General features: G+C 38.5%; 4 protein-coding genes and 1 pseudogene across 7 annotated transcripts; all 5 read right to left on the bottom strand.

Moving 5' to 3' along the window:
• Positions 1–22,373: 22,373 nt before the first annotated feature.
• Positions 22,374–23,406, bottom strand: LOC116265947 (probable acetyltransferase NATA1-like). The gene has a single exon (XM_031646958.2). It carries the CDS (start codon positions 23,293–23,295, stop codon positions 22,618–22,620), a length of 678 nt encoding a protein of 225 aa, XP_031502818.1. The 5' UTR covers positions 23,296–23,406; the 3' UTR covers positions 22,374–22,617.
• Positions 23,407–33,374: 9,968 nt separating this feature from the next.
• Positions 33,375–35,074, bottom strand: LOC116265251 (kiwellin-like; annotated as a pseudogene).
• A 5,922-nt stretch (positions 35,075–40,996) lies between these two features.
• On the bottom strand, positions 40,997–41,807 carry LOC116266189 (kiwellin-like). The gene has a single exon (XM_031647303.2). The coding sequence runs from the start codon at positions 41,777–41,779 to the stop codon at positions 41,132–41,134; it is 648 nt and encodes a 215-aa protein (XP_031503163.1). The 5' UTR covers positions 41,780–41,807; the 3' UTR covers positions 40,997–41,131.
• A 7,165-nt stretch (positions 41,808–48,972) lies between these two features.
• Positions 48,973–50,432, bottom strand: LOC116266063 (uncharacterized). Of its 4 annotated transcripts, none has more exons than XR_004175244.2 (4): positions 50,232–50,432; positions 49,806–50,069; positions 49,223–49,282; positions 48,973–49,144 (listed from the first exon to the last, which is right to left on the bottom strand). XR_004175244.2 is itself a non-coding variant. In XM_031647140.2 (4 exons), the coding sequence occupies exons 1-4, from the start codon at positions 50,366–50,368 to the stop codon at positions 49,024–49,026; spliced, it is 378 nt and encodes a 125-aa protein (XP_031503000.1). In that variant the 5' UTR covers positions 50,369–50,432; the 3' UTR covers positions 48,973–49,023. The 4 variants fall into 4 exon arrangements, 3 of the variants coding, with proteins under 3 accessions (XP_031503000.1, XP_031503001.1, XP_031503002.1); XM_031647140.2 differs by having other exon boundaries at positions 49,806–49,865; XM_031647141.2 differs by having other exon boundaries at positions 49,806–49,859.
• An 11,251-nt stretch (positions 50,433–61,683) lies between these two features.
• LOC116266237 (kiwellin-like) lies at positions 61,684–68,394 on the bottom strand. Its single transcript, XM_031647370.2, has 2 exons — positions 68,367–68,394; positions 61,684–62,427 (listed from the first exon to the last, which is right to left on the bottom strand). The coding sequence occupies exons 1-2, from the start codon at positions 68,392–68,394 to the stop codon at positions 61,922–61,924; spliced, it is 534 nt and encodes a 177-aa protein (XP_031503230.1). The 3' UTR covers positions 61,684–61,921.
• Between the last annotated feature and the right edge of the window lie 1,670 nt (positions 68,395–70,064).

Raw genomic sequence — 70,064 nt, 5'->3', positions numbered from 1 at the left:
TTGTTTATTTCCTTTATTTTGTTTGCTTTCTAGTTTTGTTAGTTCGCACTTTTGACTTTTGCGGATGATTAGAGTGACGATTGATTTTCCTCTCACAATTCCCTAATTCCTTTCTTTCTTTCTTTCGTTCGTTTCAGGTTAATTAATTGATCGTACGTTTGCATGGGAGGTTGAAGGCAAACCCCTAGGTCTCTACTTCAGACATTCAAAAAAATTATTTATAAAAATAAATGCGAAAGAATGTAAAAATTTATCTAAAAATGTGATAACAATATTCAAAAATTAAGTAGTTCAAAGTCGACATTTCGCGCTATTGAACTGTCCGTGTCAGATTGTTTTGCCATCAATTCGATTCAAATTTGGCCAAGGCCAAGCCAACTAGTTGAGGAAGAGGCATCTGGCCTTTTACTTATAATAAAAAAATATGTACGAATAGCAAAAGATGAGGCATGGGTTGGTACAACGGAAGAGGCAGGGGAAGCATGGGATGGATTTTTCTGTTAAAAAACTTCAAGACTTCAACTTTCTCAAGCTGTGAAAAAGGGGTTACTGATGCTCAAATTGACATACCCGAAGCACCAAAAGCAACCTATGTACTAATAAAGCTGAAGGTTCGAGTAGAAACTTCAACTTTTTTTTTTTTTATGGTAGGATGAAAAACTCATTTACACACTCCAAAAAAAAGACTGGACCTCACAAAACATTAAAATGAAAGGCTTTACAATCCATAAAATTACTTTATATATCCGCGTAGTAGATTGAGGATGTCAGCTGTTGGATTACTTGGCAGGGATTTAGTGCAGCCCAAAAACTCAAAGACGCCTGTAACGCAAGGAGTTGATCTACCATCCATAACATATTTGATAAGATCTACAGTCAGTCCCAGGATGCTTAATATTCTTTGGGGGACGCCTGTGATCTGAAATAACTTTGTCGTGTCCTCCAAACGAAAGGCCAGAAACCACAATGGTAGCATCCTTGACACACTCGGAAAGGATTTGAATGCGTGTTTCATTCTCTCTGCAGGTTGGCCAGGGATCGGGAACAAGACCTTCCTTGACCCAGCAGGCGAACTCCTGACTGTAAATCATTCCAGACAAACTCCTTGATAGTAACTTTTCACGAATGACATGACAATCTAATTCAATGTGTTATGTAAGTTCATTGGAAACTAGATTTGCCGTAACATGGAATGCAGCTTGCTTGTCACAAAACTGTGTGCGGGTGAGATAGTCTTACTTCTAAGTCATGCAATAGGTTTCTCAACCAAGTGATCTCACACACTACGTTCGCCATTAATCGGTATTCAACTTCGGTAGACGAATGAGAAACTGTTTGCTGCTTCTTCGTCTTCCAGGAGATAGGAACTGGTCCAAGAAGCACACAATATCTTATGATCGAACTTCGAGTCTTTGGACATGTTGCCCAATCTGAGTCACAGAATTCACTTAAATGCATATTACTTTCTTTGCTCATCATAATTCCCTGACCTGGATTTGACTTGAGATAGCGAATAACACAAACTGCTGCTTGTAGATGAGGCATCTGAGGTTGTTGCATGAATCGATTTAGTACATGTACCACAAATTGTATGTCTAGGCACATAATGCTGAGATAAATCAATCTTCTAACAAGATGACGATATTGAGTAGGATCTTTGATGAGCTCTCCGTGATCGACATCCAATCCATGTCTTTGTTCCATTGGAAGTGCAATTAGTTTGGCTCCCAAGAGACCAGTTCCATAAATAATATCCAACACATATTTTTGTTGTGACAACTATATACCTTTTGACGAGCGAAGAATTTCAATTCTCAAAAAGAACTGTTAGCCTAGATCCTTCATGTGAAATTTTTTGGCAAAGGAAGGACTCAAACTTTGTGAGAGTGTCATCTGCATTCTGCAATTATCAAGTCATCAAAGTATACTTAGACAACAAGGAATATATTTCCACGCTTAATGTGAATAAAGAATGGTCCACCTTGGATTGGGAAATCCAAATTCTTCAAGAGCCATTGAAAGTTTGTGAAACCAATTTCTTGCATATTGTTTCAGATCATGAAGTGATTTGAGAAGCTTACATACTTGTTTTTCCCCTTGTTTGGTAATATCCCATAAGTACCTATATATACACTTCTTATAGGTAATCGTGCAAGAAAATATTATTTACATCCACTTGACACAAAATCCAGTCATTGTTAGTTGCAGTTGCAAAGAGGGCTCCAACTGTTACCATTTTCATGACTAGCATCCCATTATAATCGAGACCCTCCCGTTGAGAATAATCCTTGGCCACTAATATGGCCTTGTATAGTTCTATGGATCCATCTGATCCATACTTCATTTTTTATACCCATTTACATCCGATAAGCTTCATCATCCCTTTTGAAAGAGTAGTTGCTGTCCAAGTCTAATTTTCTTGTAGAGCACCTATTTCTGCATCCATGGCATCTCACTATTCCTTGTGTTTGAGTGATTTGTCAAAATTTTCTGGTTCATTCTTAGCAACTAAAGAAGTGAGAAATGCCTTATGATCATTAGGAAAATGTTAGAAGATATAAACTTTGAAAGTGAATATTGTGTGCCCTTTTTGTGTCTGGGTGAGGAGACATGTCTGGGTGAGGAGACATTGTTGGAAGAGAACCAAGTTGTGGGTTTCCTAATCTGTGTAGATTTTCTAATGACTTCAGCTATCGTTGGATTAGGTCCTTGTTGCTCATCCAAATTGATGTGTTCTAGATCTGTTTGACATGGATCCAACGGAGAGTTTGGTTCAGAACTTGAGTCATCCAAATTGATGTGTTCTATATCTGTTTGACATGGATACAATGGAGAGTTTGGATCAGACCCTAGTCCATTCAAATTGATGTGTTCTAGATCTGTTTGTCATGGATCCAGCTGAGAGTTTGGATCAGACCTTGGGCTCATTTTTTGATTTGGACTATAGCCTTCTTCCTCTTGATTATATGGCATAGGTAAAACAATCTTTGTATCATCTTCCATTTTTTCGTTTTGAAAAGGAAAAATTTCTTCATAGAAGATGACGTCACTAGTAGAAAAAATTCTTTTGGTTTCCAAATCGTAAACCTTGTAAGCTTTTTTGCCCAATCGGATGTTCAGTAAAAATGCACTTGCGAGCTCTAGATTGAAATTTAACTTTATTTTGGTTTCTATCGTGGTATGACACAAAGAGCCAAAAACTCAGAGATGCTTGATAGACGGTTTTTTCTCTAAAGAGTCTTTCAAAAGGAGTTTCTCCATTAATATTTGGTGATGGAATATGATTAACTAAATAAGTTGCAGTAAATTAGACTCAAAAACGGAGAGTTCTAGCTATTTCAAGTAATTGTCTATGTTTGCGCTCCAGTACACCATTTTGTTGTGGTGTTGCTATACAACTATGTTGGTAGGTGGTGCCTTGTTCATGTAGACAGTTTTTCATTTCTTGAAAAAAAAAATCAGATCCATTGTTAGATCGCAAGACTTTGATCCCCCAACCAAATTGATTTTTAATTAAGGGAATTTTTTTTTAATAAGATGCAATGTTTCAAATTGATGTTTCAAAAGCAATATCTAAGTTGCACGACAAAAATCATCTACAGTGCTTAAGAAATAATATGAACCAGAAAAAGTAGTTTGGGCGTACGGCCCTCATATATGATAGTGTATTAAATCAAAAGATCGTAAGTGTAGAGAGTTCACTTAAATCAAATTTTAAATGGGTTTGCTTAGCATGATGATAAGAGTCACATAGATAATCTTTATTCAACTCAAACTCTAATTTAAAATCATCATTAACTAATTTCAAATGAGAAGATGAAAGATGTCCAAGGTGCCTATGCGAAAGTTCATGAGGGGAGACGAGAAGACAGGTTGGCTCACATGTGCATGGTGCTTGTCGAAGTACATAAGGTCCACCTCTTACATCACCCTGTCCAATTATTGTCCTCGCACGACACAATGGTTAGAAAAGAAAGTAATTGAGCAGTTCATGGACTTAGTGAGCTCACTAACGGAAAGTAGATTCACTTTGGATGAAGAAATACTCAATATATAATCAACTTGAAATGAAGGTAGAGCAACTTTTCCAACATTAGTAACTAAAATATTTTGACCATTTGGAAACGTGACTGGCATATTACAAGTTTTCACATCTTGAACAATAGATGAACATCATGGCTTTACCTCATGCACCATAATTTTCTTCATGAAACCATAATTTTCTTCACGAAACCATAATTTTCTTCATGAAGAGGTTGAAACACAAGCACATTCCCAAGATTATCAGAATGGTGAATGTAGAAGGGATTTGGCATCACTTGAGAAATATCAGATCCAACTGAATCGCCTTGAATGTGAACACCTTCCATCCTTGCTTCCCGATCAGCCATTGCATTAGTGCTTAGTGCTCTGGTACCATGTTACTAATTGAGCAAAGAGGAAACAAAGTGGTGAGAGAAACCAAGTGTGAGATAAAAATTCCCTTCTATTCAAAAGTAAATTATACAAGGAAAATATATACGCTACATAATTACAACGACTACTTACAACGTTTACATGTGTTACAATGGTAAGTCATATCTCTTTCCTGTGTTATGCCAGGTTGCTGCACCTACTTTACAACGTTTACATGTGTTACAATGCTAAGTCATGTCTCTTTCCTACTAACGCCAGGTTGCCTCACATAGAGAATACATCCTTTAACCGACAATAAAGTAAGTAAATAAGGAAAACAGCTACATCGCCTAAGGCTAAAAGCATTCAATGCAAGATCTCCCTCCAACGGTAAACATTCAACAATAAATTTCAATAATTCTTTAACACCCTTTGCCTACCTCTGTTGAAACTGCTACTAAACTAGAAGTTGACTCTGAACTTTGTTGCTGAGTCAGAAAAATTTGTTGCTGAGTCAAAAAAATTTGCTGGAGGGGCACTCATTCACATATTTTCATATCCAAAGAGGTAGTCATATATATAGCAAACATATTTTCATATCCAAAGGGGCACTTATATATATATATATATATATATATATATATATATAACAAAGCAAATATTTGAAAATGTCAATGTGAAAATAAAGAAACAAAGAAACATTGAGAAGCAACTGCCTACACCAACCCATATATAGCTGCTCCACTAGAAGAATATGTGTTCAGGAAATTCTTCATGCTTCATGCAGATGAAACATCTACTGGCCAAGTGCATCCCTCTTCTTTGGATGCGGTCGAAAGTGATCAGGATTCTACCCTCGCAGGCGAGGTAGGTGAACCAGTTAGCTCTAAGGTGGGTGGGTAGATGTGAGAATCAGTTATGCCAAGGCTCTTCTATACCTCGCCGCCTGACTCGTTCCCAAATGTAGCCCCTTTTGGGGAGCTTAATGGGTGGCTCTTGAAATAAGGGAGAATCAATCTGATCAGAGAGTAAAGGAATGTCCAATTGAAGCGAGAAACAAAAGCCTTGAACTAGGAAGGAGAGTAATGTCAAAGTTAAGGAGACCTGCAATGCTTATGTTAAGACAGGACAGGAAGTCACCTAACTCTTCATGAGAAAAGAGAGAGATTAAGGGAGGACCGCGCGATACACCAACAATCTTTCCAAAACCGAAGATTGCTTGTACCCACATTCCATCGAAACCCCATTTTAATTTGTTCCAACCCCACAGAAGGCCTTTCCAAATCCAAAAACATGATGCCTTCTTGCGGTGGATGCTCCAATATTCGATTAATATTTACAAAAAAAAAATTGAATTATTCATATTTCAATACTTTAAAAATAAAGATATGGTTCTGATAGATTATTCAAAAATTCTGTTCTTGTCAATGGTCAAAGTCCTACAAAATAACTAAAAGACATATGCTAAAAAATTGGTTGCATATCATAGACCACCAACACAAATATCTGAAACGCAAATGTAGCACACCCATGCCTTAATGCAAGTTGATGTTGTTTGGTTTATGTTCATTGACTGTGGGGGATGCAAACACGTAGCTCTTTTGTTTAGACATGCTTCCAATGAAATATTGCTAGGAGTTAGGCTCCCAACCTTTGCAGATAAAATGAGTATTTATAGAAAAAAAATCATCAAAGAATGAAAAAATAAAAAAAACACAAGACAAAGGAAATACATCCCATCCAGCTACTAGAAACCCAAGCAGCCCTGCACATAGCCTTCTCAAAGACAAGCGCCGCCGCTCACCACCACTTCAATTGCAGATAAAATGAGTATTTATAGGAAAAAAAATCATCAAAGAATGAAAAAATAAAAAAACACAAGACAAAGGAAATACATCCCATCCAGCTACTAGAAACCCAAGCAGCCCCGCACATAGCCTTCTCAAAGACAAGCGCCGCCGCTCACCACCACTTCAAGGACATACAAACCCAACTCTTAACCTACCTGATATATGTTGTTACTCTCCAAATTAGCATCTCTTCACCAGTCTCCTTGCTTCCACTGGGACGTCTGCATACACGACAGTCGGTTAAGTGTCCCATCTCTCCAAATGATTCCATCTCCCTGGCCATCGACTAACACTCCTAATGCACTTATTTAATCTGAAACCCACCCTTTATTCTTTGAATGGATCAACAATGAATTTGTATCGCTATCATTTTTCTGCAAACTCCACTGCAACATATAGAAGTCTACTTCATGCTGTCCCATATGCACTTTCACAATGATTAGTCTCCACAATGATTAGTCTTTGCACCCTCTGACGATGACAAGGTTGGTAGGTCATTACATATTTCTTCCTGAATTTTTGACAAGGATGTTACTGTAAACGACTTGCTTTGGGTATCCTTCACTAAACCCATTGAAACAAAGCATGTTATATCTCAACTACAAGTTGATAAATTCACTTTTCCCTTCTTTCCACTTCATATCTCTGCAAGAGAATTGACACATATTCCCACACATTAAATGAAAGCCTGCCCTTACCCTTACCATGCAACAATTTGTTCCTACACCACCAAACTTGCCAATAAGCTATGTGGAATGCTGCTTCCCAACAGTTTGCCATCCAACCATACTTGAACCTTTAACTTTCTCTAGAAACAGAATTTCTGCCGCACCAGAACTACATAATTCTCCTCTTCCCGAAATTTCTCATCACCATACTCCAAACTTTTTTGACTGCTTCACAATGCAAAAAAGATGCTTATTTGACTCTTTTACAAATTACGCTTTGACTGGCCAGGTGAACCAAATTGATAGTCGGGAGCTTGTTTTTGCAAGCTAACAACACAAACCAACATGCACTAGAAGGGAAAAAAATTCTCCACAAATCCTGCCACCATGATTTTTTAATTCATTTCAATCTGATGTTCTCATAAATGTTTCTAGCTAATGCATTTCTTATAGCTATTCTGCCAAACTATGTAGCCTGATTTTGTAGAGTTGCATATTCTCTACAAGGTTACCATACACAACTCTCTCAGACCTCACTAGTGTTTAATCTTAGCTTCAACAATAGTAAGACTTAAATTGGATATTATTTTGCCATACTTCTCCTCATTAATGCCACACCACTACTTCTGCTTTCCATTTTTGTAATCAAACAAACTTTACATCTGTCTCCAAACTTTCCACTACACCATATTCTCAATTAAACATTAACTCCATCCCAAGCTCCTCCAAGTTGTTTATTCTTTCCAAGACTTCTTGACCATCCATACACTCCGATCTACACAATGACTGCATTGAGTAGCTACACTACAAAAAATGTACGATTAACTGACAGTAGAGAAACGTCAGTAAAAATAGTGAAACCATCAGCCATGGTATTTTTCTGATGAGTTACCTTTTTGTCTAAAAACATGATTTACTGACACTGCTTGTAGGTCGTCGATAAAATCACTTTATCACTGAGGTTTTTTTGTTTGGACCATTTGTAATAAGTCTTTTTTTTTTTGTAATGCTTGCGTGGAACCATTTTCAAATCGTAAGATTATTATTGATAATGCGTACAACCAGCTGCCTAGAGAAGCATGATTCATTTCCTCGAGTCTCTTCAATCCGACACCCACTAGGGGCATGCCTAGACACTTGCCTATAATCTCCTCTCGGCCCAACCTATAATACTTGCTAGCTAGGTCCTTTTCGCCTTTACCACAATGAGAAAAATAACTTTGGATTTTGTGTTGTTTGCCTTACTAAAGATTATGATCTAAAGGTCATGACATCATCAATGAACATAATGGAGGATATGGTCTCCATATTACACGACATTCTCGGCACCCACAATTTCTTCATAGAAATCTTAGCTTTGAGTCCTCTACTAACCTCCATTACCACAATAAAGAGATAGGGAAAAGAAAGTCTCCCAACCTCAAGCCTCTCTTCACATTGAATCTCTTACCTTCAACTCCATTAATAAGTAACTTGTATGAGACCGTGCTCACACACACCAAAATCCTTCTCAGCCATTCCTGAATAAAGCCAAGAACTAGCATGCTTCTTTCCAAGTAACCCAATAAGACTCAGTCATATGCTTTCAATAGGTACAACTTAAGGCAAACTACTTCTTGCTTCCTTTTACTAAGTCAATCAATCATTTTCTTGAGCAAGGACAAACCAATTGTGAACAACCCTATTTTTTGTGGAAGACTTCATGGTTACCATCAACAATTCTTGTCAAGACATTCTGCATTTTAAAAACCTTAGAGATAACCTTGTCCATGTTATTTCAAAGAGAGATGGGATGGAAGTCCTCAATTCTCCCTATGCCCCTGTACTTCGGTAAAAGTACTATATTGGTTGCATTAATACTTTTAGCAATGAGATATGTCCTGATAAAATATAATACGATCATACTAAATTCCTCACTAATTGCCTACCAACAGCTTTGCAATAAATAGTTGGATAGCCATTAGCCCCTTCCGCACTATCATAATCAAGACTAAAACGAGCCATCTTTACTTCATTAGAAACTGCTTGTAGGCTCAAATTTTCTTTAGTTGAGACACCTCTCTTATTAAAAAGTCACAAAAAAGTCTCCTATTGCCGAATCCAAGTTCACAAAATTTCCAAAATAAGTTGTGACATCTTCTAACCTTCTATTTTCTTCTTTCTATTTGACATACCTTCCACTTCCGCTATATCAATTTTCTTATTCTTTCTCTTTATTTTGGGCAATAGATTAAAAAAAGTATGGGAGTTACAATAACCTTTATCAAACTAACTAACATTAAATTTATTTCTCCAAAAGACTTCCTTCTATGACAAAGCTATCTTCCACTCAGACATAACTGCCTCATCCCCTACCCATGTAGAATCTACACCCTCTGTAAAACTTCTTTTGCATAATCTCTGGTGTAGAGTAGAGCTGCTCAATTCTATCCTTCATATTTCTAGATGTCCCTCTATAATTGTCAAACTCTCTTCTTCTGAACCTCTAATTTTTGATAAACAAAGAGCATTGGGTTGCTTATTTTACCTAGCTCCACTCCTTGGAAGTCATAATTTCCGCATGCTAAACAATAAGCCAAGGTCAACAAAAGAAGAATCTTCTCTAACAACTAGCTTGAGACCCTGTGGTAGTCACATAAATAACCAAAGTATTACATTATGAGTAAGCCTGGGCAACGAGCCGGGCCGCCGCCGGGCCGGCCCGGTCGGACCGGGGTCCGGGCCAGGAAAAATCTTGCCCGGGCCGGATAGGCCGGCCCAGTGGCGGCCCGACCCGGCCCGACTCCCCGCCCTCGGGCCTCCGTCCTCCGCTCCCCTCCCTCTCTGCAGTCCACCCCCGCTCTCCCTCTCCCTCTCTGCTCCCTCTCCCTTCTCGTTTCCCTCTCCGCTCCCCCTCTCCCTCTCCCTCTCTGCTCCCGCTCCCCCTCTGCTTCCCTCTCCGCTCCCTCTCCCTCTCTGCTCCCCCTCTCCCTCTCCCTCTCCTCTATGCTCCCTCTCCCTCTCTGCTCCCGCTCCCTCTCCCCCTCTCCCTCCTCCTCCATCTCCCTTGCCGCTCCCCCTCCTCCTCCATCTCCCTCCCCCTCCCTCCTCCGTCTCCATCCCCCTCCTCCACCTCCTCCGTCTCCCTCCCCCTCCTCCTCCATCGGAGGGCGGGGGAAAAGGGGGTTGGGAAAGGGGGTCGGGAGGGCCGGGGAAAGGGAGAGGGGAGGGCGGGCCAGCCCGGCCCCACCCGATGCCCAGGCCTAATTATGAGGCCATACTGACTTTAACTTTCAAAATTACACCCATACTCCAACATGCACACCACACTATAAAAACACAAATCCAGCTTAGATAGGAGCAATCTGTTACCCTCTTTTTTATTTAACCATGTGAATGTGAAAAGAGGATAATCCATCTTCATTAAATTGCAACCTAAAATGAATTTATCCAAAGCTCTACATGAGCTCTTGTTTGATGGTAGACCAATCTATGACTTTTGATTGCGTTGAAATCACGAATACAAACTACATGCAACATAAAGGGAGATAGGGAGTATCTAACTCCAGAAAAAAACCACCACTTTGACGTAAGTTATTGGGCATGTACATGCGCACTGCAATAAAGTGAATCTTTGGATACTTGGTGAAAAATTGCCCGGTCATTATATTGCTCATCATCTTCTATCCTACATAGACTGAAGTGTCTTAGTCCCAAAGACACACAACAACAATCCATGCATTCCACTCAAAGTTGGACATGCAATAAAACCTACCTTCTTTCTTCACAACCTCAAGCAATTTATCAACCACCATTGAATCATAAACAAAAACAATATTCAGCCTTTTTGCTAGAAGCAATGCAAATAGGTCCAAGTGAGTCATAGCATTAGCTGCTCCTTGCAAATTATAGTTAACAGGATTAATTAACACAGTATTTTCTAGGCCTTCTCCTAGGATTGATTATTCTCCTTCTCTATACTCTCATTCCTTTCTAGAGCCTATCCCCCACCATCTCTCCCTCTCATCTCTCCCTCTCTAACCATCCTCCTTGCTGAAAATTTCCTTCTCTTCCAGCCATCACTCACCACCATTATCTTAACCCCGCTCGTTAATCTCCACGAGAGGAATCCAACAAGAAGCTTTTCTATAAGAAAATATTTTAAACAAATTTGAACATGTTAATATGTTTATGAACACTAATTTAATAATTCATGCTTTAATTGAAGTTATTTTTGTAAAGAATTTGATTTGTCTACTACTAAAATTTTGATCTAATAAGAGCCATTCATTTTTTGTTTTTAAAAAAGCATAATTACATTAATAAAATGACTAATTTAAAACATGTTTCTCATCAAATTTAATTTCCATTTTATCAATCTCACAAACAAAAAAATGTTAAGCAAGCTTTCTCTGACCTACAATGTTGTGTAGCCATTCAAGAAGAAATTGATGCACTACACATCACCCACACATGAGAGTTCAGTCATCCTACTCCATTACTATTTTAAACCACAAGTGGATATTTAAAACCAAAATGAATGCAGATGGTATATTAACATACTTGCCTTATTTTAGCAGGCTTGACTCAGGTTTTTGGACTTCATTTGGTTGAAATTTTCCACCGTCATCAAGCACACTATTGCTTGTGTTTCTTGTTCATTACCCTTTTCCATGGTCTGACAACTAGATAGTTGAATATCAATTTCCACCCATGGCTGCTTTACATTGCCACTTTTTTAACGAATATTAGTATCATATACCACTCATTTAGAGCGCTAAAAGGAACTAACTTCATTTTAACTCAAGAAGGGGATCAAGCAATTGAAACTGCCAAAGTGAAAATGACCAAAAACCCTATCCTAGAGCTCCTTGATGTTTAATTTTCAAGTTATTGAAGTAGAACGTGATGCCTCAAACATAGAATAGTAAGAGTTTTGAGCCAAAACCTTGGCCTATCACTTTCTTTAGCAAGAAATCGACGTGTGCAAAACATAAGTATACTTGACTTATGACCTCAATTTTTGTGTGATAGTTCAAGCCTTTCATTGCTAGAAAAGCTGCTTGATATACAAAGATTGAATTTGCCTTATACAAATCACGAAACATTGCAGTTTTCAAATAGTAAAAAAGAAAGTGAGTGTCTAGCTAAATGGATAGTATTTTTAGAAGAATATACTTTTTCTATCAAGGACTAGGTATGAGCTTCGAATAAGGTGGTCGATGTCCTTAGTTGTAAGACTATTGTTCTCAACGGCATATCCACTCGAGTGGTGGGACTTGAGGTTTGCTATGATTTGTCTTGATTATAAAATCATATGAGAGACTTGTATTTCCAAACCATCTTGAAGTGGGCTTTGATTCCCTATTCTTGATCGTTTCTTTTTTGTAAGAATAAGTTGTGTATGTCCAATTCATCACTATGGTTTTCCTTATATCAAAGTTACATTGCAATGGTTTGTTGAGTCATTTTGGTCGAGACAAAATGTCTGTCTTGTTACTAGAATGATATTTTCGGCCAAAATTGCATTTATGATGTATCTTATTTAAAAGTTGTTGAGTGTGCCAGAGAAAGCTAGGTCCTAGAGGTAAGTGTTAGAATATATTGTAATGGGGAACCGGGTCCATATCTGGACCCGCTCCTATGGGGCACGAATACCGAGGTAGGCTCGGTATCCTAGGCTGCACTCTTTCTCTCCCTCCTATATATTCTTCACTTACATGTAATTGTTGAGTTAAGTGAAAGTTATATTCTCTCTCCTAGGGTTGCGGTTTGCCCCTAGGTCAGAGCTTCCCCGTGGTTTTTCACCTCTTTCTGAGGTTTTCCACGTATACTGTGTGTGTTTTATTTACTCTCTCCTTGTGGTTCGTGTTTCTACATGGTATCAGAGCCACCGTGTGTGAGATCGTTGGTGTGCAAGTAGTGTTTTTCCGCCGTTCACGTGCCACCCCCGTTGCCGTTTCCAGCATCGCCGCTGACACTGTTCCCAGCGCCGCTGCCGTCGTTGTTTCTACTACTGTCGCTGACCAGGAACGCCGTCCAGGGACACCGCCACCGTCCGGCACCACCGTCGCCGTCCGGCACCACCGTCGTCATCTTTCCCAGCGTCGTCGCCGGTGTGGATCTCTTCTTTGCTGCCGCCGTTCCCAGCGTCGTCCTGCCCTGCCCTGCTGCCGTCGCCGCTCCCAGCGCCGCCGTAGTTATCAGCGCCGCCCTGCCCTGCTGCCGTCACAGGTCCCAGCGCCGCCGTCGACTGGGTTTTCTCCGCTGCCCCCTTCTTTCGCGTCGCTGCCGGCTGTCTTGTTTTCGCCGCCGGCCAGTTGTGACCTTCTTTGGGGATTGCCATGGCTGACGCAGTGATTTCCAAGCTTGATGATGCCCTGGACACGGGCAGCAATACCAAGGGTGAGAACTTGCCTGTTCATGTCACCTCCATTCGGCTGAACAAGGATAACTATCTCTCGTGGTCTGCTGCCCTAAAAATCGGCATTACTAGTCGTGGTCGCCTGCACTATATCACTGGCGAGAAGCCTCCACCTTCTAAAACTGATTCGCAATGGCCGACCTGGGCTTTGGAAGATAGTCAGGTTAAAGTATGGATTATTAGTTCCGTTTCTGCAGATATTCAGCCTTTGATCTTGCGTAAATCGACTGCTTATGATATGTGGACTGTTCTTGCACGTATGTATGGTCGTAAAAAGCGTGTTTTACGTGCATATCAAATCAAATGTAGCATATATGCTCTTAAACAGGGTGATTTATCTGTTGCCTCCTTCTATGCCGCCCTGAAGACCAAATGGGAAGAACTTGACTATCATGTGAATGATGACTGGAAATGTGGTGTAGATCATGCCCTGTATTGGGAAAAGGAATGGATGGACCGCACCTTTATCTTCCTTGGAGGCCTGCGTGATGAGTTTGAAACCATTCGGAGCCAGATTCTTAACTGTGATGAGATTCCTGGAATCGAAGAGGTGTATGCTCGTATTGAGTCTGAGGAGCAACGGCGCCAGATTATGCATATTGACTCCCATCAGGGGAGCTCTCCAGCAGCCTTTGTGAGCCATACTTCAGGGACGGAGCAGCGTCCTACTCGACGATGCAGCCATTGCAACAAAGTGGGTCATTCTGTTGATTTTTGTTGGGATCTTCATCCTGAGAAGCGTCTCGTCCGAGGTCGTCCTCCTCCTCATCGCCGTGCTCCTTCTGTGCCCGAGCCTTGTCCAGGGTCGACCAATGTTGCAAAATCCAAGCTCTCCTCAGATCAACTTAGAGAGTTGCAAGCATACATTAGTCGTTTGTCTACCCAGGATGATGCTTCTACTTCTGAGGGGGCTAAGTTAGCCCAGGCCCTAGTTGCTACTAGTGATCAAGGTAATTCCTCCCTCGGTGATTGGATTGTTAACAGTGGGGCCACTCATCATATGACAGGGGACCCTACGATGTTTCAAGAGTACAGGTTGACCTCTGGGCAGCAGTGTGTGGCTATGGCTGATGGTTCCTCTATCTCTGTGGCTGGAAAAGGGAGTTTATCATTACTGAACAAATATTGTCTTCATAATGCCCTACATGTTCCCAACATTCCTGTCAATTTGTTATCTGTCAGCAGTATTACCAAAGAGTTAAACTGTAATCTAATTTTCTCTGCTGATCGTTGTTTACTGCAGGACTTGGGGACGGGGCAGGGATTGGTTTGGTTATTGATGACCTCTACAAACTGCCCGTACAAGTTGCTTCTGCTTTGATTTCAGCCACCAGTGGACAGTTGCCTGGCATGGAGGACAGATCCATCATTATGCGTTGGCACGAGAGACTTGGTCATCTTCCATTCCCGTTGCTTAAAAAGTTGTTTCCTAGGATGTTTCATTCTGTTTCTTTGGACACCTTCGTCTGTGAAGTGTGTCAGTTGTCTAAACATGTTAGGGCCTCGTACCCTATTTCATTCAATAAAGCCAACCGTCCTTTTGCTTTGGTTCATTCTGATGTTTGGGGTCCTTCGGGAGTACCCACTTGTCGTGGCTTTCACTATTTCATGACTCTTATTGATGACTACTCCCAGTGTACGTTCGTGTATCTGTTGAAAGAACGTAGTGAAGTTCCCGACATTGTCAAAAACTTTGTGGCATTTGTTGAAACTCAATTCCAGACCCCTATTCAGACTCTTCGTACTGACAATGCTCGAGAGTATGTCTCCCAATCCCTTGATGACTTCCTGCGAAGCAAGGGTATTATACATGAAACATCCTGTAGCTACACACCTCCTCAAAATGGTGTGGCTGAAAGGAAGAACCGTCATTTGTTAAATGTCACCCGGGCCATTATGTTTCAACGTCATGTCCCTAAGCGGTACTGGGGTGATGCACTTCTCACTAGTGCTCATCTCATTAACCGTATGCCTACTCGTGTGTTGAATTGTCATTCCCCTTATTCTATTTTGTGACCTACTCAGAATCCCTGGCCTTTGACCCCTCGAGTGTTTGGGTGCGTTTGCTTTGTCCATGATCATAGTCCCACTCTCAAGAAACTTGATCCTCGGTCCATCAAAGCGGTCTTTTTGGGGTATTCCTCCACTCAGAAGGGATACAAGTGTGTTGACCCTAGCACTTCCAGAGTATATGTCTCCAGGGATGTTACCTTTCATGAACATGTGGCATACTTTCCTGCGACTCCTCTTCAGGGGGAGTGTCTAGGTGACAGAAGGGAAGAGTATTCTTCGCATCAGTTGATTCAGTTCATGGATTTCTTGGATTATACAGTTAGTTCTCCAAGTATGGAAGACGTTGTCAGGAAGGACAGAGACAGTCAGATGGAGGGGGGCCCTGTGAAAGAACAGCAGTCTCGAGGTCACTTATTTGGTCAGGTTTACAGCAGGAAGAAGAAGGATGTGATGGAAGATGTCGATGTTGATGTTGCCAATCCCAATCTTCCCAATCTTGTGACCTCCCCGAATGATCCAAGTCCAATGAATGAAGAACTTCCCATAGCCCTGCGCAAGGGCACCAGGTCATGTACTTCTCATCCTATCCAGAGATTTGTTTCATATGCTAAACTCAGTAAAGACTACAAGTGCTTTGTTACCTCTTTATCTATGGCTGTTATTCCCAGGTCAGTGGAAGATGCCAGGAAGGATCCTAAATGGCTACAGGCCAGGAGAGAGGAGATGGACGCCCTGGAAAAGAACAGTACGTGGGAGGTTGTTGACATCCCCAAGGGAACTCACTTAGTTGGTTCCAAGTGGGTGTTTAATGTGAAGTACAAACCTGATGGCACTGTAGACCGCTATAAAGCCCGCCTTGTTGCTAAAGGGTTTAGCCAGAAATATGAGATTGACTATCTTGAGACGTTTGCTCCCGTGGCGAAATTGAAGACCGTAAGGGTCATCCTAGCTCTTGCAGTGCAGAAGAAGTGGAGCATGGACCAACTTGATGTCAAGAACGCCTTCTTGAATGGTCACCTTGAGGAAGAAGTCTATATGAGCATGCCGCCTGGATATGCTCGGAACGGGAAGTGTTGCTATCTCAAGAAAGCTTTGTATGGTCTCAAGCAGTCCCCTAGAGCGTGGTTTGAAAGACTAAGGGTTGTAATGAAGACTAATGGGTATAAACAGGGAAATGGTGATCACACCCTCTTCATCAAGCAGAGAAATGGTCTGGTGAGCCTTCTACTTGTATATGTTGATGATATGATTGTCACGTGTGACGACGAAAGGAAAAAAAGGAAGATGAAGGAAACGTTAGCTGCAGAATTCGATCTCAAAGATCTGGGCAAACTAAGGTATTTCTTGGGAATTGAGATCGCGCGGTCTGAGACTGGGCTTGTTATGAGCCAAAGAAAATACACTTTGGATCTTCTAAAAGAGACATGTAAACTGGGATGCAGGCCCTTTCTTACCCCAATGGAGTCTGGCACAAGAATAAGTATCAAATCTGGGACTATCTTGGATGAGGAAGGAAAAGGGAGGTATCAGCGGCTGGTTGGTAAACTTATTTATCTCACTCTTACTCGCCCAGATATTACGTATGCTGTGGGTGTGTTAAGTCAGTTTATGCATGCTCCTACTGATTGTCATTGGAAAAGTGCTGAAAGAGTATTGGGATACTTAAAGAATGACCCAGGGAAAGGATTGCTCTACACTCGACAAGATCGACTAAGTATTGAAGGATACTTTGATGTCGACTGGGCAGGATGCACAAATACTAGGAGGTCTACCACAGGATACTGCATCTTTCTTGGAGGTAACCTTGTGGTCTGGAGAAGTAAGCGACAAGAAGTTTGTTCCAGGTCCAGTGCTGAGGCTGAATACAGGGCGGTTGCTATGGGGGTTACAGAGATGCTATGGCTCAAAATTCTTTTGGCAGATATTGGGGTTAAAATGGAAGAGAAGATGAGGATGTATTGTGACAACAAGTCTGCTATTAACCTGGCAAATAATCCGGTCATGCACGACAGGACTAAACATGTGGAGATCGATCGTCACTTCATACGGGAACGCATAGATTCAAAGGAGTTGATTCTGCCCTATATGAAGTCTGAAGATCAAGTTGCAGATGTCTTAACTAAGTCTTTATGTACATCTCAATTTAAGAAAAATGTTAGCAAGCTTGGCATGTTTGACATGTATGCCAAGCTTGAGGGGGAGTGTTAGAATATATTGTAATGGGGAACCGGGTCCATATTTGGACCCGGTCCTATGGGGCACGGATACCGAGGTAGGCTCGGTATCCTAGGCTGCACTCTTTCTCTCCCTCCTATATATTCTTCACTTACATGTAATTGTTGAGTTAAGTGAAAGTTATATTCTCTCTCCTAGGGTTGCGGTTTGCCCCTAGGTCAGAGCTTCCCCGTGGTCTTTCACCTTTTTCTGAGGTTTTCCACGTATACTGTGTGTGTTTTATCTACTCTCTCCTTGTGGTTCGTGTTTCTACAGTAAGCAATCACTCTCATTCGTTTTTGGAACGAAAGCAGGTATCCATGCTCTTTGTGATAAGCTCACCTGAGGCAGTTAGGGGGTTTGACTCTAATGTATTGATTTTCAAAAATGGTATTTTTCACTCCCTATAAATGCACCACTTATGCCTCCTTAGTTGTGTTATACTATTTTAGGTGAGTAGTCTTTTTCCACAATCTTTAGGGAGTAAGTTTCCACATTCTTCCATTGTCTATTACATTGGATAGAGATATGTGCTTTATGGATACTTTTTATGGGTTTTATTCAAAACAAAATTACAATTTAGTAGTTTTTATCATCTTCAGATGCATAGGTAAATTAAGGTGTTCAACTATAGTTTGGATAATTTTTCATATTGTAAGACCATGCCAATCTTGAGACCTTATGTTGCATCAAGCTGAGTTTACATACCATAATTCTGTCAGTAGGTCCATAGGTATGGGGTTTTTTTTTTTTTTTCAGATTGTTTATGATAGATCACTTGTGCAAGTCATTGATTTTGCCTGCACCCATAGGTCAGTGATTCTCTCCCTACTCTAAGTTCCATTGTTAAGTACATGCAAGAAATTCATGTTCAGATGAAACAAAAGTTAAAAGAGAGTTACAACACCTACAAGTCTAAGGTGGATCAATTTGTTATTTCACAAGTTTTGAGGTTAGGGATCTAGTCATCATCATCCAAAGCAATTTGTTAGTGTATATATACAATAAGTTGAGTTCATGTGAGCATGGTCCATTTAAGATCATCTAAAAGTTTAATGCCAATTCATACTTGATTGATTTGCTAAGTGATTCAAATGCATCACCATCTTCAGTATTTCTGATCTATTGGTGTATTATGATGCATCAAATTCATAGGAACCGAATTCTTTCCAATCATGGGAGAATGACAAAGTAGATCTAATAATAACACAACTTTAGATTTTACATCAAGGACCTGCCCCCAAAGGAAATGCGGGCTGATGATGCCAACACAGATCCCTATGTGATTTGAGACTCAGGACAGGTTAATGTGCATATAAGAGGGGGCACTCACATGACTAAAGGGCAAGGTGGTTTGGGTTCAATCCTTCATATGCATAAGCGTGCTAGTTTGATTTTTTTTATTATTGTTTGGATAGTCTTATGATTTGGTTCCATTCACTTATTATTGGTTTAAGGGGCTAACATATAAAGGCCACACACCTGCTTTTTTGGTTGATAATTGAGAGATAGAGATGTCCCTTATGGGATCATTTGGCAGCAAAGACACTTTGTAATTGTCCCATGAATCTACCCTGAAGTTTGGGGTAGGTTCATTGTAGTTGTGGTGTTTCATGAACCTATCCTAATCCCTGGGTAGATTCATGGGACACTTAGAAGGTATCCCTGCTGCCAAACGATCCTTATGTTTTCTTCTTCATTAATTCAATTGCCTCTTCATCAGTTCAATGCTTCAATAGGTGATCCTCTTCATTAGTCTAATTCTTTACTAGCCCATCATGAGCTAAAGGAGAAGACCTCTTCCTCTCATCATCAATTTCAAATAGCTAAAAATAAATATGAATTTTTTGTATTAATATAATCAAGTTTTCTTGTGTTATTTCTTACTTTTTCTTCAAAAACAATTTTGGTAGCATTTGCTTCAGATTCTATCCACAAAAGCATTTGCCAACAAGCAAGGAGTAAGAACTTGCTTGTTAAGTACCATGGCACCCTTTAAATGAACGAAATGGATGGAAACCTCCTCTTGGGGTTGAAGGTAAACAACATCTTTAATTGTGTGCCACTTCATATAACCGTAATCATGATAAACTTCATTATCTCCTTCTTACCATATATCAGTTACTTATTAGTGTTGTTCTGTATACACCTTTTGCTATGGTGCTTGCTAACCTCTATGAATTTGAGGTGTATATGTTTCCAATTGAATTTGAGGTGTTGCAAATGTTTTTACATGTCATCTAATTGATGTTTTGCAATCTAAATTTATTTTCATCTGATTTGATGGTAGATGTGTTTAACATGAAATCATCCTTTTCCTCTAATATTGACAAACAAAAAAATCATGCCTATGTAATCCTACAAATTTGATACATTTTTGGCTTTTGATTTTAGCTTACCAGAAGGGAACCTTGATACTTGTCAGATTTTGCAAACTCGTGGGAATTAATTTGCCATCTACGCTAATAAAACTGGCCACAATTTGTGGGGCAAAACATTTGGCAATTGTTTATTTCTCTGCTTCTTCTTCTGTAAAATTTATCTACTTCCGACCTATCCAGAAGAAAGTAGAATGTCACTCACCAGTCATACTAACTGTAGTTGAGAAACTAATTGTCAAATGTCCTTCACAAGAAAGCCAAAACAAAGCACAAACTTTCTTGATGTGCAAGTGAACTCCGAAACCCATCTTCTAAAGCGTGCCATTTTCATATTGTCATGCTTTCAATCATATCGACATTACAATGTTAGGGCTTCACAGTCTCAAATAATCTGTAGGTCAGCTCCTATCCTAGCCATTCAAAAACGTTGCAGTGTGAAATACTATCAATCAGAATTCAAATTCAGTTGTTGAACTATCCTGTTAGCCCATAACTTAGAACCACCGGTTCATTACTTTCAATGATAATTAAACATTTATTTTGGGTGGACAAGAGGATTAATCGCACTGTGGAGCAAAAGCCGAAGCCTCCTCGCCCGACCCTTCCTATTGCCCCGAGAGTCTAGAACTAAGTCGGTACCATGTGGTGAGATCTCTACGTGCTTGAACTTGCACATAGGGACCCGTAAATCCCTTTTTTACGGTACATGAGCATAGCTCCATGCGGGTTGAACTCAAGACATGCCCAAAAATGTGTTGTTTTTGTTAGGATTCCAATAATTTGCAAGACTACCATTGTCCTGAATATCCCAACTCAATCTCCGCAGGTTCACTTCTCAATATGATGCTTTTCACTGGCCACTGTTCAAAAACCCCATGCAGCTATCCGTCATCTACCAACCAAGAAAGTCCACCATTCTGCACGTTTTTGCCCTTTAACTGCCATATGCTTCATCATACCCCATTGTTTGCACAATCCTTCCAACATCAATGACATATATTGCCGCACTTAACTCAAAGGTACAAATTTCTAGATTTCTTTTTCATTAGCATTGAATTTTCTTTGTTTGACCTCAGATTGATGTTTGGCAGTGGAACTACACACTAATAGTCAAATTGTTATGGTGCTGATTAACCGCTAACGGTTCAAGTGATCATGCATTCCCCAGTAAGCATTCCCATGCAACTTTAAAGGGTTACTCCAAGATGCTCTACTTGGACGTTCACCAGCTGCCGCTGCTGGATGAGTTGAGCCATTCTAAACTTGTTTAAACTTTATTGGCAGGTCCTGGAAGGTTTTGAAAATTGAGATATTTAAGAACAAGATACAAAAGGAGCAGTGCCAGGATACCTTGATTATACAGGGAATTCCAATATTTCAAGACAATAACATGATAAGAATGCTTTGCGATCTTACCATAAAAATTTAATTTAAACAATGTTCAAAGATTTTGAGAGATTGACTATTTTTTTTTCTTTAACAATGACAGGTGAGCAAAAATTATCATACTGCTCAACAAGACTACTAAAGCTCCCACCCTTCCCTCCATCCCCATAATACTAGATTTGCTTTTGCTGTTTTGTGATGTCAGCCCACTATGCTTCAATTTGCATTTTAGTGGGCTCTTTTACAGCACAATAAATTGATACCCTAGAATTCAAAAAATACTACCTATCTACCAGCCACTATCATTTCCGTTGCACCAACACCTGCATTGAAACCCCAACCATATTAGACCTTAGCAGGAGGACACCGTGGTAAAACATGGCAGGGCTGAGACTTATTGCAGGGTTTCTAATTTAACGCCCTTTACCATTTGCTCACAGAGATCCATAAAAAACCCGTCATTCTCCCCAGCTTCCGTCTTCCCGAGACACAGCTGAGGTTGACGTTTGTGGCCGTCTGAATGATAGGTATTGCGACCGTGAATAAGCTCGTGCTTGTGACATTTTCACAAACACATGTTTTTTACAAATCTCAGCTAGAACAGAGATCCAAGAAAAATGGATGGATTGTCATAAAACGGATGTAGATGTCAACACACAGCTGATTTCACGAGCACTGAATCTTAATCGGTGCTTTTAAAATGTAAAAATATGCTTCAGCTCGAAGTCAAAAAGTACTGACATAACCATGCATATATTACTGACCGAACAGACAAAAAAAATTGTGATTAGAGAACATAAAACTGGAGAAAAAGTAAAAGAAGCGATCTATAGAAATTTATCAAAGAGGCAAACGGATCGACGTTTATAAGAACAACGGGAAATGGCAATCAGGCTGATATGACATAAAATTTATTGCCATTGTGTTCTGACCCGTAGCACTCAAGAGTCAACAGCTCCAAATGGTTCATCTCATTCATTCATTGTTTCTTTCCCTTTCATTGAGTTTTACCGAAGGAGAAGGGAATTTAAGCAGAATATTTGCTAAACAAGGGGAAGACCAATAAAAAAGTTGAAGCTTTCCAACATCACTTTTTATTCATCGAAGCCTCCCCCAAAATCAACTGGCAAAGATCGTCCACTTGAAAAGCAAATGACAATAGAAACAATGTTCTTCATCTTCCGCTACAAATGGCCGAACGCATTACCCAGAAAAACCCAACAAAATCCACAAGAGGAAAGGAGAACCGACCAAGAACCCCAAAACGGCAGAAACAAGAGAATGACCACAAGAACCTGGTGGATCTCTCAATCTGCATTGCGCCCGTAAGCCTCCAAGGCGTCGCCGGTAAGCCTGCAGATCCGCCATTCCTGCAGGACCTCCGCGCCCATTTCCTCGTAGAACTTGATGGCGTTGACGTTCCAATCCAGCACGCACCACTCCACCCTCCCCATCCCTGTTTTTGCCGCTTGCTCTGCCACCGCCGTCAGCAGGATCCTTCCCAGCCCCCTTCTCCGGTAAGGCTCCCTCACGAACAGATCCTCTATGTACAACCCCGGCTTTGCCATGAAGGTCGAGTAGTTCCGGAAGAAGAGAACGAACCCGGCGACCACAGTCCCCGGAGACGAGATGAAGGACTCCGACTCAGGGTCGTCGACGGTGGTTGTGAACTCAACCCGCCGGACCAACGGATGGAGACAGTCAGATGGGTGTTGGGGCAGTGGTGGAGTACCGTCATCAGAGAGCTCCAGGATGAAGACAGTGGGGGGCGATTGGGAGGGATCGTCTGGGAAGAGGGTGGAGGAGAGGGACTCTTCGGTGGCAGAGAAGAGGTGGGTGAGGCGCTCGAAGACGGCCATCTGATAGATCATTCGGTGGATGTGGGGGACGTCATCCTTGACGGCAAGGCGGACGATAGCTTGCTTGGCGGTTGGTCTGGCAGGTTGGTTGCCGCCGGTGGCGGAGGTGGAAGAGGCGGAGGACATGGCTTTTCTGCTTCAGAGTCTTTGTTGGGCGTGCGCCGGGCTTCCTTCTCCGTCTTCCAGTCTCTCTCTCTCTCTCGGTTTTACCACTTGGGCGCCGTAAAAGTGCCAAGTTGGAGAGAGTGTTCTGTACGACTGAATCTGGGGTTCTTCAACTTCTAAAATAAACTTAAAATTTAAAAGATAATAAATATTACACTGAACTTTTTTACATTATACTAACGTTTCCTGCTGCTAACTAACAAAAACATATTAAGGAGGAAAACGTTACAAACATTTTTATCATTTAACATTGGATCACACTTTTTTTTTCCAACTATTTATTTGGTGCCCTCAACGGCTGGCTAAAGTCATCATTTCCTCACTTCTAAGTTATGAAAAAGATGTTTGACAATTAAAGAACATTATAGGTTAAACAGCTTTGTTACCATGCGTTGTGTGCTGAAAATGACCCGTAAGCTAAATGGAAGAGGTAAATTTTTTTCTATCTAAAATTACCAAAATGCCCTCTGTTTAAAAGTGGCGACATCCCTTCCCGTGTCTGCCTAACATGGAAAGAGCTCTCTCATTCACAACATATAAAATACGGGTAATTTTCTTATAGTTAAAAAGTATTCACCTCACTAATTTAGATGTTAATAACACAATGAAACTAATTTGGATATAGGGAAACATATTTATTAAAATATTAAACATAGTTAAAGAGGCTAAAACAATCTAATAAACAAGAAAATACACTATATGCAGGTACTTTGGATATTTTGGGATCAGTAACACCAGTTGTTGAAAAAAAGTTTATCAAGTTTGTCTATTTGGTAGATTACTGTACCCAATCAAAACGGATATGCATTCGATAAAGTAAAAAAGAAATTTACTAATTGCTCCAAAAAATGGAGATTTTTTTGCACTACCCACTACTTGGGTAGTAAATTTCCAGAATCGTTCTTTTCTTTTCAGGTTCTCCAAATTGTTTTTTCCTTAACATATGATTCAAGCTCTGCACCAATATTCCTCAAGCAACTTCCAAGTGAGTAGGAAAAATATTTCATACGATTGTCCGGATCATTGAACTGCTCCCCCTTCCACTCACATCTTCCTAGGGTGCCAAGTCTGCTTTCGGTGCCTTGGGATGACACCCTCCTTATACTTCAACTTGCATATTAATGCTCGGCCTCTTTTTACAACACATGGAGTTGACGCAATGAGAGATCGAATCAGAGATTGACTGCATACCAACTCCTCCACCATCCATTACACCAACCCTCTTAGGGATACTTGAGAAGCAACTTTCAGTACATTAGATATGTAGGCTATAAATTCTTTAACCATTTTTAGCAATTGAATTCCCTCCAACAATAGAATTACTGTCAATGCTTGCATGCAGTTGTTTAGACATTGACATTGCTGAAGGTACAAATCAGGATCCTCCCATGATGAGGTAGGATGAAGGTTTGCTTGCATAAATTATTCCCATCGTAATAATGAGGAGAGCCATAAATTTTTGGTCAAGGGGTACTCATTAAAAAAAAAAAATCATAGATATGATAAAATTATTAAGAGGCACTATTTGAATAATCAAAGGGCACACAATATATGAATGAACGAACTCATGTTGAGAACCACTAATTTGAAGCTAAAAAAAAAATTGTGGAACTGTACATGTGGCTCTACCCATGATCCTAAGCATCTTGCTCTTGTGTAAATTTGGAAGTTCCATTGCTCATATACAATAATGATGGAGATTCAAATGAGAGTAAGTATGAAAGAGGACCTCTTGGGATTTTGTGCATCGGTGTTGCTGACTCTATGATGAAGTTTATGGAACTATGTAAGTTCTCAGTCTATCAAAACTCATCCTCATCGAACTATCATAGGGTCGTCTCTTCTTTTGATGCAACTTTAAGGTAACTGAGCATAAAACTTTTTGGAATAGGTTTTGGTTTGCTATGATACTCAACAGAAGTATCAGAGCGCTATTTTTTCTTCGTCTCATGTGAGCTAAGGAGGCAAGCCAAACCACGTTATCCCTTGTTCTCCCTCTCTTTTCTCTTAACTCTGACTGTGTATGCTCGCTAAGAAAAGTTGCAAAAGGGCTTGCCTTACCAACATGCAGAATCACTAGTAAGACTAGAAACACTTAAACTGTAGATGCATCTTCAAGAAGAACAACACAAAAGCAACATTTCTATGACTACGGAAATATGAGACGTACTCTGGCCATTGTCGTTGTTCCTTTTGCCAGTTGTCCTGGACACCTAATTCTAATGTCCCATGAATATGCTCCAATATTTGGGTATATTCATGGGACATACACTGAATGTTTTAACTGGCAAAGAGAACAATGATAATGGCTAGAGTCGATCTCATATTTCCGTAGTCATAGAAATGTGGCTTTTGTGTTCTTTTTCTTGAAGGCGCATCCATAATTCAAGTGTTTCTAGTCTTACTAGTGATTCTGCATGTTGGTAAGGCAAACCCTCCTAGAACTTTTGTTAAGGAGCATACACAGTCAGGGTCAAGAGAAAAGAGAGGGAGAACAAGGGATAACGTGGTTTGGCATGTGCCTAGCTATATCCAAGGAGCACCAATCTCTCTCTCTCTCTCGTTGTCATTCATTAGTTGCAATAATATAACATGGAATATATATTGGGTACATTAGGATAGATGACGATAACCTTGGACACAAGATAATCTGTGGTAAGGAAAAAAGAAAAAATCTGATCCAATCCTATCCAGGTAACCAACACCAGGATGACCATAATCACAAAAGATAATAACACTCCATAAAAAACACATGGTACTCCAACAATTCTCCCTCTCAAGTTGGTGCGCAGATGTCAATCTGCCCCAACTTGTCTATGAATTTCTGGTGGTGCTCGACGCTTAATGACTTGGTGAAGATATCAGCAAGCTATTCTTCACTTCTAATATGAGGAGTTTTAATGATCCATGTCTGGATTTTTTCACGAATAAAGTGGTAGTCAACTTCGATATGCTTGGTCTTCGTGTGATATGCAAGGTTGGCTTCAATGTAGATGGCTGCCATATTATTACACTTTAATTCAACCAGATAGGAAGTACTTCCATGTCTTTCAACAAGGTTTTTAGCCAAATAATTTCGCTAGTACAAGTTGCCATAGCCCTATACTTGACTTCTGCACTGGATCGAGCCACAACTTTTAGTTTTTTGCTTCCTAAGTAACCTGATTTCTGTCTACAAAGATGGAATAGCTAGTTGTAGATTTCCATTGATTTGGGTCTCCAGCCTAATCTGCATTGGCATATCCTGCAAGTGTGAGAGATTTGTTTCTTTTCAATAAAATCCCTCTTCCAAGACTCCCTTTCAAATATCTTAATATTCTGTGTACTGCCTCTAATGTCTCTCTCTAGGTTTATACATGAATTGACTGAGGAGACTCACAACATGAGTAATATCAGATCGTGTTATCATAAGATAAATTAATTTACCTACCAGTCTCTGATTAATTCCTTCCTCAACTTCATCACTTTCATCTTGTGGGAGCTTACAATTCAAATTGAGAGGACTTTCTACTGCTCTAGTGCCAAGCATTCCTGTTTGTTGCACAAGAACAAGTGCATACTTTCGTTGACTTAAAAAAAATCAATTATCAGAATGTGCCACTTTAATGCCCAAAAAATATATGAGTTGTCCAAAGTACTTAATTTTGAAGTATTTATGCAAATACAATTTTACCTTTTTCATGAAGTCTATGTCGTTGCCTACCATTATTATGTCATCAACATACATGAGAAGAACAATGTCCCTTGATCTCTTAGCAGTAAACGTGGTATAGTCTGCCACAATTCTTTTAAACCCTTTCTCAACAAGCGCATCACTTAGCTTGGTGAACCAAGCACAAGGTGATTGCTTCAGTCCAGACAAGGACTTTTTTAGCTTGCATACATGCCCTTGTTCATTCTTGGTGCCCTGCAGTGCTTTCATGTAGTTTTCTTCTTGCAGTTCCCTATACAAGTAGACATTTTTAATATCTAACTACATAAGATTCCAATTTTTTGTTAGCTGCAACTGAAAGGAAAGTTCAAACCATATTCATTTTGCTTACTAGGGAAAATGTCTCATTATGATATATTCATTCTTTCTTAATGTATCGTTTTCGACGAGGCGAGCCTTTATGTCTTTCTATACTGCCATCACTTGTGTTTTTTAATCATGTAAACCCATCGACAACTGATCACTTTTTTTTTTCTTTGGGTAAGGGAACCACTTCCCATTTTTCGTTTTTTAGAAGGGCTGTAATCTCTTCAGTCATGGCCTTTCTCCACCTAGGGTCTAGGTTGGGTTCTTCAAACTTAGTGGGTTCTTGGTGCTTATAGGTGTTCGTAACATAATTTTGATACGGTTTTGACAAGTTTGATGAGGTAAAATATTTTCAATAGGATGAGTTATTTGGGAGGCACTAAAAGTTTAGTAATCATTTAAATATGGTGGAACTCCAAGTGGATCGGGTGGATCTTCTTAACTGTGGTACTGTTATGGGTTGGTCTATTTGTGGCAAAGAAGGATTGATAGGATGTTCAGTACAAGACAAACTTCTTGTTTTAGTGTCGGCTTGGTAACTTTCTCAACCAGGTTGTCCTTCATGGTCACTTTGGCAGGCGTCATAGGTCTTGTATTGTTAGAAGATGGCATGACAAGCTCCTTTTGGCTGAGCTCCCCCTCAATTTTGGGAAGTATGACTCTTCCTAAAAAAATCTCACGTCACATGAGAAGATAAATTTTTTGCTGATAGGCTTAGAGCATTTATTACCCTTCTTAATATTTGAGTACCCCAGAAAAATGCACTTAACAGCTCTGGCTTCAAGTTTGTTTCTAAAAAGAGCCTGAACATGCACAAAGCATTTACAACCAAACACCTTAAGATGCTAAATGGAAACCGGTTTTGTTATACACGAGTTGAAGATGTACCTGGTCTCCATTACGTTCAATTCCTCTACCAATCTCCTTCTTTGTTCCCCCTTCCTCAAATATCACATTCTTTTTGGAGAAATTAGCAAGACAGTTATAGCAATTTGTAAGCTTACTAACATATATCAAATTGGAGGTAAGACTAGAAATATACAGAACTTCACCTCGTTACTAATAGGAGATCCATTAGCTGTATAGACCTTTTTTCATCAACTTGACAAAGTCTTTTCAAGTGATTAGGGGTACTGGTCATGTGATCTGTTGCCCTTGAATCCAGACCCTACAAAAATCAACACTACTGTAAGTAAACCGTGATTTGTACCTCCTAACTTGCTCATCAGATTTTATTTAGAAAATTTCTAGAAAGAACTCTGAAGCTCCTCCTTAGTGACGTATTTGACTTTCTCATTACTCTTGGAAGGCAGCATGTCATGGTTGGGGTGTTCGATTATGTCTCAGCACTTGTCACGCACATGCCCCAACTTCTTACAATGACTACACCTTGGGTGGATTTGGTTTGTTTCTTCTCCTTCGTACCTTTTTGGTGTGTATTGGGTTTGAAGCACAACCTTTTCCTCTGGTTCGTCTTTTACCTCTCATTTCTTGCCAAATTTCATAATTTGTATTCTTACAACTTCCTGCTAAATGGAATGACACACCTCATTATAAGAAGGTAGAGGTTTAGACATCAAGATTTGGCCTCTCAAAATTTCATAATCATCACCTAGACCTGCAAGCACCTTAATGATTTTATCTTCTTCAAGGCCTTTTTGTCTGTGTTAGAGGTGGCTGGCCTGTATTCCACAAATTCATCCCATTGACCTTTTATTGTACTTAAGTAGACATGAATAGGCTTATCTACTTTTTCATATTTATATATTTCCTACTGCAGTTCAAAGACGCAGGCTATGACATTCTTCTCTCCGTAAATCTCTTTCAAGGAGACCCAAATTTCCTTGGTTGTTTCTTGGTAAAGGTATGAATCGGAAATTTCTGGCTCCATAGAGTTTGTGGGCCATACCATAACCTGATCATTGCAAGAAACCCACTCATTATACTCTGGGTCATTGAGGACATGTTGTTTGATGGTTCCATGAACGGACCCAAATTGGATTTGCCACTGAGGAAGAGACGAGCTGCTCTTGCCCAACTTAGATAGTTGCATCTGTTCAACAACTGAGTTGTCATCATCAAGATGTTCAAGTTTCTCTCACGTTGGTTGTAGGTTCCAGTTTTCCTGCTGGTGTTGGTATGAACTTCATGGAGCTGATCTGAATCAATACTATTGTTGCTGGCCGTGGTGACACAAAAAGGAACAATAAGAATCACAAGAACCAGAAGGGCTCTAATACCATGTTAATGAGCATACACACATCAGAGTTAAGAGAAAAGAGAGGGACAACAAGGGATAATGTGGTTCCACTTGTGCGTACATCCACGATGGTAAGAAGCACCAGGCTCTTTCTCTCATTGTTATTCATCACTTGCAATAATACAATAGGAATATATGTTGGGTACATTAACATAGGTAATAATAACATTGGACACAAGATAGACTATGGTAACCAAAAAAGGAAAAAATCATATCCGATCCTATCCATGTAACCAACGCCAGCATGACCATTATTACAAAAGCTAATGACACTCCATAAGAAACACACGGTGCTATGACAACTTTACCACTACTGGAGAATGGGCTGTTGGTAATGATTTTTTGAACGTCAACTACATCAAGGGGAGCAATTGTCTAGAACTATACAACTTGTGATGTTGTTGGTCCATCAAAGTCAAATCTTTCAATGGAAAGTAACAAGACCGGTGCTGTTACCCATGTGGATGAAAGAATGAAAAGGTTGGATGCACACATGTGGGAATGGATGTTGAGACTTGCTATAAGGTTTTCATGTATAATTAATGCCTGGGATCCATGACACAAATTGGAGAAGATACAAAAATATGAGATTGACATTGTAATTGAAACATGCATTTTTTGAAAGCAAGTGCATTCGTGAATTTTACCATATTTTGTTTCCCAGAACAAGGGAGATATGAAGCCATTCCATTCTCCAGTGGAGCAGGCTATTCCTTTCAACAGTGAGTAGTAGGCTGCCACCAGGGTTGAGTTGTTTCTTGTCCAGTGCTAGTCGGACAGAGGCCATGGCCATCATTGTCATCGCTCCATATATATCATGTTCATCAAGGAATGAGAGGGAAGATCAGGGTTTCATCGGTTAACTTGCAGGACTGATGCTGAGCAGGACCTACTGCATACTAGACACCTCTTATTGTATGTGGACTAGGCATACAGTGCATTCAACTGAGGATGCAGGCAGTAGTTGTTTACCTCTTCTATCAACAATAGAGGTTGCCAAAGAAGAAACGTACACCACTGAGGAGGAGTTCACTTGTTGCAGAAAACAAGAAGAGCTGGATGTTTCCTTCCTCCCTAGGCAATGTGCATGTTGGATGGTAGGGTGGGCATGGCATTGCATGCACAGGCATTGAAGGATGAGGACATACTCCTTGGTGGTGAGAAACATAGGCACCTTCGAATTCTCATGTGTTGCATATCCAAATATCTTTCTTTTACTCCTAGCTTGCACAACCTAAGTGACCATTTGGATGACACCCTCATCTAACAAAGTTTTGTAAAAACTTGGTTTTATGAAAGCCACAATCTATAGTGAGTTTTAAAATTCTTAATTTTTTTTTGTTTGGATGATGCATCAAAAACCTGATTCTTGAATAACCTAAATGGGAGCAGATTTTCCGCTCCATTTTATAAAACCAACTTTGATCAAAACTGAAATTTTCTCAAACTCAATTTTGAGCACTTAAACACTCCAAAGACATGGTTTTGGAGCAAAACCTGGTTTCGCCTTCAAAACCAGGTTCTTGGGTGTCATCCAAATGTACGTAAGTCATTTTCCACCACAAGGACTTAACAACCTTTTTCTCACACACAAAATCACAAGGGAACCAAAGACCCTTGAATATCAAACGAACAAGTCATGGGCCCTATGAGTGGCACCATCTACCCATGATATGATAAAGGTAGGTGCTCCCAAGTTGTGCTGCTTTAGTATATGTGCCTTGAACTGTTCCAGTCTTTACCTCCTTTGAAAGTCGTGATCAATGTGTACTTCAATCCCTATTGCCTTATACCTAGGAAAATCTCACAATGGCAGCACGTTCTGGGTATTTGCCTCGGGTGACATCCATCAAGGTCTCCTTTGTAAGAGTCATATGTATCATCCCCACTGCAAGCAAGAGATGTACCATTTGGTCTAGCATAAGTTCTCACCATGTATCCTAGCTACATTCACACGTAGTTTTTGCATCACCAAACCATCTTTGGCTTTTGTCTTCCCTTCATTTTATGTCCATACTGCTTGGTAATGCCTAGTCCACCAGGCCATGGCCTTGGCTGCATGACCATGACTAATGATGCTCTTCAACACATACCTAAATTTGGGCCTAATGATGTTGTGTTGCCCTCAGTTGCCTCACTCAATGCAAGGCTTGATTTGAAAACCATGTAAAATAAAACTGCAATATGCCAAGTTTCCTTGAAATAGGTTTGTAGCATAACTAGCTTTTGTGAAGAACACCATCATTGATAAACACCAAAATGCTTGACACTTGGGTTCCATCTTGCTTTTCCTGTATGGAACAAATGAAAGGATAGCCTGTATGCCTACACACACGAAGATTGTCATATGACAGAGAATGGCCGAGTAACATTTCATATCAAGATTTTTCATTAAATCTTTTAGATGGTATGTGAATAATAAGATGAACTCAAGTTCATAAAGCATCATGTCATAAACTCATGGAATGACCAACATACATAATATTTGTCATTCTCATTTCAACAATATGCCAGTGTTCATTTTTTACAATTCCATTTTATTTAAGAGTTTGGGGAGAAGATAACTGTCATTTATCCCAAATTCACTTAAAAATTAATTGAAAAGGCGATTGGCTAATTCTCCTCTAGAATCACTTTGAAAATTTCTTATTTGATAGCATTTTTTTCCCACATACTTTTGAAGTTTGGACAAAATATAAAAGTATTTGACTTAACCTGAAAAGGAAATATTCTTGTGTGTTGAGAAAAATTGTCAGCAACCGGTAAAGAATAACGATGGGCTTATCAAATCAAACAAGTCAAGACTCCAAAGGTTGACATAAATAATCTCAAGAGTCAAAGAAAGAGTTAACATGAATCTAAACAATAGTAAATGGTAACTTGTCCACCTTGATAACATGAGAAGAAGAACAAAACTGATGACGCAATGTGGATCTAAAGAAGAACAAAACTGATGACGCAATGTGGATCTATATGCAACTAAAACATGCTTATTCTTAAACAAAGTGGCTAAGACATGCCCTCCTGGATAGTTGAGGCAACAATGCCACAATGCTGGCTCTTGAATGACTCCAACAACCTGAGCAGCAACCTGTACCTTATTCATAATTCAAGTAACAGAGTCCTCCAAGATGATGTCTCTAGTGTAGAATTGTCTCTATGTTTCACCAAAAATTCAAGTAGGCAAAATTCAAAAAAAAAAAATTGTTGTTGATGGTAAAATTTGTAATGAGGAGCAAATTTTACGAATATGATAAAAAAATTTTTGAGAGCAAAGTTCTACAATTCAAAATATTACCAGTTCCATTGATGGATAGAGAGGTGTCATTGCCAACATCTGTGCTTACAAAGCTGATACATACCAATTTTTTTTTTAGATTTTTGAACATTGAATTTATTAGAATTGAAATTATTTGAAGAGCAAGAGTTGTTAGAGTTTGAGTCTTTTACCTTGTATCTTAAAAGTGTTCCAGCAATGTCAACTGAACAAAACTACGAAAGGTATAAAAGATGATTCAATTGCCTTGAGTTACAAGCATGACATTCTAGTTGAAAGATGTACTAAGTCCGTAAACTCAAACTGAGCAAATCATAACCTTCAAGCATAAAGATATGACATTGGGGCTTTTAATATAAAACAAAAAAATTATTATAATTAAGTTTCATAATATTTCATGCTTTTCTCCAAGAGCCCTGCAGCAAGTGGGTGTGCGACAAGAAAGGGGCTCCCAGCACATTCGGGGGACGAACTTAGATGACAGATCATGTTACAGACTCATTTCCGGGCTTAGAGTCGAACTCAAGTGCTTGCCACACGGCTCTGGAGCCACCAACGACGTTGTTATCGCAGGTTTCTTCCTAGTGTGCTCGGCATCGCACCCCTTCGTTGTGTCGCTCTCGTCCACCACTCTCGCCATTGTGCTCCTGCCGTTGCTCGCAATGATGCGAATCACTTTCCCGAAATGGTCGCCGCCGGTGTAACAGCCGGGGAAAGGGCCACTACACGCTCCATGTTTTGGTGGTAGCAGTTGTCGCACTCGGAGGGCGCATCTCCGTCTCCGCCCTCGCTGGAGTCGTTGAGTGTGAGAACTGAATTGGTGGAGGAAGAAACAGAGGGGAGCAAGTATAAGTGGGGTAGCTCTTCGACCTGCATGCCAGCAAGCCGGAGGGACGGCAGCCGCCGGTCGGACTCGTCGTGCTGCAGATGTGTGTGCCGACGTCTGGATCGTCGGTGCATTGTCCGTTGATGCAAATGAGCCGACCCTTGCAGTCATTGTAGTCGCTGTAAGGGCCATTGCAGGAGGAAAGAGCAAGGGTTGAGGGTGAAAGGGAGAGTGATACGTGCCAACCTTGGACTCCGCCGATGAATGACAAAGGCGCTGGCGATGGTGGTCAAAACCTAAGTGAGGCTAACGGGTAGTGAAGCATAGCGGCTACGATATGCATTGAAATTCTTAGGGAGGTTAAGGCGGAGGTGTGTCTTGTGTGTGCCAAGAGCCAACACCGAAGTGAGGCTAACTTCGGGGAGGCATTCACGGGCGATAGCGTGAGAAATCTTAGTGAGGCTAAGTTTTTGGATATGAGGACAGCCACGGGAGATGTCGAATTTCTAGTGAGGCTATTTATCCAAGTGAAGACCATGTGACGGGCGTTGCAATTCATTGTGAGATTATCTTCACGACTGGAGATTCTAAGGTGCGCAAGGGCAGGCTAGTTAGCGGAGATGTGTTTAAGCTAAGGGAAGCTAAAACCGACCCTAGCAGCTTGATTGGGGGCGACCCTAATGCCCAAAGCAAACGAGTCAGCCAAGGTGAGTCTAGTACGACCATGGACCAGCATGAGGAGACAAGTGAATCCGGACTTAGCAAGAGGATGAGCAAGCAAGAAGATCCGATGAGCAAAACCAAGTGGGTCCGAGATCAAAGAAGGGTCCACGTGCAAGAGATTGAAGACTTCATATGGGACCCAGGAGGACTGCACCTAGTCGGCCTTCTACAACAGCCTAGGGTCAACCTAGGCGAGGTGGGTGCAAACCCAATCACATATCAACACTTCGCAAGCGGATTTGGATCACAGGCCAAACGCCCAAATCATTTCTTATTTTTGTTTGGGTCATTGACACGTTTTTACTTATGTACCACTTCTCTTTTGTGTGAGTCGGTTTGTGTAAGTCTCATATCGAGACAAGTTAGGAACCGGTTCGGCTTATGTCTATAAAGGCACGAAACCGAGAAATTTTGTCATTATGCTTATTGATTTTGAATTGAAGTGAGAGAAACTCTCTCTTTCTCCCTCGTGGAATTCTCTTGGTCCCTAAGGCATGGCTCTTTGAGCACTACACTACAACACTCACCAAGCCTTGAGAATATTGAGGAGCTTTTTTTGATTAATGGCCACCGGTAGCCATTAACGTAGAGTTCATCATCGTTCCCAAACCAAGGAATCCTTGGATAGGCAGTCATGCCTTCACCTTAACCATGAAGGTATTGAGAGGCGTCTGCACTATAGGGAGGTGGAGAAGAAGACGAGCCGTGGTTCTGCCTGTCACTCCTCAATCATCAACATCCGGCGAGGTCTCATTCTAAAGCTAGTTTTCCGTCTTCCTAGATACTTAGTGGAGTTCTCGGTTTCACCTTGTTCACAACATCAACGTATCTTTCATCCTTGCATTCGATTTCATCTTGTCAAACTAGGATTGGAGAGGCGGCATTGAGTGAAGAAGGAGATCCTATCGTGGGAGGCTCTAAAGGAAGAAGGAAGCATTCGATTGTTCATATGGAATAATCGCCTAAATTTTGGTTTTTCTATGAAATATCACCGATGGGATAAGGCATTCTACATCCTTATTAAAGATCCGAGCTTTTAAAGGAAGGTTGTGGAACGAGGAAGAAGAAAGAAGGAAGAGGAGACAACTCATGGAAGAGATGAGAGAAAACACGCGGAGAGAATATCTCGGTTTTTGGAAGAAGTGCGCCAGAACATATCTCTGATCAGAGGATGATTTCTGAAGATCTACCAGGAGTTTCAAGGCGTGCCATAGCTTGTTAGAAAGCTCTCACCATCCTCTCTAACATACTCAAATTTCATGAAGATCGGAGCATGGTAAGGCACCCAAATCTGAGGCATATACCACTGGGAGTTTTCAGACAAGTCATATCCAAATTTTACGATAAACGGAGTTGATTTGACCATCAGAACTTCACCTGCAAGTTGCTACCTATCGTTGGCCTGATTGCCGAAATCCATGGTGTAGCTCAGAATTCCGGTCTTGCTTCCGATCAGATCCGGCCAGTTCATGGTCTTGGGTGACTCCTTCCTAATCTACCCTTGCTGAGAATTAATTTGTTTGTTTTATTAATTATATCGCAAGGGCAAATTGGTCCAGGGTAGCTCGAGCTAACCCTAGTGCAAGGCAGCCCTTAAGGTGATTCAAAAGGAAGGATGGGTGTCATCCAGCTCTTGCCAAATCCTTCTCCGACAGAATAGGAATGGTGGATCTGCAGTTATCTCGTGAAGGGCAGGTGTCAATCATCGGAGAAAGGTGCCAAGTCAGCTGGGTGCTAATCCGGGAGGGTTTTCAAATGAAGGAAGGAGCGCACGCCACCTAGTACCCATCCCTAAAAGGAAGGGGTGCAAAATCTAAACCGTCCCTACAGATTTGGAAGGTATTATCTCACCACCTATGTTCATTGTATCTGGACTTAAGGCAGATAAGGAAGGTTCTAGAAGAGAAAACGTGGAGGTGCCATATGGCTACATTTCCCTAATCGCCACTTACAAGTAAGGAAAGAATCTTGGGCGTGAGATAAGGAAGGTCTTGGCCCACGCCAAGATAGGAAGGAGATCTCATACTCATGGTTCATCGAACTTGGATGTGTCTTATTTGGGAGGAGATAATTTAGGAAGGATATAGCAACGTGGAAAGGAGCTGCCATCTGTGATTTGGAAACGACTACAAGATAAGAAGGCGATAATCTTGGAAGGCGATCCTTGCGCCATATTAGGGAGGAGCCCAAATCAGAAGGAGGAGAAATCAAAAGGTGCTGCCACCTAGGTTCTTTGAATCTAGACAACACTCAACTTGGAAGGAAGGATCTGGACCTAGTCAACCTTTCTAACTAGGTTCCAGGGGAGTCAACGCCAACCAGCGGCCAATTCGAGAAGGTCAACCTAGCCATCTTGGTAGTCAGCCTTGATCAAGTGGGACGGGACCAGCAGCACTAGCATTGATCGAGGAGGCAAGGACCCACCTACGGCTTGGACGTAGAAGGCTAGAACCTACCAAGCCTACCATCGGACCCACTTTGAAGGAACCGTGCCCGCCAAGCGACATAGGCGATTACTTCCCCCAGTTGATTTGTTTACAGCTTGGGGTTGAAATCTAATCCGGTGAATGCTTCTAATTGTTCTTTATCCTCCAATGCTTAATTGATTGAAACGTGACTTCCTTGTAATTGTCGTGAGCTAAGGAGAATGGAGAGAAGAGCAATAGCTACGGATGGACACGAAGCGTGGCTAAAGGTGTTTGGACGAGGAGCTGAATACTAGAGGGCAGCAATAGCTGCGGTCCTTACCTCTGGTCATCTTTATTGAGAGACCTTGGGCGTGGCCCCGAGAGGTAACATTCCACAACACCCTATAGAAATCGGGGTTGGGCATGTGTTTGTAACCAGCCAAGAGGCTAAGTCAGCAATCGTGAAATTCTCTAAGGCTCTCTTTAGCCAAGGACACATTCCTGGGTGAGAAGACCTACCTAGGGTTTGGTCATGGTTTGTATTCACCTATTGATGGTTTGACATGATGGTTTGGTGAATGAATGTGCTTGATTGAGTAAGGAGTGAATCAATGTATCAATGCGAATTGTAATAAGCCTCACATCCTTGTAGCATCCTGTAGTAGGTTAAGACTTGGGCAGGTTTAACCTCTCTTGTACATCTTGACCCAAAGGAATTTTAGGCCGAGGTGACTGTTCGACATATTTAAAAGTGTAAATCATAACCTCATTCGATTGGTGCTTCTCCCTCCATAGATCTTGGGAGTAGGATCGGCCTTCAGCGGCGAAATTTTATCCGCTGCGAGTTTGACCCTATCAAAGAGGGAGATCAAAGAGCAGGAAGAGGTCTTAGAAAAGATGCTGCCGCTGCCATGGGGCTAACTGGCTCAGCTGCTGTTAGTTTATCTCGTCGAGGGAGGAAGAAGAGGAGGTGGTGCTCTTAGCCGGTAAGTAGAAGAGGCACATTTATGAGGAGGATGGTCGCGCTATCAGTTAGAACTTAGAAGAAGTATTAAAGTCAAGATTTTTGTTGCTGCTGGTATTCAATATGCAGAAATTTACGAGAGGCTTCTGATAAGAGATTGCCGTGTGGAAAAATGCCGCACCAATGCCGTGCCCGTGAATATGAGTTTGACGACAACGAAGACCTAATATATTGACGCGGAGACTTGTATTCTTGAGTTGGAAGACTTAGTTTAACTTTGCCATGCACTATTCAAATGTTGTAAAAATTGGTTTTTATATCGAATTGGTTGTGAGTGAATAGGCCGATCGATCCAACGATTTAGTTAAAATGATTTCAAATTAGTTAAAAAATACTAAAAAATCATTTAAAATAAAAGTACTTTAAATTATTTTCGTAAGTAATTAAAAAGTGACATGTGACACCCTTGATACAAACAATTGAATGTACATATGTTTGAACAAATTAAATTCAAACCATTCCTTTTTAAGTGTATTTGTAAATTAAATTGTGACACATTCATGAAATGGCATATAAAAGTGAGAACATTTATATTGTTACTAATATTTTATAAAAGTTATCTAATTAAGGGGTACAATGTTCTTAATCTTATGCCATTTCCCTGTTGAGATTTTTGGTTTAATATCATGCTTTATATAGAGGAAAATTGCTATGAAATTGTTTCATGCAAATTTGTTTTTGAAAATATTTTGTTATTTTTAGGGAATGATTCGGATGAATCAAAACCATTTGTCTGGTGTCTGGTTCACTGATTTTACCATAGGGAGAAACTAAGATTAAACTTTGAAAAATTAGATTTCACACATATAATAATAAGACATAACAACTTACTGGCCGGACAGTAATGGATTTTGAAGTTAAAAGATTGAGATTTTGATTTTAGTGTGTCCTGCACTTAAATGAATTTGGAAATTCTAAAACGTAACAAAAACTGTTCTTATCGGGTATTGAAGTTGGCAATTGCACGATATAATATTCAGTGTCCGACGGCCAAGGATGTTCGACGACCGACCATCCCTCCCGTGTCCTACTTGTCTGATGTCGCTGCCGAATCCCTGTCCCACTTTTCCCTGTACATCAATGGTCCCGGTGCCGAGAAGCTTGAATTTCGCCGGACAATGCTGCTCCTGTAGAAAAAAATCGACGTTTTCGTAAGTTGGACGCTGCACCAAAAGTCGAAGTTAGGAAAGAGGAAGGCACTGTAAAAGGCGAGTCTTCCAAAGCAAGATGCCCACACTTGTAGGGAGCACATAGTTGGCAAACTTCCGTCGACTCGACAATCACCCGAGTGATCTCGGATCACCAACAAATCTAGCCACTTAGATTTTTTTTTTTTTTATTTATACCACTTGAGAGCAAACCATAACTTTTTGTATGTTTCCAAAATTCAATAAATCGATTTTAAATCGACACACTGATTCATCTGCTTTTAGATTTTTTGCAAATTTACAACAATTCTATTTAAAGAATATATACATCAATCATTTTGGCATTACTGATTCCTTGTCATGTCCGCTCACACACAATACACTTGCTTAAGCATGTTATTTCAACTTGAACTATATATATATATATATATATATAGTGATTGGTAGAAACTAGACCAATACGTCAGGAACGGAACGAAAACTAGACTCCTTAAATATGACATTTAAAGTTTTTTTCTTTTTCTTTTTTTAAATTCTAACCTTACCATGTATTATCTTAAGGATATATTGATGCAAAATATACATTAAGTGGATTATTTTTTAGTTTTTAATAGTGTTTTATAATAAGCAAAAATGAATGGACCAATACGTCAGGAACAAAAACCAGACTCCTTAAATATGACATTTAAAGTTTTTTTCTTTTTTTTTAAAAAAAAATTCTAACCTTACTATGTATGATCTTAAGGATATATTGATGCAAAATATACATTAAGTGGATCATTTTTTAGTTTTTAATAGTGTTTTATAATAAACAAAAATGAATGGTTCTCATAGCATCAACATTTTGATAATAACAAAATCAACTTTTTTGATAAAAACAAATTGATTCAAAGCATGTTTTAAAACAAAATATTTATAAATATATTAAGATGTTTATATTTTATTTCAAATAATTTTTAGCAAAAACTTAAAGGGTTTGGTATTTATCCCTGACATAAGTGTCTAGTTTGGTGGAGGATGGCAAAGGGTGAAAAAATAAGTGCACTAGCTTTACATAGAACATGGGTCCTTGTTGTTTCGGATCCGTTCGTTATTGGGGTGTGGGTCAAGTGAGATTGAAATTCAAACTTAAAATATGTGAATGTAAACAATTTTGGGATTAGCTTGGTTGATTGTAACTCCACCCCGGACAAAAATATTGAGTTTTGAAGGAAAAGTTTGCACTTGCGTTCGTGACATGGAAGTATAATGATCCGGCCACTCAAAGCCATGTCCTTGTGTTGCAAATTGGCTGTTCACAATAATTAACCCCATCCATGAGCAGATATCTAAGACTTAGATGATAGATCATCCGGTGGTGGGATGATCTACAAATGGTTTAAATTTCAAAGGGCAATTGTATATAAACAAACAAAAATTAATGAGGTAGCTAGCCATATATATACGACACTTTTTGTTTGCTAGGAGTGGCAATGGCCCATAGCAGCCCACATCTACCTGTCACGCTTCGATGTGTTACTCTTGTACAATGTACCAAGCCCACCCAGGCCTTGTGGGAAAGTGGCTTCCTTGTAAATGAATATTACATATAAAAGGAAAAGATTTTTATAATTAAGTTGCATAATATCTCTTTCTTTTGTATTTCTCCTTGCCTTTTCTGGCAGGATTGGTACGAGTAAAACTAAAGAAAAAACAAGGGGTTTTGGCCACAAAACGTGTGAGCAACCATCCATTTAGATTAGCTCAACGTAACTGCCAGTCTCATTTGACCGAAAGGGGGCATGTTTCCTACACTTGGTCAGATTCCATAAACCAATTTTCCATAGCCAAACGTGCAAGAGAAAGCAAGCCGTTGCCAAAAGGGGATAAAGATAAAAGCAATTGCTTAAAACTCATACATGTTGATATCCAAGTTCTAGTAAAAGTACACCCAGTGGCTAAAAGGGGGCCTAATATTCATTCTTAGTTAATGGCAAGCACAGTTTTATAACTTTATTTAGTTATCGTCAGTTCAAGTCACTGCTTAGGCCTCGACCAGCTTATTCGTTCGGCCCACTTTTATGCCAAGAGCCTTTGATAATTAAGTGGGTATGCCACAAGAAAAGGGACGAACTTAGGCCATGGACCATGTTACGGGCTCTCTTCCAGCCTTAGTGTCGAGCCCAAGCGCATCCCACACGGCCTGGGAGCCATCAACGATGTTGTTGTCGCAGGGTTCCTGCCAAGCGTGCTCTTCATCGCACCCCTTCGTTGAGTCGCACTCGTCCACCACCCTCGCCGTCGTGCTCCTGCCATTGTTCGTACTCGTGATGCGAATCATTTTCCGGCATCGGCTGCCGCCGTCGTACCAGCCGGTGGACAGCGCCACCACAAGCTCCGTGTTGTCGTGGTAGTAGTTGTCGCACTCGGAGGGCCCGCCTCCGTCGCCACCCTTCGTGAAGTTGTTGAGGGTAAGGATTGCATCGGTGGAGGAAGAAACCGGAGGGGAACATGTATAAATGGGGAAGCTCCCCGAGTTACACTGCAACATGTCAGAGGGACGGCAGCTATCGGCCGGACTCGACGCGCTGCAGATGTGTGTGCCGACGTCCGGATCGTCGGTGCATCGCCCGCTGGTGCAGATAAGCTGCCCTTCACACTCGTCGTTGTTGTTGCAAGGGCCATTGCAGGAGGAGCTAGCGAGGGTTGATGGGGAGAGGCAGATCAGGAGAAGGGAAAGAAGAGCAAGAAGGGGGTTTAGGAAAGATGCTGCTGCTGCCATGGGGCCAGGTAACTGCCGTTAGTTTTTCCCGTCCATGGAGGAAGAAGTGCTCTTAGCGAGTGAGTAGAAGAGGCACATTTATAAGGAGGATCGTCGCTCTATTTGTTAGCAGAAATACTGAAGTCAAGATTTTTTCTGGTGCTGGTATTCAATTGGCAACTTCTCTGATAAAGATTGCCGTGCGGAAGAATGGGGCACGAATGCCGTGAATATGGGGTTCACGAGAACGAAGACAGGATACATGAAGGCCCTGACATGTAATCTTGATTTCGAAGACTTAGTTTAACTTCACCACACACTATTCAAATGCTGTAAAAATTTGTTTCTTCGTCGAATTGGTAGTTGGATGGCTAGGACGGAACGATCCACTATTCAGCTAATTTGATTGTGAGTTAGCTCAAAATATTAAAAAATTATTTAAAGTAAAAATACTTTACAATATTTTCGTAAGTAATTAAAACTTACATGTAGTACTCTTGTCTCAGCCAGTCATGAATTCAACACACACAGACATATATATAGATATATAGACACATTCATGAAGCAACTACTTTTCAAAGAATGAAATTCATGAATACGATGTCACTCAAATGTGGCATGCTTTTGCAGATATGACAAAAAGATCCAAGGTGAAATTTATGGTTGAACGAACTATATCACTTAAGATCCACACTAGAAATCCTTATTTTGCCTTTTTGTATAAGCAAAATGTCAGATTTAAGATAGGAGGGAAGGATCTCATCCTAAATTCACGGTTCTTAAATTCTAAAGATTTTAAATCTATGGCAATCAAACAGCCTTTATGGTGTCCATCCTATAAACAAACGTCTTCTACAGGTGTTCCTAACATTGCTTCATTCAACTGCATTAGATGAAAAAAAACAAGAGAAAAATTGAAGGCACTCTAGTTTTGTGGGGATGTGGTACGTTTTCCTGTCTCTCTCAACATGACCTTCCTGTCGTCATTTGGAGAGAGAGAAACCATCGACAACTTGAGGGCAAAAAGAGACGTACCCTGGACCACGGCAGCCGACGAATTTGGTAGTGTTTGGTGAAGAACTAACATTCAACCTACACACACATCAAAACGTTGCATCATATTCGATTTTGTGCATTTCTCAGCCACAGTTACAGCGTTCGCCTAACCCAGTTGAACTGATTCTATTTTTTGGCTCAAAACCTCAGGTATAAGTTATATATATATATATATATATAAGTTAAAATCTGCTGATCAATGTCTATGTCGGAATATTTTTTTAAATTTTGTGACGCGCAAATAATGCATTCCATGGTTACAAACGGGTTGTAAGCCAACTGATATATATATGTATATACTGGCTTACTTTCTTGAGCATGGGAGAAATTAAATATAAAAATTAGGTTTCACATATAAGTATGATTTTATGAGGAGCCTTTAACAGTAACGAATATTGAAGATAAAAGATTAGGGATTTTGATTTTAATGTCTTAAAATAAATTTGGAAATTCTGAAAAGCTAACAAAAACTGGTTTTATTGGGCATTGAACTTGAGAAATTGCACTCATAAGATTCAGCATTCAAAGGCCAACGATTTCCATCATCATGAAGCCGGTGATGTGCACACGGGTGTGCACGGAAATGACCAAAATACCTTCATTAAAATAATAAAAATTAATAGCTTAAAAATGTCTAAAATGTCTATTCCTTTATAAAAAAATTCAAAAATGCCACTATTCCCTTGTAGTGCATATTTGTTGCGTGCACACCCTCGTGCACGCAACTCAATCCCCAATCATCGACCATCCCTCCGATGTGCTACATGTTCCCTGTTGCTGCTGGTCGAGTCCCTGTTCCACTTTTCCTTCCATCTCAAGGCTTCTGGTGCCGAGACGCCTCAATTTCAGCAGACAACGCTGTTCGTACTAAAAAAACACTACACTTTCTTAAATTGGATGCTGCGTTAAGCGGGTTATATGAACACCTTTGTTCATGCATAGCATAGGGGTCTGTAATAACTAGCGCAATCGTTGGCATGGGGCCTGACAGGCATCCACTTTCCATTCTAATTGAATTCTTGATGCGTCAATTCCTTTGTGCTGCAAACGAGGGGGCCATTGGCGTATAATTTGAAATGCAGTGAAGGAAGCACCTCGAGACACCAAAAGTAGACCCTATACCTTAGAAGGATAAAAAAGTTAGGTAAGAGTTTAGACTCTTCTTTGGGCGGTAGGATGAAATACTCCTCCTACTCACAATCAGCAATCATTGTAATCATTAAGAATGGAGTCTCCTCTCAACAAGGTGTTAAGGGTGCTTGATCGTTTTAATCTAATGTTTTGAATCTTGATGAAATCATTGTAAATGAAATGATGCACCCACAAAATTGATTGTTGCTCCTTGCCAAGCATCTTTGTGGGATATAATAATGCTTATATGGATCTAGGGCTGTTCAACAAGTCAAACATCAGTCTCGTCTTGAACTAGCACATTAAACTTGACATGAGCTCAACTTGTTTATTAAATGAGTAGAGTTCGAGTAATTAAATGAATTCGATCACAAGACAAGCCAGGGTCGAGCAAAACGGGCTTGGTTCAATTAGATTCAGTTGAGCTAGAAAAAGATAATATAGTTATGATACATCTCACGATATTGTCACAAAAGGTAGGTGATTCAGATGGGTGTGCCACTGACTAGCAAGTGTGAGGTTCAATTTTTAATTCACCTTGATGCCTCTTTCTTTAAAACTAATTTTCTTAATAAAACGCTTGACTGGGCTCAAGCTTAACCAAGCCGAGTTTGAGCTTCTAGAGTTCAAGCTGAGCCAAGTTCTAGCTAATGAACTCGAACATGGCTTGAGCTCAACCAATCTCGAGTTTTATCATAAGACACTTGAGCTGATTTGAGGGCTTGAACTCGACTCGCGAACAGGCCTATGTGCATCTATCACTTCCTTGGCTCCTGAGCCTTGTTCTTTTTAAAACACTACAAAAAAATGGTTTCAACCACGAGAGAAAAAACGTGAGTGAAAATAAGCAAAACCTCACTAAAGGTTTTACTGACATTTTATTCCAACCATCAGTTAAAGTAGTGGCACTGATGCTTTTACTAACGTTTCAACACTACCTCAGTAAAAGTTAATCTTTTACTAAAGTGAAAGAAGAAATGCCACTGAAAATTGATGTTATATATTTTCCCTTTTACTGATGGAAAATCCGCCACCAAAGATGTAACAGTTTTTCTTATGGAAAATGTGTTAAATTTACAGCGGTGATCACCGGCATAGGTCTCTAGATTATTAAAAAGTAACTTGTTATTGTCAGTAGAGGAAGTTTTGGATCTTCCGCTACTTGCCTGGCAGCTTAAACAAAAAAAAAAAAAACAAAAACAAAAACAAAAAATAAATAAATAAATAAATAAAATAATAAAAAGGAACTCGTGACAAAGTTTAACATCCATAGTTGAAGTGGCAATTGACATTCTTTTCTTTGCAATTGGATCAAGGAGAAGGACGGTCTGGAGATATTCCAGTTTGCTGAATCTTTATTTTCTCATATTTTTTTTATGATGTTAAGATTGTTCATAACATTATAACATTTGAGAAAGTAAATGGCCGATGAATCTTTATTTTATCATAATTTTTCATCAAATGGCCGATGATTGTTCCCTTGGAGATTTTATACTTTCTATTTGATTATTTACATGTTCATGGAGGTCAATTTAGGTTTGACTTTGTATGATTTACTTATCATGTTGGATGTTGAATTGAGTGTCAAGGTTTAAAATGCTCAATATACCAAGGCTTTCAGTAATTATTTATTTTGCTCGTACAAGACTATTGAGTATATATATATATATATATATATATATATATATATATATATATATATATATATATATATATATATATATATATATATATATATATATATATATATATATATATATGAATTAGGACAATAGAGTAAGGGGGTTTTAATTGTAGCATGGGAGGGCCTATGGCATGAGAGCGCTGTGACTGTAACCATGCATGAGAGAGAGAGAGAGAGAGGTGAAGAGAGGTTTGTGTGGGAGGCACCCAACGGTCTCCACTGATGCCTTGAGAAATCAATTAGGAATAGTTAGGACCACTACTTTCGCGATATTTTTTAACTTTCTAGGAAAGTCCTACACTTCTTTACAGAGTAAGTATTCAAACTGTTCTGCCTGACACCCTAGAGGGATGGGGATAAGGTGGAGCCATCAGCTTTCAACCAGGCAGTATCATGAAATATACTCCTACTTACTCGAAAAAAAAGTTAAGGCCACACTAGTCAACTTCTAATGCATGATAATTGTCATCAATGTACTCCAACATTGTACAATAACCAATGCACTTAAATGTCGTACACTAACCAATATGGACGATGTTGGAATTCTAACCCTATCATTCTGCTTTTGAAATCTGTCTTAATTTTCAATCTTCTTATACTTCTTGATGTGGCATGAGAATGTGGATTTCTGCTCGTTGTTGGCCTGTGGTCAAGAGGTTGGGACTGCCACCTTAGCCCTTGCACCAGGGTAAAGGCTGCTTCAAGAACTAGGTGGAAAGCTGAGACTTGCTAATTGGAATGCATCACATTCACCATTTGCAGTTTAGAGAATTAATACCCACGGGAATGGAACTGACAACCAGGCTTTTTCCAGCCTGCTAGAACGATCAGCTATGTTATGGCCTTCAGGGAGATGTTGATCTGTGATGCACTCCTTATTCCAAACTTAAAGTAACCTTAGCATATGCACGAAGTAGCGTCTTCATACACTTGGTCAAGGTTTAGGGTAATTATGTGGTAACTGGTGGAAATTTTGATCATTCATAAGATTCGAGGGGAAAATAATCTAGCGGACTTCATACTAGAGGATGGATTTGAACATTGGAACAAAGAATTAAAGCCAGACCATGAATCAGCAACCACTGCATTAAAAAAAAGGTCACCATTTATTCGGTAGTTATTGAATCACTACCTATAGCCCAACTACACTAACACCAACACATATAATAGCATAATCATAGTCAATAACAACGAAAAGTTTATGAATATAATAGCATAATCATGGTCAATGACAACAAAAGTTTCAACTACATATCTTTCCATGACAGCAACTATGTATTTATCATGGTATCTTGTAACATCATGATTAACGGGTAGCTGCGAGTTGGGAACCTTAGAGATGATGGAAGTAAGGACCCTATACAGACTATTCATAAATGCACTCGCCGGTTAGAGACAACAGTAATCCAATCTGGTCTTTCTATTTTTTTTTTTTAGATTATTCAATTTTTTTGGTTCTAAACAAAAGAGGCCGTGGCAATTCATTTATGCATCATTGTGGGGCCTTTGCTCGAACCCATCAACTACCAATACATAGGGATATTAATAAATCCGATTTAAATCTGATATCTAATAAAATTGCATAAAAAAGATATGAAACGAATTTTGACATCCAATTAACCATTGGGATTGGATTTGAATATAAGAAATGACATCTGAATGGATTTGGATTCAGAGTTCAGAAAATATCGGCTGCTTCAGATTCAGATTTGGATCTATATAGTTTTACATAAATCCTATACTCAATGCTTATAATGTGGCTTATATTCCGCTAGAAAATTGGATGTGGATTCAAATGTTAATTTAAAAATTAGATTTGGATTGGATTCAGGTTATGAATTTGGATTTCAGATGAGGATATGGTATATATATTTTCACTTCATCCCAGTTCGACTACGAATTTGAATATGAACACATGGATATTAAAAAAAACAGATGTGGTAGTATATATATATATGATTTCAACTCCATGGAGAACTCGGGCGTCCCCCCCTTATGTAAAAGTCTCTAATCTTCACCTTTATCCAGTGACGATTTCTGCCCATTGGTTGCAGCTCTCTCTTCAGGAGCTGCTCAGGCCATAGTATCAATGGGTGCCTGCAAGGCCTTAAGCCTCTAAACTGGCTTGCTGCATAAACAAAAGTGACAAAACCACGGTGTGCTTGTCATCTGAATGTAATATCTTTCTTTAACTAAAGATGTTGTCACTTACCCTGATAGCTAGCTTGACTGGATGATAGTTGAAACCATATGAAGAATTCTCTTTGTATTTTAAGATAAAATACCTCAAGTATTGGGTGCACGCTAAGGGGAAGTTTAGAGAGAGAGAGAGAGAGAGGGTGAGAGAGAGAGAGAGAGAGAGTTCTGTATGCCACCCCATGTATGTAGCGAGTGTACGCCAAATGTGAACCCTATTATTATTATATACATTTACTTTCATACCCAAAAATTACATAAGCATGTGTATGAGATAACAAATATGTATGAAATAACAAATAAATATGAGATGATGTTTATGAGATAACAAAAAATTTATGAGATAATGAGATAACAAATAGATTGATGTATGAAATAATGCCAAACATAATTATGAAATAATGTTCTTGAGATAACGCTATAAGCAATGCAAAAAAAAATGTTTTTTTACTGCTTAAAGGGGTATGGCCTTTTTTTACTGCTTAAAGGGGTATATTGGTCATAACGATATGTATACATGGACTGACAAATTTTACCTTTATCGAATTTTCAAATCTAGTTTTTGCTGTTTTTTTTTTGTCTTTACAAAAGTTTCCTTTTGTATTAGTAATGGGCATTCTTTGTGATTATCAAAATGGCGCATGAAATTACATACATAGGGATGACATATGTAACCACTGATAGCGCCATGGACCTCTAGCCTCTGAACTTGGGTCCAATAAGTACAACCGATGAACATTTTCATGATCCATTTCTTATATCGAAAAGTGACTTTGCATAGAAATGGACAATAAATTTTTCGTGTCAACGGATCGAATTCGGATCGGATACACCTTTTACCATATCCAACTTTTCGGATATTCATATATTCGAATTCAGATGTGGATTCAAATTCGGATGAAAAAAATGTATACCATATCCGAATCCGATTTTAAAATCTATATCTGAATCCGATCCTAATCCAATTCAAATCCAAATTTTAAGTTATATCTGAATCCGATCCAAATCCGAATTTTAAGTTATATTTGAATCCGATCCGAATCCGAATCTTAAGTTATATCCGAATTTGAATTTTAAGTAATATCCGAATTTGAATTTTAAGTTATATCCAAATCCGATCCGAATCTTAATTTTAAGTTATATCCGAATCCAACTTTTAATGTCTCAATTTGCCACATGGATATGATTTTCTGTTATATTACAAGATCCAGAAGATAATGCTATCAAATTTGATGAAGGCATTCAGGAAACCCTTCATCTGGTCACTTCCTTTCTTTTTACCACAAGCTTCCTCTTTGAAGAAGATCGTTTCCTGTTTACTGGCAAAGGAAGAAAATGTAAGATTGTAGAATTTAAATAAGGAAGAAAAGGAAACTAAAAACGGGCAAAACTAGTACCTTGATTCTGTATTACTAGAGCTGCTGCTAGACATAACGCTTGCTTCAGCAATTAATCGGCTGCCAGGACAGGTAATCCCAAATGAAGATATGAACAATACAGTTTTCAGCGAAGGTATGCGTATTGCCGTATTGGTGAAGCATTGTCTAAGAAGGTGTGAAGACAGAGACAAAGACACACACACACAGAGATTCTTTGAAGAAGGACAACCAAAATTGCTTCATAAACTAGAAACTCATCAATCAAAAAATCAACTGTATTTTGATAGTGTAGATGCATATATGAAATCTTAATGAGCACAGCGGCATATGTCTGCAGTTGCAACGTTACATCCCGATTATCATCAAGCCACATATTAGCTATGTGTGGGGATGAGGTTTCAAGTCCACCCTCATCTAAAACCAGCTTAAGTATAATAGGAGACAGATGTAAGACTAGCAGAAGTATTTCTTTGGGTTCGTTGTTTCAACCTTAGCAAATGAAAGGTAAGGTTCAAGCAGTTATTACCGACATCATCAAGAAGAAAAAACCAATGACATGAGGAAAAAGTGAAACAACATATAGATTACGAAAGGAAACTACCTTAAAAGCCACATAATCACCGGTTTTATTGGCCAAATGCAAGGAACAAGAGCTCTGCTTCTTCGATTCGATTTAGGGACCAGTTCACAAGTAGCAAAAAATTAATCAGAAGATTATACAGAACGAAGAACTACCTTAGCACCCAAACTGAAAAATAAAAAAAGTCAGATCAAAAAGCTTCGTTGATGTGTAAATCGGCCCTCGGATGGTCGACCAATGGACAAGCTAACCCTGAATGCTTTCTATGTATGAAATAGCAATGATCTGATGGCACAAAAAAAAAAAGAAAAGAGATATGTAAGACTAGCATAAGTAAAATCCATCATAAAAATTGACCGAGACAGAAGAGAACAAACACATGGGTAGCCATTTGAATTTTTCGACTTTTAGAGGAAGAAACACCTGGAAAACATGGAGAAAACTTACATGTAAACTTGATCTCTGAAGGTTGGATGCCAAGAAGCCCCCCGAAACTCATGTTTTTTTGCAAGTAGAAGAAGAACTTTAACACTTCGATCACTGGCCGCAGCTCCCTTTCTCACAACTTCATTCCAGTTCTCCATCTCCCTCTCTTTATCTCTGGTTCTCTCCCTCGCGCCGCTGCGTTTTTGCCCTTTTCGAAACTTGGAAATAGGGCAAACGAAAAGGAAAGGGAAATAGGGCGGCGGGCTGGGTTTTGTGGATTGGATTGGGGTGAGTTTACACTAAACTCAGATCCAAATACTATATAGATAAATTAAAAATTTTCAAATTTTTTAATTTATTTTTTTTTTCAATTAATTTGGGTTGAAGCCACGGTCTCACAAAAATCCCTCAGTTCCACCCCTGATTATGAATGACAAAAAGAACATTAAACCATAACAAAGCATTACCAACTAGACTATTAACAACAATGCAATGGTCACCTTTTATTTACTTGAATAGTTGCTAATTTTATTAAATTAATTAACAAAATATTGCATTGATTTATTAATCAATAAAATAAATAAACTCATTGAATAAAACTTGGGTTTAATTATTGATTCGGACCTTTTGTATTATTTTCACATATTTTTATGATCAATTCTTTTTTTTTAAAATACTTATCTAAAACCCATCTTTCAATTCAAAATATGGTTGTCTTGGAGGATAGCCATAATTTTTCTTCTTCTATGAATACTTTAGAAAAAGTTGGATTACTGCTTTCTACATGTGATACCATATAGTTTTGTATTGAAATTTTTATTAAAGAATTGAATCTTCTATGAGAGTATTAAATCTAATATTTTTGTGTCCAAATAAATTTTTTAGTTCATATTTATTTATTTTTGATCTTTTTAAGAGATATTCTAATTTTACAAGTTGTAAAATATTGTCAATTTTTATTCCTAACTCCTTTGGATAAATAAATTTTGTTGTGATCTTTTAAATTTTCATATTTTTTATTGAACAAATATTTATTATTCAATTTTGATGTAGTTGGTTAAGATATTTTAATTGCTAGCTTATCAATTTTTTCAATAAATTCTTCGTAGTCATAATTTGTCATAGTGTTATATTATTTTTATGTACATTTCTTGACCAATTTTTTTTTTAATACTTATCTTAAACAACTAGTTTATCAACTAAAGAAAATTTTGATAAGGTTGCATGTTTAAGCAAATGATATGTTTGAATAGTTAGACAAATAGTTTTGTTTTCATACTTTTTTTACAAGTTTTTCATATGATTCGTATATTTTTTTTCATAAGTTATTCATATGACTTTTATACTTTTTCATATTAACTGTGCATATTAAACATTAATTTGTTTATTTCTTAATAATAACATATTTTGATAGAGTAAATTATTATTTGATGATGATTATTTAATCAAACGGTATTATTTATTAAAATCAAACAATTTATTCATTATCTACCTGCAAACCAATAATTTACTAGATTGATTAAATAATTAGTTGATAATTTGATACATCATATAGCTATTCTTGAAACCAAACCTACCTCATGGTCCATTAAATAATTTATAGCTATAAAAGTGTCTTTTTCATGTGAAAAATTCTCATTTTGTTGAATTTCTTGGTTGAAGTTTTATTTATTATTTCAATCAAATAAATATATTATTTAAAATATCATGCTTAGTTGATACCTTAACTATAATAGTTTGCTTGATTACAAAAGGAAATTAATTAAACATAGCATTAATTAATTAATTAATTTTATATGATATAGTTTTAAATATTTTAAGTTAAATTATGTATATGATTTCTATACAAATATTATTATATGAAACTTCATGTAAGTCGGCTCTTAGTCAGATTATACTATATGTAATATTTACTTTCCTTTTATATCATGATATTAAGTTACTGCGTTTGGCTAGAACTTTTGCTCAAAAGGTCAGGTAGTTTGGATTTGGATATATAATAGTTCAGATATTTACTTAAAACTGAATCCGAATCCGAATCCGAATCCGATCGGATGTTGTTTCTTAAATCCGAGATCCGATTTCTAAATCGGATGTCAAAATTGCTAACCATATCCGAATTTTAAAAGCAATTTGAATCGGGTATCCGATCCAAATCCGATCCGTTGACATCCCTAAGTTCTAGAGTCTCAGAAGTGAAGCCAAGATTTCATTTTTAGGGGGCTGAATAATTTTAAGATCACTAAATAAATTTTTTGAAATTTTTTAATAAGAGTTAACTTCTATTTCTTAAAAGTTTTATAGTTGATAGGTAAATTTGAGATTTTCAAAGTCTCTCCCCTTTCCCTCTGCATCTAAAGAGAGATGATCGCTAGCAGTGCTCCGAAATGCCTAGAAGGAAGCTCTCGATCTGGTCGTGGATTTTTCACTCTTCCTTTCTAGCTTTCCTCTTTTTCCTTTTATGTCTCGTTAGCAATAAGAATTCAGCTCGAGTTGCTGGCTAAGTCATGCAATGCTGTGGTAGGAAAAGATTGAATAGGCAAGGGAATGGGCAGAGAAGAAGAAGAAGAAGAAGAATGAACAAAAATTTAGGGAAGGGAAAGGACGATATTCAAGAAAGTCCAACCTTCGCCAAACCCCATAAGTCGAGCCATTTGCTTTCTTGCCACAACATCGCATGACTTAGCCACCAACCCCAGACAAATTTTTGTTGCCATCTACATAGACATCCAGCAAAAAACACGAAATAGGAAATGAAGGAAAGCCAGAAAGGAAGAGTGAAAGATTCCTCAATCACAACCAGTGCTTCCTTCTAGGCCGCTCAAAGCACCACGAGAGATCATATCTTCAGACTCCTTTCGCACACATACAATATCAAGAAAGGTGGGTGAGTTCCCATTCTCATTTTGTGCATCCATGTGCACTTCTTTTCTTTTCTAAAGATTGAGAGATTTCCTGTCCATTTTTACGAAAAGTCGATCAGCAATTGACAGAAATTGATGTTGGCCGAAGGGGCATGCTGCTGAATTGCTATACTGCCTGTCTTCTTGTTTCTGTTTCATCAGGCAGATTTTTCATCAGGGTATTGAAGTATGCTTCTTGAAGGCTGCAAGGCTTAATATAAGGAGGTGCTATGTGAAAAAACACCCACAACTTGGAACATTTTACCTTGACCGGCCAATTTGGTAAACATTGGTATATCTGATTGTATTTCCCGAGATGGACTTGCAATTTTATGACATACATTAAAACATGTTGATGTGGTAAAGGTTATTATATCAAGAATTGCTTCTATGAAGAGTTAGAGAACAATATTCAATTGCTCAAATTCTTTTAGCCATGTGAAGGTCATATAAATGAAAAAAAGCCACAATTAGAATTTACCATGGCAGGCTTGTTTGACGAACATAAATATCGATTCCATTATTATTTCCCATGCCAAACTTGGAAAGTTCAGGAAATATATTAGACATAATCAGGCAGTAATATTATTATACCAAAATTTGATTGTAAGAAAAATTGGACAATAATATTCCAGTTGCTAAAAATATTTTATCTGTTTGGACGTGACAATTAAAAAGTGAAAGAGACTCATGCCAAATTTGTGGGCAGATGAAAATGGGTTGGCTTCAAATTTAATTTGCTTTTAGAACTTAGACCAATGCAGCTGTACTAAATTAGCACTCCGAAGCTAATATAAAATGCACTATGGAAACCAAAACGTCAGCGATAAAAATAACCCTAACATTTTGACATGCTAAATTGAAAATAAGCCAATGCAAATTTAACAAAAGAATGTGGCAGTCAAATATTACTTGAGCTAAATGAATATAAACTGAAATAGTAGTAGTGTGGAAATACGACGTTCCAATACAGGCAAAGACAACTGTTGATTTGCTTTGTGCCTCAATCTAGAGTCTCATGCAATACCAATGAACAAAGGAGAAGTAAAGGTTGTTTTGCTAGAGACAACAATCAAGTGAAATTTTATCAAGGGAATCTATTAGTGGTTTGTCCTACTATACCTTGCAAAACAGTATAATTTATCAGAAAACTATAAAATCTATGCTACTAAACTAAGACAAGAAAAGTCTGCAATTAAGGATTAGGTAAATAATATCTAGAACTTAACCTGATATACTGGAACAGAATTAATCAGGTAATAGAATAATAGTACTTATAAGAAACAATAAGAACTGTGGAGAATGTAGCAAAAGGTCAGTTTAACATTTATGACTCTCATAGTTTAATTGAAATAAAATAATGAAGCTGATTGGACCACCTACAAATGCCCAAAAGTTTTCAAGGAACTGTCCCCTAATTATGGATGGAAAATTGGGTAATTTATCATAGTCCCAATCACAATTGATCCCATCATCATTAATTTCTGTTATCATCCCAAATTTTTCAAAAAAGACTATATTTTATTATTTGGATTTAAATTTTAGATCCAAAACAAATTTAAGACTATTCAATCCAAAATAAATTTCTAAACCATTGTCTAAACTCAAACACAAAATTCAAATTCAAAACCCAACCTTAGAGGTGAGATTCAAATCCAAAATCCAATTATCAGATCCAAAATTTAAGTTGAGATCCAAATCAAGAATTTCAAAACTCTCTTCTCTCTTGAGTTTAAATTTTGAATTTTGGCTTCAAAACTCTCTTTCCTCTTGAATTCAAATTTTAAATTTTAGTTTCAAAAAGATTTAAAATTCGCAAGAAAATCTTGTCAAATTGAAAAAAAAAAAAACAAATTTTCAGTTTTGGCTCCAAAACTCCATATAAATACCTCCATATTCTTCCCTTTTGGACATGAGCCAACCATGGAGGAACCTCTTGTGCTTTCTCACTTGAAAATCTAAATTTTTCCTTAGTCTCTCTTCCCATTTCTCTCTTCTTCTCCAACCTTGGGAGCAAACATTCTCCATGTTCAAATTCTTCAAAGGAACACAAAGGGATCTGGTGGTGGTTCATCACCTTCGATCTTTATCCGAGGCGACTCCAAGATCATTCAAATGAGGGAGCTCATTTCTAATATCACTCATATTCGAGGTATGTAGTTCTCATCTATTTTCATTTCCTGTTGCTATTTTCTTTATGACCATGCAAAAAAGCTTAAATGATTTCTTATCAGGAATCGAGAACTACATTTTGAGTGCACCGAGAATATGAACAAGGCGAAATAAATTCTATTTTTTTCATTTATTTTCAAAAATATGCTTCTTGTATGTTTGAGATGATGTTCATGCTTGATGTATTAATTTTTCTTAATTGATGAGCAAATGAAGGACGATAATGAGTGTTTGGCGTTGGGATTTTCTTCATTTTTATGTTGATTTTTGAGTTTGGGACTTGTTCGACCCAAGAAACCCCTCACGAATTTGTACATGCTAATATGCATTCTTCATGTTATTCTCACACTTAGTTTCTTTCTTAATCACCTGATTAGGGATCCCAATGAGTGTTTTGCCTACGTGGTTCTCCATTTCATGTATGCTTGATTTTCTTCCATACCCAATGGTAGAAGAAATCAATCTTCTTGTAATAACTTTGTTTTTATGTTAACATACAAACATATTTAGAACTATGTTTTTCAAAAGATTTCTAAAATCAAATACTCTCCCTAATGCAGTTTTGAAGACTTAACTTAGGCTCTTGCATGAACCCAAGTTTATCCCTGACCAACATAAAAATCGAAGTCGGACATTTCAAATCATTTCTTGATTTTAACTCCCATGAAAACATATACATATATACATGTTATATACATGTACGTGCACATGAATGTTTTTCTTTGTCTTTCTCTTTTTATGATTTAACATATTTTTTTACAAATTCTCATATACGTATATATCAATATACATATGTGTATTTCATTTCAAAATCTCTCTCTCTTTCTAAAATGTTATTCTCTTTCTCTATTTGATTTAAACTTCTTTTTCACAAGTTTCGTATACATACTTATATACATATATATGTATATATATACATATATATGTATATATATATATATATATATATACATATATATGTATATATAAGTATGTTTATGTATATGTTTCTTTTTCTCTTTTAAATCTTTTGTTTTGTGATTTTCAAGATCTTTTTCTCTTTCTTTTTCTTTATATTTCTCTCATAATCAAGCCTTTCATCTTTTCTATTCTTTTGAACATTTTTCTCTCAAGATCTTTTCATTTGTCAACTTCACCAAGATCAAAACTCAAATAGTGACCCAATATTGTATTGATGTTTGATGGTCTATAATCTCATTCCATTTTCAAAAACTTTTCTTTCTTCATAAAAACATTTTTGACAATGATAAACTTAAATGTAAGTGGTGATAATGTCATGGTAGAAATAAATGATTTCATTTTAATCATGTAGGATCAATGCACTTATGCATTCACACTCATTCAACATCATTCATGATTACAAACACATCTCCAAAAGAACTTAAGTAAGATGAAGCTCTAATTAGGTAGTAACCAAATTAAAGCAAAACCTCAAACTTACTTAAAGTCTTAAGTTAACACTAAATCCACTTCAAAAAGGATTTCTCAAGCTCTCCAAATTGTATTTGTAAAGATTTTTCAATTCAAAATTTTCTCAAATCAAAATGCTTTACATTCTGAAGTGATTTTTCAAAGAACTTTTTCAAAAGTTTGAAACATCAAATCTTCAATTATTTTATCAAATACAACACCGCATTTATAAGAAAAGATTTCAAGCCAAAATGAAATATATCAAGGATAAGCGTAACGTTTGGATTGATTATCCCCGATAAAGTCTCTGGTAACAGTTGATCCTCATACCTACGGGCGTATCCCTTTCTTTCTCATTACAAAATAAAACCTCAATTTTTTTAGCATTCCAAAAACCAAAAAGTTTTTGGAGATGCGAACAGATGGAGACCGTGATGAGACCCGTCATCGTTTGACTAGGATTATCATTGATGTATTACCACAAACTTGGACATCTCGTATATTGCCGATGATAAAACATTTTCCCTTCTTTGGCCTTGACTCTATCGACATTTCATTACATTGCTTAATGATCATGTTTGCTCTCTTGCATGTAAGACTAATTGAGGAGGATCAGTCATATTCACTTAGATCAAGGATCAGATACAACCTTCATCAATTTAAGACTTGATTGAAAACAATGCTTGCTCTTTTACTTATTTTAATCACCATCTTAGGCAACATTGCATTGGAGACAACCAATTTTACATACTTGCTCGTATTTCAAAAATTTGCAATACTCAGTCATCATATTGTTGGGCTTGGTCTTAAGCGGTAGCACAAGACTAAGTCTGACAACTAGACTACACATTGGACAGGAAAGACCCTTCATTAGTACCATGAGTGGTAACTTGTGGTATATCGACGACTACCCAAAAAGAAGTTGATAAACATTACCCTTAGTTGCCAAATGAAGGAGTTTATGCTCGTATCAAGCCTCTTGGCATAGATATATTGGCATATCTTGTATGGAATAATCATACTTGATCAAACCAGTACTATAGAGTGTGATAGGTTATAGATACACTTCCTAATTATATTCCAAATTGATTTGGCCTAACAATACATAGAAGAAGATTTCATAAGGCAATTTAACTATCTTTTATCAAAGTAAATAAATATTGGCTCCATCTCCATTAAATCTTCAGTTGATCATCATGATCTTAGCAGCATGAAAAGTTTACCAAATGAGTAAGATAGCAGATTCAACACTGTTGAAAAGATTCTATCAGAATCCTATTCACAAGAAAATAATAAAAGAAAGAGAATGAATCAATGTGAATGAAATTGTAACCCTGATCCCATGAAATCTTCTCTTACTGTTAATGCTACTTGTATAAAAGGAGAGACATTTAAAGAAGTTAAATAGTGAGAAAAGGAACCATTTTTGTGGACGTAGTGTAACATCCGGGATAGTTGGTACGTTCCAAATCAGTTTCTTCACTTTCTTAATATGACATTTGTGTTTTGTATGTAGATTAGTCTCTAATTTTCCAATTTGTTGTTCTTTTTAAAGGTTTTTTAACTCATTTTCCTTGGACAAGCTTATCTTGACATCCATAATAGAAGATCAAATGTCAACTTCTTTTTTGCTTAACTGATTTGTTTGGTTACTCTTGATTTACAAGTTCTCAGTTATTTATCTTGTTCGATTTTCTCATAAGGTTAGCAAATTGACTCATACCTATGGGATGTCACTTTTTTGAAATTGAATAACCTATTATTATTTAGTTAATGGCCAAATCAAATGCTGCGTAATGCTGGACAGAACGAGATAAGACAATATAAAGCAAAATCAGCTAATTCTGTGTAGGGATTGTTTTGTACAAAGTGTTCCTTGACTACATTGTACACGAATCAAATGGGCTTCATGTGTTGAAAAGAACAGGACAATTGCCCTATATTAAAAAATCTAAAGTTTCTGAATGGTTTATAAACCCATATGGGATGCCAAGGATTCATGCAAAAGACACTTGGATCAGTTTTGGGTTCAATTGGTAGAAGGAAAAAAAAAGGAACTAAAACATAAACACAACAAAATCACCTCGTTAAACTTGCTTATCCTAGTTCTAAGATAAAAACCGAAATAAAAATGTCTTTAACGGGTGAGATGAGATGTGTCCATGCCCGTCCAGACGCATAGATATATAGGAAAAACTGGTAGCTATCATACCTTGTATATCATAGTAGAAATTATTTGGGCCATCGATTCTGAATAGGTCAAATTATGATGATTAAATAGAAAATATGTAAACCAAGTTTTTTTTTTTTAAGAAAAGACTGAAATATCATCAGATGAGGCAATGTTCTCATTCAAGTGTGTGTGTGTGGTTTTCTTAACTGCTTCTATATTTTAAACTTAACCTCTAAAGTTTGATTTAGTTATAATTGACAATCTAGGTAATTCCCATTATATATATATACATATATATAGAAAAAAATATTATTTTCCGTCAACCGTAAGTCAGTATGTTCAGTAGCTGAATCATTCTTCACAGTTTGGGTCTGTCAAATTCGGCATGCGTCCAATGGCGTCCAATATATATGCGTGTTCAGATGCAAGGCTGACATGAGATCCTTTTATGTGGGACCCATAGTATGAACAGATATGAATTTTACGACTATAGGAAAAGGAGGATTTGAGATTCTCACTTTGACCGGAGACTGTATTTGTAGATGAATATCCAACGGCTTCCAATCATATGATAGATAAAACCTACATATCGAATGCGGCACCAACGCCGTGCCCGTTAATATGGGTTTGAAGACAACGAAGACCCAAGATATTGACGCGGGGACTTGTAAAAGGCGAGTGCTTTCTTCCAAAGACTGGAAGAGAGCACATAGTTGGCAAACTTGTTCGGTTGACTCGAGAATCACTCAAGTCAGCTCCAATCACCAACCAAACCAGCCCGACTTATCCTTGACTCAGCCTGACTCGGTCTTGACTCACCCGGAATCTCTCAAATCAATCGGAGCAATATACATTATAATTATTTGAATGCTTGACCAACTCACTGAGTTGACCAGTCAATCTATTGACAGAGTGACTCAGTCATCTGTCAATCCAAATCAAAATCATGGGTTTACCAACTATGGGAGAACATAGATAGAAAATCTGAATCAAAATCACGGGGTTACCAAAAAAACGGAAACTAGCCAAGAAAAGGAAAGAACTTGGTGAAGTAGCCTTTGGCATGAAGGAAGCGGTGTTTGCCCCAATTCTCTCATCAAGAAAACTTTTTTTTTGTTTCTACCGCTTGAGAGCAAACTATAACCTTTTGCATGTTTCCAAAATTCAATAAATCGATCTAAAATCAACATAATGGTTCATGTGCTTTTAGACTTTTTGCAAATTTACAAGAATTCAATTTAAAAAATATATACATCAATCATTTTGGCATTACTCATTCCTTGTCATGTCCGTTCACACACAATGCACTTGCTTAAGCATGTTATTTCAACTTGAACTATATACATATATATAGTGACTGGTAGAAACTAGACCAATAGTCAGGGACAAAGACCAGTCCCTTAGATATGATATTTAAAGTATTTTTTTAATCTAACCATACCATGTATGATCTTAAGGATATGCGGATGCCAAATATATATACTAAGTTGATCATTTTTTAGATTTTAATAGTGTTTTATAATAAGCAAAAATGAATGGCTCTCATAGTATCAACACTTTGATAGTAAAGAAATCAATATTTTTGATAAAAAATTTTTATTCAAAGCATGTTTTAAAACAAAATAATCTTTATAAATATATTAGGTGTTTATATTTTATTTCAAGTAATTTTTAGCAAAAAATTAAAGGGTTTGGTACTTATACCTGACGCAAGTGTCTAGTTTTTACCAATTTCTATATATATATATATATATATATATATATATATATATATATATATATATATATATATATATATATATATATATATATATATATTTAAAAAATGAAAAATATCTAAACAAAATCTGAAGTACTGTGCAAAATATTTATATGCCATGCCAGACCGTTCCAAAAGGCACTCTAACTTTTGGTGGAGGATGGCAAAGGGTGAAAAAATAAGTGCACTAGCTTTACATGGAATTACACTTGATGTGGTGTGCGTCAAGTGGGGTTCAAGTTCAAACTTAAAAATTGTGGATGTAAATAATTTTGGAATTAGAATGGTTGATTGTAACTCCAGCCAAGATAAAAGTATTGAGTTTTGAAGGAAAATTTTACACTTGCGTTTATGACATGGAAGTACAATGATCTGGCCACTCAAAACCATGTCCTTGTGTGGCGCTGTTCACATAATTAACCCCATCCATGAGCAGATATCTAAGACTTAGATGATAGATCATCCGGTGGTGGGATGATCTACAAATAGTTTAAATTTCAAAGGGAAATTGTATATAAATAAACAAAAATTAATGAGGTAGCTAGGCATGGCAATCGCCCACAGGAGCCCACACCTGCCTGTCATGCTTCTATGTGTTACTCTTCTACAATGTACCAAGCCCACCCAAAACACGGATAAGTCAGAACCTTAGAAGTATAAGGTATGGCCTTGTGGGAAGGTGATTTTCTTGTAAATGAACATTACATATAAAACCAAAAGATTGTTATAATTAAGTTGCATAATATCTCTTTCTTTTCTATTTCCCCTTGCCTTTTCTGGCAGGATTGGCACGAGTAAAACTCAGGAAAAAAGAAGGGGTTTTGGCCAAGCTCAACGTAACTGCCAGTCTCATTTGAGAGAAAGGGGGCATGTCTCCTACACTTGGTCAAATTTCAGAAACCAATTTTCCATAGCCAAACGTGCAAGAGAAAGCAAGCCGCTGCCGAAAGGGGATAAAAGCAATTGCTTAAAGCTCATACATGTTGATATCCAAATTCTAGTAAAAGTACATCCAGTGGCTAAAAGGGGGCCTAATATTTACTCTTAGTTAATGGCAAGCACAGTTTTATTTAATTATCGTTGCTAATACTGCAGTTCAAGTCACTGCTTAGGCCCCGACCAGCTTATTTGTTCGGCCCACTTCTATGCCAAGAGCCTTTGACCATTAAGTGGGTGTGCCACAAGAAAAGGGACGAACTTAGGCCATGGACCATGTTACGGGAACTCTTCCAGGCGCAGTGTCAAGCCCAAGCGCATCCCACACGGCCTGGGAGCCATCAAGGATGTTGTTATCTTAGGGTTTCTGCCCAGCGTGCTCTTCATCGCACCCCTTTGCTGAGTCGCACTCGTCCACCACCCTCGCCGTCGTGCTCCTGCCATTGCTCGCAGAGATGCGGATCATTTTCCCGCATCGGCTGTGGTCGGCGTACCAGCCGGTGGACAGGGCCACCACAAGCTCGCTGTTGTCGTGGTAGGAGTTGTCGCACTCGGAGGGCGCACCTCCGTCGCCACCCTCCATGAAGTTGTTGAGGGTGTGCATTGCATCGGTGGAGGAAGAAACCGGAGGGGAGCATGTATAAGTGGGGTAGCTCTTTGACTTGCACGGCAGCATGCCGGAGGGACGGCAGCTGCCGGCCGGACTCGACGCGCTGCAGATGTGTATGCCGACGTCCGGATCGTCGGTGCATCGCCCGCTGGTGCAGATAAGCTGCCCTTTACAGTCGTCGTTGCTGTTGCAAGGGCCATTGCAGGAGGAGCTAGCGAGGGTTGATGGAGGAAGAAGAGGGTTTAGGAAAGATGCTGGGGCAAGGTAACTGCCGTTAGTTTTTCCCGTCAATGGAGGAAGAAGAGGAGGTGGTGCTCTTAGCCAGTGAGTAGAAGAGGCACATTTATAAGGAGGATGGTCGCTCTATTTATTAGCAGAAATATTGACGTCAAGATTCTTTCTGGTGCTGGCATTCAGGGGCGGAGCCAGGATTTTTTCTCAGGGCGGACCGAACGGTCCAACTAACTGTAATACATTATATATATATATATATATATATATATATATATATATATATATATATACTCACACACTTTAGACATTTGCAAACCATAGTGTATTAAAAGTGAACATATGTCGTAGAAAATTGCCCACGTCATGAACGTGAAGCGCGACCTGTCCTACGGCACATTTTAATAATTGTTTGTGTCATTAACACAAAACGCGATCTGTCCTAATCAGATAAGGTGCTCTATTTCTATTACAGTGACGTAGGTGTGGACATAAAGTGGACATACAAACATCACAACAAAAATATAGCAAACAAAGACATCTACAAACTAGAAAACCAAAATAAATATTACTTACCTAAAACAAGCAATTTTGCATTCTTTCTATACAATACAATCTGTTTTTGCCTTTATTTTTATTGAAAATAGTTCCATATCATCATTCATTCACCTGCACAATAAAATGTAAATAAAAAATATATCATTTATTATTGCAACTAAATAATAACTCAAATAAACATTAACATAAAAAGGATGCAACAAAATACTTTACATATTGTAATTGTGCTCTACGGCTTTTCATCTTATAAAAGGCATCAATGATATCATCCGAATCAAACCTTTGAGCAATTTCTTTTTCAATATACAAAAGTAGACAATCTGCAAAGAATTCATCCTCCATTTTGTTACGCAACCTTGTTTTAATAAGTTTTATAGCAGAGAATGCCCTTTCTGTGGTTGCAGTGGAGACAGGAAGTGTTAGAATGAGACTAAGCAACTGTATACATAAGGATATTCTTCACTTTTTCTACTTCGTATCAATACTTCACATACATCTGATAGTGTACCCAAATTTTGAAAACTTGGATGATGACAAATATCATTCTTGTAATGTCTCAACTGATAATTTAAACTCATAAAATCTGAGTCAAGTAAATCTTCAGGATAGAACTTCTGTGCAAGAGTGTATGCATCTTGTGCATTAAACGACTCATATTGATCTCTAGGGTTGAATGTTGACATCAAACAAAGTATTTCCATAGAATTCTCATTAAATCTATTATTCAACTCTACCAACTGAGAATCAATGGCAGCAATAAAAATATCAACATGATAATGATGTCTCACTGTAATGAAATTATGTTTACGACGAGAACGTGATCCTCTTACAAAATATTGAGCATCCATATCTGGAATAGGGATATCATGTATCATACAAAATGCTCTCACAGTATCTATAAATGAATCCCAACCAGTCTCTCTAAGTTCTTGTATAAACTTTTTTGAATTACAAACCAAAACCATTGCATTTAGAATGTCTTGTCTTTCTCTCTGTAATGCCTGACAAAGAATATCACTCTGTCCCAAAATTTCTTGTACCAAATGCAAAATAAATACAAAGTCAAATGATGTTATCATTTTGTAAGCTGAATTACCTTCACCCCGTATTTGATATGTTGATCCATTATCTCTTAAATTTTCCAATACTACACATGTTGCATAGAACATTTTTATCAAACTACACACAGACGAAAAATGAGATCCCCATCTAGTATCACCAGACCGTTGTAGTGATCCAATTTGATTAAATCCTCTTCATGTCTGAAGTTCATCTATAGCAATTCTAAATGCAATTTCGTTTGCTTGAGCTTCGTGCAATTCATCATTGCATTTACTGCTTGCACTAACAACATTAATTATATATGTCAACTGTTCAAAAAAGCTATGAACATCAACAACTTCTCTTGAAGCTGCAACAAGTGCAAGTTGTAATCTATGAGCAAAACAATGAACATAATATGCATAAGGACATTCATTCAAAATTAATGCTTGCAATCCATTCCATTCACCTCGCATATTACTGGCACCATCATATCCTTGACCTCGTATATCTTGAATACTGAGATTATGTTGAGACAACAAAGTGAAAACTGCATTCTTCAATGTAATTGCTGTAGTATCCCTCACATGCACAACATCTAAAAATCGCTCTTGAACTTGACCTTGCTTATTAACAAATCTAAGAACAATAGCCATTTGCTCTCTCTTGGACTCATCTCGAGCTTCATCAATAATAATACAATATTTAGTATCACCAATTTCTTCTATAATTTTAGCTCTCACTTTACTTGCAAAAACATGCAAAATTTCTTTCGGAACTATTGGTGATGTATATTTAGCATTTTTGGGGGCATTATCCAAAACAACTTGTGCAATTTTGTCATTATAATTAGCTAAAATTTTAATGAACTCAATAAAGTTACCTTGATTTAATGAACTTGAACTTTCATCATGGCCTCTAAAAGCACAAGCTTGGAACGCCAACCAACGAACTGTGTCCACAGATGCCTTCAATCTCAAACGATTGTTGTAAACAAGCTCTGAACTTTGCTTTTCAATCATTTTATCTATGTGTACGCTTTGACGACTTAAGTCATTAAATGCTCGCACATTCATATTATGAGGCGAATTTTGACTTGTCCCTTCATGACTACGAAAAGCACATGTTTTCTCACTACCACCCACCCTCTTCCAAGCTCTGAATCCTTCAGTAATAAATGGACTGTCATTTGAATGTGGAGTACTGAAAAGATAACACGGTAAACAATATGCACTATCTGTCTTTGGAGAATATTCTAACCATGGAAATCTTTGAAACTAAGAACTTTGAAATTTACGAGGATGACTTGAAGAACCTGACACTGGATATCTATGAAGCTTATGCTGATATGACCCATAATTGATATATGCTCGCCTAACTTCATCTCTCTTATTTATTGGTATCTCCCATATAGGACGTCGCAACCCTGGATCACGCACGATGCTTTCTACAGTTTCAATTTTTGAATACTTAAAAGGTGGAGAATCTGAGTAAAAAAGAACCACATCAAGAGCTTTTGGACTAGAACAACCAACATTTTCATCTTCTCCCTCTTGGTTTTCTCCCTCTTGGTTTTCTCTCACTTGATCAATAACTTGTTTCTTTTTTAAATAATCTTGTATACTTTTCTTCATTTTCTCAATAAGCTAACACAAAAAATCTGAAATTTAAAATAGACAATAAGATTTATACACAACGAAGAAAGTACTCAAATTTTAACTTGTGAAAAGCAGGAATTTAAAATCAACCACCTTATAAACAATAGATAAAGAAAATTTACCTGTTGAACCTCTTGCACTATGTAGAACAATGAAGAGTTGTTTTCTCCCCTCGCTAAGCTTTTCGAATTACCACAAGTGGAGTAAAGTCTGAAAAATAAAACAAAGAATGATTTTAGGCCTTTATGAAGCTACTTTTATAAATTCCTACAGATGCTATTTAACTTTTTTCACTTCTCATCAAATCGCCATTTAACTTAAAACATTTAAGTGAAATGACGGATGCCAATCAACAAGTTCTTTCGCTGCTACTCTCCTATTTCACCAAGTTTTCCTACTCTACTAAGTTCATCTTGATGTGTTGATCATATTTCTGATACTGCTGGTGCTTCATTTTCTCATCTTTAAGACTACTAATGTCAGATAGTGTGCCTAGTGTATCATTAAATCCAAGGACAAAATCTTGATGATGTGGATCTGGGTTGTCCTGCAACCTTGTGCTTCTTTGAGTAATACTACGGACTCCTCTATGATTCATCCACACACATCATTAATCAAGTTGCAGTGTCATGTAAATGCATTATGTCACCAACAGGGCAGATTCCCTGACTTTATTGTTGGTTTCTGACATGAAATTGCCATATCACTACTCCGTGAGAACAACACCAACAGGTTATACTGTGAAAAGAGACATAAAGATCAAATTGTTGTTCTGTAATATAGCAAAAAGTCTGTCCAACATTTACATGTGAAATCTGCCAATTTGGAGTTTTCCCTTTTCGTTAAAACAAGAGACAAGGAAAATCGAACAGTATTTTTGACGCCATTGATTTGGCTTATCTTTCTTTCTTCATTGTGGTCCAGACTCCAGAGAGATTAGATACAAGATTTTTACATTCAGCACACCCACCAACTCTTCTAACTGCATGTATTCCCTTTTAGAGAATTGAACTCAATTGGTTGCCTTTGCAGTGAATGATTTTTTTTTTTAAATTTTGTGTTGCAAAAATCCGTTGTGAAAGGTTCAATAGTGATGACAATTGCTTGCCTATGATTTTTTAGTGACAGAATACATATTTTATAACAATTTTTAGAAACACAAACTAAAAAGAAAAAAAAATCATGTTCGACTAGAGAGAGGCAGCCTGCTGATTTGTCTTCCTCCTGAAATTTCAAGCAACTTTTCTTCCTCCTCAATTCACAGAAGTGGAAAATGCAACGTTTCTTTTTCCTTTGACTTAAAACAAATTGCTGCAAGTCTCCTTTATAAGGAAGTTCCAATGTTAATTTTATCTATTTATGTGATTGTATGGGGTATTCCCAAATCCCACTTAAAGTAAAAAGAATGCCGTGGGTACTGGGTACTGAAAACATGACCGCAAAGTAAAAAACATGTGAGAATGGCAGCCATCAATGAAGCATTGAAGCCCATAAACAGTTCGTGGATGCAGAGAAAAATCTGCCAAGCCACGTCACGTTAAGATTGTGTTCACAAAACGTCAAAATCCTAGAAATTAAGACTAGGAAAAATAAATCACGGTAGGAAAAGTCATGGAAAACGATGAAACTGTGAACGATTAAGATTCAAGGTTAAAAAATAAATAATGTGCATAATAGAAATTAGAAACCCACGGTCCACCATAGACAAAAGAAAAATGACAGACAAGGTTAACAAAACAGAAACACAAAAACTAAAGTATGAAAAAAACGGCCCCACCATATTTCACTAAGCAACAAAAATGAACAGAGAAGAAAGTCAAGAAATGGCCCCACCTCTTCTTGAAGCCAACAGGCAGCAGCGACCAGCGTGCTCGTGCTCAGCGCCTCTTGTCTCTTCCTTTTCACGCTGCAGACCTTCTTCAGTGCGGTAGTCGGTGCTCCCTTTTTCTCTCACTGGTTTTCTTTATCACTCGGAGACCCTCTTCTTCCCTCTTTATCTCTCGTTTTCTCTCCCTCGTGCGTTTTTTATTTTTTGAAAACCTAGGGCAAACAAAAGTGGGGCGGGCCATGGAGTTGGAGTTGGATCCAGGTAGGGGTAGGGCCAATTTGAACCCGGATCTGAATACTACATTGAATTAATAAAATTTTTAAATTTTTATAATTAATTTTTTTTTTCCTCCGCCTGGGGTAGGGCCATGGCCCAGGTGGCCCCCCCCCTCCCTCCGCCACTGCTGGCATTCAATGTGCAACTTCTCCTCTCTTTTAAGCATGTGGGAAGGAAATTTGTTAGCAGAAATATTGAAGTCAAATTCTTTCTGGTGTGCTGGCATTCAATGTGCAACTTCTCCTCTCTTTTAAGCATGTGGGAAGGAAATTTCTGAAGCAAGTGAAAGGAAATTTGCGAGAGGTCTCTAATAAGAGATTGCCGTGTGGAAGAATGCGGCACGAATACCACGAATAAGGGGTTGATGAGAACGAAGACCTGATATATGAAGGCTGAGACTTGTAATCTTGATTTGGAAGACTTAGTTGAACTTCACCACACACTATTCAAATGCTGTAAAAATTAGTTTCTACAACGAGTGGGTAGTGGATGACTGGCAGGAACGATCCACTATTCAGCTAATTGATTGTGAGTTAGCTAAAAATATTAAAAAATTATTTAAAGTAAAAGTACTTTACAATATTTTCGTAAGTAATTAAACTTACAAGTAGTACTCTTGTCTCAGCCATTCATGAATTCAACGCACACACACTCATGAAGCAACTACTTTTCAAGGAATGAAATTCATGAATTTGAAGCCAATCAAATGTGGCATGCTTTTGTCCAAGGTAAAATTTATGGTTGAAGGAACTTATGTGACATATGATCTGCACTCGAAATCCTTGTGGTGCCATTTTGTATTAGCAAAATGTCAGATTTAAGATGGGAGTGGAGGATCTGATCCTAAATTCACAGTTCTTAAGTTTTAAAGATTTTAAATTTATGGCAATCAAACAGCCTTTATTGTAACGCTCGAAGTATGCAGGTCGGGTCAGGGTCCAGAACCGGACCCGAGCTCCACCCACGTGTGAGCCCGACGCCCCCTCCTCTCTCGTTTTTCCCTCTTCTCCCTCGTCTTCCTATGAGACCCCCTCTGTTACCTCTCGTGCCAGTGCAAGGAAGAAGAAGAAGACAGAGGTGTTGGGCGGCGACGAGAATGGCGGCGGTGGCGCTCAGGTGAGGCTTTTGACTTCACTCCGCCTCCTCCTTCCTCTTCTTTCTTCACCTCCTCCCTCCTGCGCAGCCTCCTCTCCTCGTCGCCAATGCCTTCCCTCTGCTCGCACGATTCCTTTTTTTCCTCTCCTACTCTGCTCTAGCTCTCACTCCCTCACTCACGCTCGCTCTCCCTCAACCAAACATTGTTCTCCCGTCCTCTCTGTCTCCCTCTCCCTTTCTGCACATTCTCGTCCCTCTCCTCTCTCTCGCTCTCTCTCCTCTGCCCGCCTCCCTCTGTCAGCGCCTCTCCCTGCCCACACGCTCCCTACTTGAGCTCTTTCTCCCCATTTTCTATTTGTTTTCCCCCTTTTCCTCCAGCCGAGCACTCTTTCTCGCTGATTTTGTCATTGTTTGATCGGATTTCAGTTTGGGGGACGTGTTCCTTTCCTCATAACAGCGATTAGACGGTGTTGGTGGTGGCGGCATTGCACGATTTTTGCCGCTTGGGGATCGATTGAACGCTTGTGGTGGCTGTCGGAGGTGCCGCAGCGGTTTGGACACTTAGATTGGGGTGAGCGAGACCTAATTGAACCTAGATTATTGAACATTATCTATTAGACATGTATAATTATTGTTTAAGCATGCTAGAATTTAGAATTTGATGATTTGGGATGCATGTTAGCGACTTTGCTATTTTGGGGAAGCTTATGACTATGTTGACAAGACGAGTATCTATGTGTATAAGTGTTTTTCTAGCATGATGTGTTGATTTTCGAAGCAATAGGGAAACATGGTAGATATTTGATGTGGGTTAGAAGATTTAGATTTGTTTTGGAGAACATGTGGCACAAGTTTTTGTCAACGGGTGCATTGCGGTTGTTAGTTGGAGGAGAACATGTAAGTTGGGTGTGCTTTTGGGTAGACGCCTCAACTAAAGAGAATTAAGGAGAAATGTGTTAGTGATGGATTGATCGAAACATTGAGTTTTGACGTTTGGTGGCAACGTCAAGAAGTTGAGAAGTGGCCTATTGGAGGGCCTTGTGGTTCGACACTACCCATCGACACCCTTTTGAGGCGATGACATGTGCCTCAGTGATTTTGTTTTATATTTGTATGCTTTGCGAAACTAAGCTAGTAGAGAATTTACCACCTGTGTATGTTTGTAGGTACATCGGGTACGTCCCGTCGACCTTGAGCGACCAAA

This window comes from Nymphaea colorata, chromosome 12 (genome assembly GCF_008831285.2).
Source record: "Nymphaea colorata isolate Beijing-Zhang1983 chromosome 12, ASM883128v2, whole genome shotgun sequence".
In the NCBI taxonomy this organism is placed as follows: Eukaryota; Viridiplantae; Streptophyta; class Magnoliopsida; order Nymphaeales; family Nymphaeaceae; genus Nymphaea; species Nymphaea colorata.
This window is presented reverse-complemented; position numbering and strand designations above follow the sequence as displayed.

Bases quoted from the DNA above. Each gene is read 5' to 3' on its own strand.
- LOC116265947 (XM_031646958.2), bottom strand. From the start codon at position 23,295: ATGTCCTCCGCCTCTTCCACCTCCGCCACCGGCGGCAACCAACCTGCC.
- LOC116266063 (XM_031647140.2), bottom strand. From the start codon at position 50,368: ATGGAGAACTGGAATGAAGTTGTGAGAAAGGGAGCTGCGGCCAGTGAT. The intron at 49,283-49,805 runs GTAGTTTCCTTT...CTGTCCTGGCAG, and splicing joins GTGATTATGTGGCTTTTAAG to CCGATTAATTGCTGAAGCAA. The intron at 49,145-49,222 runs GTACTAGTTTTG...TTCCTTTGCCAG, and splicing joins TCTAGTAATACAGAATCAAG to TAAACAGGAAACGATCTTCT.
- LOC116266237 (XM_031647370.2), bottom strand. From the start codon at position 68,394: ATGGCTGAGACAAGAGTACTACTTGTAA. The intron at 62,428-68,366 runs GTTTAATTACTT...ACCTTGCCCCAG, and splicing joins GACAAGAGTACTACTTGTAA to CATCTTTCCTAAACCCTCTT.
- LOC116266189 (XM_031647303.2), bottom strand. From the start codon at position 41,779: ATGGCAGCAGCAGCATCTTTCCTAAACCCCCTTCTTGCTCTTCTTTCC.